Genomic DNA, 71,841 nt, shown 5'->3' on the forward strand with positions numbered 1-71,841 from the left:
ACAGAGACTGTACCTGTGCTCAGAGACCAAACTCTCACCGCCAAAAAGGTCAGGACAAGTGAGGCTTGTGGGTTGGGGACACTTAGAGGGAACTGGGTGGTGAAGGGGGGAGCTGCACCTGCAGATAGAATCAGACATGTTGCCTGTCCATTGAGATCACTAACCCAAGAAGGAAGATGCCCCATGGACTCTGATTTTTTTAAAGCTGAAATATGTGCTTCACCACTAAGACCCAATCGCTAAAGTACGAAAACAGGGCATATTGTAGAATAATTCACTACGCTTGTCTTCCCCATAGATCATTGGAATTATTCAGGGTGACAACAGCATTTTCCATACTATTCCATTTCAAATATTCTAAATGTGGCTTTTGTATGATATGCAGGGAAATTGTTGAGAAAGTGAATCCTGAGAGTCCTCATCACAAACAGATGTTTTTTCTTTTTTTTTCTTTTCTTTTTCTTGTATCTATACAAGAAGATGGCTGATACTGTGGTAATCATCTCACAGTACATGTAAATCAACCCATCACGCTGTGCACCTTAAACTGATACAGTGGTGTTTGTCAATCATTTCTCAATAAAACTAGAAACATAAAAATGATTACATATATAATACGAAGTACAAAAATAATTACATAAATAAAATAATTGCAGAGGTGCTTAAAAATAAATCAAATAAACGTGGCTTTTGGAGTTTGGACTCCAGCTCAACCTACTGTGTGTGAAATAGTGAGTTTGGCCATCTGGTGGGGACAGGGTCCCTGGCCACAGGTGTTACCCATAAAGCTCATTCAGAGTTGACAGCAGTAAGACTGAACTATTGCCACATCATTGAGATGGTTGGGCTCAGAACAGCGAGTGGGATCCTTCTGTTTGCTGTGGCCTGGCAGTGGCGCCTCTCCCCTTTAGATGTTGCTTTTCTATTCACTGTCCCAGGCTGTCATCTCCCTGTCACTGATGGGAATTTCCACAGAACAGCCCATTTAGTAAAAGTGGGTCTGCGTGTGTTTAACATACGGTGTAAGGTTGTTGTACAAACCATCAACTCCCACCTGAATAAGGCAGAAGACCTGAGCCATTTTGAAATTATCAACAACAATAACAAATTTTGAAGAAGAGCTTAAAAAGCCAACTACTCTAGTCACAGGGGTAGCAGTGAACAAACAAGGCCAAGAAAAGGTCTTCCCAGAAACCTAATGGGAAAGCTGGCCTTGTGGGTGAGCTGGCTTTTCAAAGTTTCCTAGACCTTGTGACAAGTCCAGTTCCTCCTGTTTGGCTAACAGAAAGCCTCTTGTTATGGGCCCTGGCCAGGTAGCTCAGCTGGTGAGAGAATCATCCTGATATGCCCATCAGCCCTTCTACTCTTAGCAAAGCTGACTGGGCCAAGGGCACGGAAGCCCAGCTCCCTTGCCCAAGATGCTGTTTTCACTCCAGAACTCCCTCCAGAGTCAGGCAGGGAATGGCCTTGGCCTACAATCGCACTCTTACTTGACTTCCTCCCTCCCCTGACTTGCTTCCCTTACTTTCCTTCCAATTCCTCCAGGAGCACTTCTTTTATTAATTGCACATGAATGTTTGTCTCAACATCTGCTTCTAGAATATCTACTTCTGGAGGAGATTTCAACTCCATAGCTTCCTAACATGAGGTTCTCTCTGGACAGGCCAGAGGCAGGCAGGTCCCCGCCTCAAATGGACAACCTTCATTCTCATGGTTCACCTACCTTCCAGGGTGACATTTATACACCTCCAGGACAGGGATGGTGGGAGCAAACTGAAGGCAAATGACCAAATCCAGCCTGGCCTGTGGAGGACTCTTTAAGCTGGTGTGGATCATAGGAAGCTTTGATGACATTTTAAAAACTGACATACCCTCCCCCCCCACACACCCACCCAATAGTTCTATCTCTAACCCAACCTAAGTAGATCTATTCAAAGGTAAAAATGTATTTTTATTCCCTCTCATCACACTTCAAAGCTTTTCACGTCTCGACTAAAGCCAAAATGAGATTGGACGCGCTACAGCATTTTCTTTTTTGGAAATGGTTCTTGGGAAATGGCTCCCTTGAAAAAGCTAGTTCTTGTCATCTTCTCTGCCCAGTTTTTAGACATCTTTTTAGAACTTTGGGTAAAAATCCAGACTTTGGATGTATGTTCTATTTAAATTGGACACGTGCAAGAACTTTGCTTGCAATTAATTGGGAGGAAAGAAAAAAGGAAGGGAAGAAAGGAAGAAAGAAAGAAAGAAAGAAAGAAAGAAAGAAAGAAAGAAAGAAAGAAAGAGAAGGAAGAAAGGTGATTTACTGAATAGCCATTCATGTTTGTTTTTTATTTTAGGCCACAAGACCAATAACATTGACCATCTTCAGTTACAAAATGATTAACTGTGTTTTTGAAGTAATATTGTATGGTGGATCCCAGACCCTACTTCTTAGAGACTCAGGTTGTGAAGTAAATGAGTTCAAGATTGAGAAACACAATATTTTTTGTTAAGATTATTGTCTTATTTCCCTTATTAGCCCCGAAATTTCCAGAAATACTTAGATCATTCAATTATTAAAACATGTAAAATAAATTCTGTCTTCAGTGACTGAAATCTCATAGATGTGTAGATGCTTATTCTAGAACTTTCCCACTCACCTCTCCACACTTTAATCACACATTTATATGCTTCTCCTTTTGTGAATTCTGTCAGATCGGCAACCTCAATGTCTAATTTTTTAATATCTCCAAATGAAAAAGAATGAAAACAGGCACACATCACCAAACTGAAGAATATTGGCTTAACATTTAAATTATTTCATGGATTCATATTCCTTTGGACTCATTTTCTTCTTTCATCACTTTTAAGACTGTTATGAATGGATGCGAGCTCTACTATGCACGGTCCTGCAAGAAATAAAACTTTCCAGCATATTAGAGCATGATTATAATTCATGTCGTGTATTACTTGATACTCAAAGGAATCTACACATGCATATGTATGCCCGCAATAGACTAATTTGAGAAAAATGTGGCCTAATGAAAAGTGCATGGCCTGCGAGTGAGAAAAGCTGTGTGGAGCCTCCATCCACCTCTTTCCAGCTCTGTAACTTTGAGCAAATCACTTGCCCTCTCTGGTTTTCACTTTCATTCCCTTAAAATGCAGCTAATCATGCCTTTTGGGCCTGAGCATAAAATTAAAAACATTATTGAAAGAGCTTTATAGATGGAGAGAGAGTACTCAAGTGTTAGTTTACTAATTAAAGGAGGGACTGCAAATACGAATTAAAACTAAGAAGATAAGAATGAAGATTCAACCGCAATAACAAATTATACCCTCCATTGATAACCTTTTATCAATCTACTTGACAAGTGTATTTTTGGGGGGACGGTGCGGTGTCAGATGTCCCTCGAGGGTCACAGAGTGAGGTGTGGTGGCACTCTAAAGTGGAACACAGAGTCAAGTCGGCACAATTTAGACAGCGCTAAGCGGCATCCAGAGTAGAAGGGAGTGTTGAGACACAGAGTTGGATTGGGATGATATGAAGGGAGGACCTTAAGAATGATGTCCTGGGGGGGCGGGTACCATTTGGGCTAAGACCTGAGCAGTGATAACGGACCAGGCGGATGAATGAAGACCTGAGGATATTCCAGGCAGAGGGAACAGCCTGCGCAAATCCTCTGAGGTGGGACATGCTCAGAGTTTGAGTTCTGGGTTTTCCCTTTTCATTTTGCGTGGCTTATTCAGTCTCTCCAGCCCTGACATTACTGGTGAGTCACCGTTTTCTCTCCGGCTGAAGAGGAAACCCTTGCTTCATGGGAAAGAGAAGAACCAAAAGGAAGGACACTGGCTCGAGTTCCCACTGGGGAAGCGGGGAAAAGGAATAACCTCGGTCAGGGCTTTGAGTCAAGGGAGAGGGGAGGAGAAATGAGGAGGCCTCACACCTTGCCCCCCAGGCCCCAGAACTCAGGGGAGGCGATCTCTCCTCTAATTCCAATAAAGCATGTCACCCACTGTTCTCTCCAACTTAAAGCAGCCTTGTCCACCTGGCCCAGGTGCCTGTGTAGGGGACATGTGAGCATCCACTCGGAGTTGACCTTGCACCAGGGCAGGAATCCCGTGGCGAAAGCGCCCGGAGGGAAAGTCATCCTCTTTCAGAATCTACCAGGGTCTCCATGTGCTCTGGCCTTGGGAAGTGGTTGCCCACATGGGCCTGGCCTCCCTCCCTCGGCAGGAAGAAGACACATCTGCGTCCAAGGAGGAAGCTCCCTGCCTCCGCTCCCAGAGACGGGGAGACGCCCCCTCAGCCTCCTGCTTGAGGGTGGACTTCTGCCCATTTCTCATGAAAGTGCCAGACTCTGTGCATAGATGCTGGACATGAGATTCCAACCCGGGTGCCCAAACCCAGTTTCTAAGCTCCAGAAGAACCCACCTTGACCCACATCTATCCAACTTCTTGACACTTTCCCATCAAGGAGAACAGCCTATAGGAAAAATCAACATGGCCATGGAGAATTGCGCTAAGAAACACGGAGTTCCCCCTGTGCCATTGTGTAGATTCCTATTTGGTGTGTGTATTATATGCACGGGTTTGTCTGGACTTTTCCTGGGGGCAGGGTTCATTGTCACTCTTCATTTGGAGTGGGGAGAGCAGGAAGGGAGAGAGAACTTGGGGTAAAGGAGAGTTAGTTAGAAAAAATAATCTGCTTATTTACTTATAGTTTATTTAGGCAAAGGGACCTTAAAAAGCCTTTGAGAAGAGTGGCTGAAACTTCTTCAAAGAGTAACTGGCGTTCTTTAAAAGGGCGTAGTGTTTTTACACAGGTGTCTGCAAAGCTGAAGCAGGGTGTCCATTAGCATTCTCTCCTGGTCTGTAGATTTCCTTAAGACACACTGCTGACATCATGGTCTCTCTCTCTCTCTCTCTCTCTCTCTCTCTCTCTCTCTCTCTCTCTCTCCCCCTCACTTTTTTTCCTTCCCTTCCTCCCTCCCTCCTTGGCCCTCCCTCCCTCCGCCCAGTCTCTTCCAATCTCTTTCTTTCTCTCTTCAGCTCCTCCAGGTAAACCCTACTCAAGCTTGTACCAACTTGTTTTTGACTGACAGGGAGCAAGGAGAGCTGTCTTCATTCCGAGGGAACCCGAACACCTATGCTCCCAAGGCGACCTGCCCAGACAGCAGCTCACCTCCCGCCAGGAGGGTGCCTCGCAGCCCTTGCAGGTAAGGGGCAGGCGGGGGTCAGACCCAGAGCCCGCAGCCTGTGGGAGCGAGCTCGGGAACACGGCCCTTCTCAAGGTAATGGAAGAGTGGGATTCTTTTCAAACTCCCTGGAATCATTCAAGACGGCCAAGCTTATCTGCGGGAATTTACAAGTGCTGTTTGCATGTGGAAAACGGGTTCTTACTTAACGATGGGGCAAAAAAAAGTGCTTCATTCTTGCCTGTGAAACAGTATCCAGATGTTGTCTTGTTTTTTTGCGGGTGTAAGTGAGCTAGATGAGGGGGAAGAACTGCTCCGACTTCTCTGTCCGTGCGGGTCTCTCCTGCTGTCTGTCAGGTCAGGTCGAGTGTGTTACTGATTCTCAGAGATTAGAGAGCTCTTGGGGTCGTTCCCCGGCTCTGATTTCTCCTTGGTCGGTAGAGAAATCAGTTGAGGTTGCCGTAAGGCGAAACCTCGCTGGACTAGTTAAAAGTCTGCTACCTATCCTTACGAGAAAGAGTTATGTAAGTTTTCCGTGGTAGGTATAAGGAATGTAAACAGTTCTGACTTTGCAAACTTTCGGAGCCTTGCCCACGACCGACCCCTACATAATGCGCTTTATCGTCTGGGTATGATTTCGAGTGCCTCCCGACCCTGCTCGGCTAATCAGTGTAACACGGGGTGAAATTTCCACATTCCTCCCGAGAAACTAGTTTGTTTTAATCTCCTCCCTGCACTTCCGCGTTTAGCTGCCTGGAGGAAATAAGAGTTTGTTGTTCAATGGATGTTTCTTGACCTCACAATTGCTTCTCAGTCCCAGGTTCAGGCACTTACAACACACGCAGTATTTCACTTGGGAAAATGAAAGACCCAAGTTGGTCCCACTCCATTCAAACACTCAGATTAATTTCTTCTGATCGGAAAATACCTTAACCTTTTTTTTTTCTCTTGACCTAAAGGAAGGACTTTGAAAAAACATTACAAGTGATGCTTAAAGTTCTTTTTTTGAAAACTGAAAATCACGCACACACAGAACCAGCTGCTACCCCAGGTCCTGTCCCAGGCTGTCTACTCTGGTAAATGTTTAAGCAAATATGTAATGATCAACACTAGCCTTGGGTGGAAACCTCTCTCCATTGAAAATTGTCCTAAGAATCCAAAGAAAAGAGTCACATTCAACGACAATGCCTTTGCAATGTCATCCCTTTATGAACACGAGACACCAGGAGACTTCCATGTGAACAACAAAGCACTCACCTCGCCCTCAGCTCCCGGCTGTGCTTCCCTGGGCTTTATTTTAGCAGACTTCCTCCCTCCTGGCTGCGAATATAATAAATTACCCGAGAGAGGCGACCCAGAGGTCATGTGGCCAGTCTTCACAAAAGGTTAGACGGCGGAGGAGTTTCACCAAATTGCCAGTAGCCACATCTCAGACGTGTTCACGGAATAACGGAGCTGACGTTTCTTCTCCGAGTTAAATAAACGCATACACCGTTGGGGATTTTATAGACATAGACCCCGTTGAATTCTGTGATTCTGGTTGCTTAAGGAAAACACATTTTTAAAAAGTCCTCCCACCCTCTTACCACTCCTGCCTCCCTCCAACACTTGTGGTCATCTTAGAGAAAGTGCTATTTCCCCAATTTCCGCCTTTCACACTTCTAACCAGTGTGGACAGCCCTGCTTGAGGGGGGAGGGGAGTGGGGGCGGAGGGCGAGCGAGACCCCAGCCTTCCCACTTCACCGTCCTGGAGAGCCAACAAAAGCAGGTCGCTGGCTGCATTGCATGGGGCTCAGCACACGCCTGTGAGGAGGAGGCTGGAAAGGCTGCACAGTCTCGTCTCGGTGCATGTGTGCATGTGTGCATTTGTGTGCGTGTGTGTGTGTGTGTGTGTGTGTGTGTGTGTGTGTGTGTGTGATTATATACCTAAATGACAACAACATGCTTGGTGCAAGGAAAACCACTGAGGTGTGGCTCTAGGCGCTGCACAGAGGCCAGCGTTTCGGACTTAATCAGTATATGTCAAGCGGTTGACATCTCCTTTCCTGCCCACCCCCTCCCCTCTGTTCGGCCGAGCAGCTGGCTTCCTCTCACACGTGGCTTCAGAAGCCAGGGCTGTGTGTAGACTTGCCCAGTGAACCCATCAGAGTCTCAGGACCCCGCAGAACAAGCCCCGGGCCCCGCACAGCTGTGATGGCCCCTGGGAACCCTGGGTCGAGGCAGTGCAACCTCCCCAATCGCTTCCCTCAACCACTCGTTTAGAAGTAACTCAGCTACTGTCTTTTCTCCACAACTTGAGTACATCCCAGCAGAGTACATCGGTGTCTCCAAATGTGTTGTTTCAATTCTTCTTTGAAGTGGTAATAGCTCTGCTCTGGAGAGAGTCAGGAAGCTCTGGCAGGTTAACATTGCTGCTGTGTGTGTGTGTGCAGAGGGGAGTGTGCTGCTTACGGAGGGAAGTGCAGGATGAGGGTCAGGCTGGGGTTCTTCGCCCCCCTCCCTCCTGCCTGCCTTTCCCCTCCAGGCAGACTGCTACGTTGGGGTGGGGCTTCTGGTGCCCTTGGAGGGTGGGCTGTGTAGCAGGGCTGGGCACCGGGACAACAAAGGAGCACAGGGAGCCAAGGGGGGTTCACTGGGTGTGTGCCCCTCAAGAATGCTGTGCCGTGGAATGACACAGATCTGACCCAGCACCCCGGCTCTCTGCTGCCACTCAGGCCACTTCCTGGAGCAGGTTACCCAGACCTGGAGGGGCTTGTGGCCTGAAGGGCCAGGCCTCCCCCAAGGACAGGAGCACAGGGAAGACTGCCCCCTACTTGGAAAGGGAGAACAGAGGGTGTAGAGGGAGAGAAGACAGCATATCATCTTTTTATAAATATGCTAGAGGCCCAGTGCACGAATTCATGCACAGGAAGGGTTGGCCGACCCACCCTAATAGGGGCCCATCTGGCATGGCTGATGGTGGGGAGGGGCCACAGGCAGTTGGCCGGCCAGCCCTGCCCCCAATCGGGGTCTTGGGGGCCATTCAGGAGCAGGGACAGCTGGGAGGAGGAGCCGAGGCTGGCCGGGGGTGGGGAGCTGATGGGGGCCCTGATCAGGCTGGTTGGCTGCTGCAGTGCACATCATAGCCATGGGTCGTTCCGGTTGTTCCCCCATTCTGGTTGCTGGGCTTTTATATAGAGAGTTGTGGTTTTTTTTTTATTGATTTCAGAGAGGAAAGGAGAGGGAGAGAGAGAGAGAAACATCAATGATGAGAGAGAATCATTGATCGGCTGCCTCCTGCATGCCTCACACTGGGGATCAAGCCTGCAACCCCGGCATGTGCCTTTGGACTGGTATCGAACCTGGGATCCTTCAGTCCATAGGCTGACACTCTATCCACTGAGCCAAACCAGCCAGGGCTAGTATATAATCTTAAAAATCAGGGTCTGGGGTAGTTTTATTTGCTAAGTGTTATTTGGTTGAGTTGACAGAGAAAAAAAAGAGCAGACAGACACCCTGATAAAGACAAGACAAGAAGTAGTTGTGGAGGAGGTGCTGTCTGCTCTGCAAAGCGCGCTTGGGCTCACCCAGATGGCAGCATGGTCCTCTCACTCACTGTGACGCAGCCAGAGTCCACACAGAACCCCTCACCACATCCAGGGCTTTTTAGCCAAAACAGACTCTGCTCATTTCATGAAGAAAGCTCCGTGCTCCGGAGGACTCTGTGCCTCATCGCTTCCCCGAGCATTGTGCCTCCCCTGGGGGGTCGGGAAACCCAAGGTCGCTGCAGTCCCGCGAGCCTCTCGTTTGCATGCAGCCTAGTTCCCGAATGTGGTCTGTGCTTCTAGACCTAGAAGCCTCCAGTACAAAATTCCAGGGATTTTTGTCATGGGGTGAGATGAACCAGGGTTGCCTGCTCATGTTCACTGCACCAGAAGGTGAGCGGGAAGAAGAGCGAGGTGCGTGATTTTTTGGTGCAAAAACATGCGTGGTAGGAAGCAATGAAGAGTGAGTCTGTGCTGCCTCCAGACGGAGGGCCTAGAGGCAACATGGGAATGAATTAGCCACAGAGTAAGTTCTGTTTAGTTCTCCCTGCAGGTCAAATTCAGAGCAATCCACAGGTGCATGGTCCACATTGAGCAGGGCCAGCAGCTCCTCCACAGAGCTGCCCTGGCCCCTCACACCCCCATCCAGGGTCCCGAGTTCAGGGAAATGACATCCTGGAACCGACCATGTCCCTGAGATGACAGATCACATTAGTCCTCAGAGTCAGAAGGGGTCATCGGAGTACAAAGGAGCTGGCTCGGAGGGCACACACCACAGTCAGGATCTGATTCCCAGGGGCTGCTGAGGACCCAGGAGTGGGGTTTGGGTTGCGACCCACATCCTGTTTCAGAAGAAGTTGCCTGGGTTCTGGCTGAAATTCTCGTGTGCTTCTCCAGTGCCAGCGGCACCAGAGGCTGATCAAGGTTTGATGAAGCTTGCCCGGCTGGTTTTGCTCAGTGGTTAGAGCATCAGCCTGTGGTCCAAAGGGTCCTGGGTTCAATTCTGGTCAAGGGCACCTACCTCAGTTGCAGGCTCCTTCCCAGCCCGGGCCCTGGTTGAGGCATGTGCAGGAGGCAACCAATCAATGTGTTTCTCTCACATCGATGTTCCTCTCAGCCTCTCCCTCTCTCTTCCACTCTTCCTAAAAATCAATAAAAAAATTAGCCTTGGGTGAGGTTTAAAAAACCACAACACACATTTGATGGAGCTTGAAGGTTATCCTGTTACAGAAAAACCGGAGAAGAACCAAGCAATGCTTAGAGCAGTGGTTCTCAACCTGTGGGTCGCGACCCCTTTGGTGGTTGAACGACCCTTTCACAGGGGTCGCCTAAGACCATCCTGCATATCAGATATTTACATGACGATTCATCACAGTAGCAACATGACAGTTATGAAGTAGCAACAAAAATAATTTTATGGTTGGGTCACAACATGAGGAAGTGTATTTAAAGGGCCAGAAGGTTGAGAACCACTGGCTTAGAGAGATGGAGTTACATTTATTATTACACACGGGCCCAGAGGAAAATGTCTCTCAAATTCTGGGTGAAATAACACAGGAAGTTTCCCGTATTTATGCCATTCCACCTTCTTTGTCTCCCAAATATGGAGTTTTTCCGGTTCCCTTTGCAAGTTCTTAAAGGGCCTTATGTGCTGGGGCTTTGCGAACTCAACCAAAGACTTGGCCTAACGCCAGCACTGATAACTTCATCTGTAGAAGGTTTAATGGCCTCTCTGAAACGGGAGTAGTCTTATTTTCCTTATTATTTAAGCCAGCAAGCATCTACAGAAGCCAGAAATAGCAGCATTAAAATTTCAAACAGCAGTTTTTATATAAGATGGATGCTTCTATCCAGCTTGGGGTCCCTCTTCAAGAAAAACTGTGACTATGAAATGAGGTACAAAGCTGTGGAGAGGGTGGGAGCAAGTGCAGCATGAGTTTCATCGACCTCATGACAAGCCCACACTGAGTCATACATCGTAAAGGCCCGTACTTGTCTCTTGAAGCGATGGTTGAACTAATGGATATAAATTTTAGCTGCTCACTGCCCTCTGAGTAACTGAGAAATGATCAGCAAAGATACCAAATGATCATGCTGCTACATACCTAGTGACCAGTGAGGCTATGTGGGAAACCGATCTGGGCAACATCTAGAACGTTTCCCGTGTCATTGGCACGTTGCCGCGAGATGTAGATCTTCCTGCACGTGGCTGACCTTTTGGGTCATACCCAGGCCAAGGGTCAGATGCTACAAAAGCTCTGTGTCTCCTGCAGCTGGGGGCGTGGGCTCTAAAACGAATGCCCCACCGTTTCCACGAGAAAAGGCCCTGTTAGAATGCGAAGAACAGCCGGCGAGCCATGAGCCTAGAACTTACAATGTTTCCAATTGCACGAAGCACAGGCTTCTCTTGTCACTGGAGGCGAGCCCCAGTGACATATCTGGTATCTGGCAAGAGACAGCCCCTTCTTCCTCGGCTCCTGCCGCTGCTGTTTCCGGTCCCGATGGCCGCTGAGGGTGTCCTTTCCCGGGAAGAATGTTCGCTAACCTCGTGCCTACCGTGCACATCGTGCTGTCACGCAGCCATGTTTACGTCTTCAAATATTTGCTGACTGATAGCGTGCTCCCTCCACGTCCTGTTTGCCAAAGAGCACAGCCGGCTCCCCCCTCTGGCTTCTCACTTCCCCGGTTGCCCTCTGTGTCTATTCCTGCCCCTTGAGGACACATTTGAAGTTTACCTTCTGCTTAGAAACATCATGGAATTTGGCATCATCCATTGTCTTCCTAACAACCCCATCCCCACGCACCTGCTGGGAGTTCAGGAAATTTCGAGAACACCTTGCTCCTTTGTCTCGAATTCTCTAAATACCAAGGAATGAGGACCCACCCTGACTGCTTCACATTTTTTAAAGTCCAGGAAAGAATTTGTATATAAACAGACACATATTTACAAGTGCGGCATGGGTGGGTCTTCACCATCATGAAACTGACTGTGTGTGTGTAGCGAGAATATCTCAGTGTCAACAATGGCACAACACAATGGTGCTTTATCTGTTTAATACATTTTAAATCTACAGTTTCCACCTAAGATTCCTATTAAAGATTAAGTGTCCTCCAAAATTCTCCTCTAAACAGTGTTTTTTTAAAAAGTTCTGTCACAGTGACATTGATCTTACCATCGCTCTTTAACCAAGGAGCTGGGTGTCAGGTGACATGACTGGGCTCCTGGCAATAGGAACGCTGTGATAATCTGACCGAGACACACTCAGCGTTCCAGTTCCTGGCACCAACCCCTGCACGTCCCTTAGGGGCAGGAGAAAGACTGGCGTCTCCCAGGCAGGTCAAAGCTGCTTGAGGAAGAGGAGGGCAGGGAGGGCTCCAGCCTTCATGACTCAATTTCCTGGGAAAAGTGGGGAGACCCCTTAGATGCTGGGCCTCTGTTTCCTGTCTCAGGGGCTTGGGGGCAGGAGCGGTTCCCCTGGCCGGAAGGCAGGAGGGGAGTTCGGAAACACCATCAGGTTTGACAGTAAGCACCGTCTATTCTGGGAGGTTCTATTGGCAAGCAGAGTCCTGAGGAGCGTGTGGTGCCATTCTTGCTCCACAAGAAAGAAGAAGGTCTGTGCTCAGATGGGTTGGGGGAGCCTGTCTCGTTGTCATACTGGGTAGTTCCCTCTTGGAACTTCACAGCTGTCGTTACCACATTAATGCTGCACCAAAGGCATCCTGAACCTTGCGTTCCCAGGTGTCCAACCCCGTCGGACTACAGGACTGTCTCCGCCGCCACCTACCTCCTTACAACCATCAGTCAGTCACTCCTCTGATTAGCATTTCGTGTAACCCCGTTGGGGGCACTTCTGCAGACTGTGGTTGGTGTGGGGTGCAAAGTGTCATGTGCTCCAAGAAAGAGCAGGTCACAAAGTCCATGCTCCACTGGACCGTGAGATGTACCTTGGGGACCCTAGCTACCCCGCAGGTGACTGGCCAGCCTTTGGGATTGCAACATGGCCATGGGCAGGCAGCTCCCCAGATTGATTTACCTTTAGTTTCTTTAAATCCATCTTATTCCAGAAAGGATGTAGGTGAGTTTACAAAGACACATCCAATACTGTCACTCAAATGTAATGCGAGTTAAAAGAACTACTAGTATGAAAGAGTAAAGAAAGTTAGGGTATGCCTCAAAGAGGTAATTGGATAGGATAATGGATTTACGTGATTTTTATCTATTTTTAAAGGTACCTAGGAATGAAATGCATACAGAGCGCCTCTCATCTGCGACTTCAGAACTGAATGTAGGGTTTAAAGATGCTTCATGTTTGAACCTGGGGATCTTTTAGGCCCTCATTGAATCTAGTTTTACATGCACCATATTTTAGAATTCTTTTGAAAGACTGTGTCTTATTGTTTTCTTTCCATTACTATGTGTATAATGCATTTGTCTATAAGTGAGATTATAAACTTTCTCCTTTGGCTTAGCCTTGTTCTGGGACCACCGCCAGAACAACATCAATGACCTGCCAGGCCTGAGCTAGGAACCTTCTCTAGCCCTCCCTCCAAATCCCGGACACCGCTGGTTCGTCCCACCTGGCCCTCCTTCCTATGGCCTGTCCACTTCTCTCTCTCCCCTATGGGTTGCAAGCTCAGTGGCAATGGAGGTTCTACCTGATTCTTCTTCCGTGTTCCCAGAGCTTGGGCTGAGTTATTCCTCAGACGGTGCTTGTTGAATCTTCATACATCAACATGGAGGCACAATTTTTCTTATAACTCCCTCTCCCGTTGAGTCATGACCTATGTCCATCCCATCCTGCAAACACACAACACAGACCTTTTCAACTGAAGTGTTTTGAAAGTTACTTAGATCTGAAAACTCCTGGCCAGTGCCTTTCCTCTCTTGGTGAACATTACACAGGGATAGATTGGCTGCTGGAATGGCGTACACAGGATGGTTAAGGAGGGAGACGCGTGCTATGAATGACAAGAAACAGGGCACCACATACCTATAATATAGTGCTTGTGTAAAGCCCATGGAGGGAAGATAGGAAACATGCAGAGTACTCCGGAAAGAGGGAAATTGAAATAAAACAGAAGTAAGCGCCGAGCTGGCAGGGTTTGGTGTTGAGCATGCTCTCAACATTGGATCCTGGGGAAGAAAAGAAAGGAGGAATGTGCTGCAGTCCAGGCTGGGAAAGGTGATTTGATCCATGGTGTGGTCCATCCAGGAGACAAGGGAATTCACATGATTTCAGTCTCCCTTGAATGCTATGTTTAAACACCGTCTATGTTAGCATACCTGTGGCAATAAGGGTATTTGGCTCTCAATGTGTTTTAAATTTTAAGTTGAAGAGAATGTTCTAAGATTTGCTCATTTTAAAGATGAAATATTATAGGACTAACACTTACAAGAGCCACTTTTCCGTGATTACAATCACATGCATTTCATCCCGCCTGGGAGCAGCCTGCACCAGTACGTGGGGTCTCAGAGCCGAGGGCTGCGCGAGGCTATGTATACCTAAGCATAAAACTCATAATGATGGATATTAACGTGTCTAGCCCAATATCCTGGGAGTGTTCTCTAAACTGTGCTTTTGTACAGCGCTTTGCTTAGCTTTCAGTATCTGAAAAAGCAGCTTATGACTTACTTGCCCCATAGTTGGTAGAAATGTATATTTAATGAGGTTTTTCATCAACTCCCATCAGGATTTGGGTAGCTGCATTCTAACCCTCAGGAATTTCCAGGAGACACACATGGAGAAGGCCAGTCCTGGATCTCAGGAGCCTCCATCTGCTGCTGGGAGGAGGGGGTGGGAATGGGGCAGGACACACAGTAAAAACTTCCCTAGCACAGGAATGGCTCTGATGCAGAAAAATGCGATGACATTGACACGAGGGCTTCACAAAGGGCTGGGGACTGTCAAGAAGGAAAGCCCAGTCCTGGCCCAGGAGGTTGGAGTGTAATCCCATGAACCAAAAGGTTTTGGGTTCAATTCCCAGTCAGGGCACATACCCAGGTTTTGGGTTTGATCCCTGCTTGGGGCGCATACAGAGACAACTGATCAATGAAGCGGATCAATGTCTCTCTCTCTCTCTCTCTCTCTCTCTCTCTCTCTCTCTCTCTCTCTCTAAAAATCATTAAAAGCATATCCTCAGGCGAGGATTTAAAAAAAAATAAAATTAAAAAGAAGGAAAGACCAGATCCATTCGGGACAGTCGAGAAGGGCATAGGGCATTTGCGAGTGCCTTGAAGAGTGAGCAGGACTGCACAGTCACCCTGGGAGGAGAAGCTGTCAGAGGCCTGGGGAACGCAGGCACAGGGTGCACAGAGGACAAACACAGGGAGGCCCATGTGTGTCGAGGGTTGTCTGCTGCAAGGATGGAGAGGGAGAGAGATGGCAATGATCATGATGGTACCGATGGCCACACTGTTGAGTGCTCACTAAAGGCTGCATCGTTCTAGGTACGCCTTGATCCACACAGTAACCACCCGTCCTGTAGGCACTCCTATTGGCCTTGGCTTAGAGATGAGGGAAGCAGGGAACAGAGGCAAAGTAACTCGCTTGGGTCATGGGCTTCAGGAGGGGTGAAGCTGGACTTTGAAGCAAGGTCATTGGCCACTAAATGCCACACCCTTACGTGTTATGCCTTGGGATGTGGGACTCAAGGGCAGGCTGCCTGGGAAGGACGTTTGGGGTTCATTGAAGGCTGCAGGTGTCCGGGGTTCTGAGGTGCACAGTAGACTATCAGTCTGGCTGTGGTGGCCAAGGGACTGGGGGAAGGACACTCTGAGGGGCTGGGTCAAAGGACTGGAGCCCTGGAGCAGAGCAGAGGCCGGGGGAAGAGAAGGGAGACACCATGCAAGCAGCATGGAGAAGGCAAACCTCGGGGCTGGCACTGGATCAGGCAGGAGAGCAGGGGTCAAAGGTAGGCAGGTGGGACCTGCAGGAGGCCAGCATTTGGAACCAAAACTTCGGAGAAGTGACTGGACTTAGGGAGAACAGTACGAGGCCCGTTTGGACAAGTCACTTCTGGGCAGTTGTCCAGGAGAGGCGTCCCAGGGGGTGTTGGAGTCACAGATTGGAGCTCAGAGCTGGTGCGCCTGGTGAGCTACCATGAAGTGATGGGCTAGGCATGGGCAAGAGGGTCAGGGGGGGTGTAGGATGCTGCGAGAACGTGAAGAGAACTAGGAGGAAGAGTGAAGACTTTGGGGAACATAATTGCGAGGGGCAGGAAGGAGGAAGAGGAAACATCCACCAAGCAGAGAGAAAACGAACCATCAGAGAAGCAGATAGGAGACTGAAGAGTCTTCTGACCCAGTCGCAGCCGAGAGTGGGCATTTTCTGAGTAAAACCTGGTTACCACGAGTACCACCTTGACTCGTGAATCGGAGAAGGGGAGAAGCACGCTTGGGATGTGAAGGAACGCAGCCGTGGAGAGTCTGAAGGTGCCAACAGAGAAGATGGTAGCCCCCTCCCAACTCCCTATCCCGGGGGAAAGTCAGAGGGATTGAGAGATTATTGTTTGGCTGGTAGACCAGAGTCCCCGGATGTCTAGGGGAAGGCTCGTTCTACGCCTGGTAGTGGTGAATGTCTTTTCCTCTATTTCCTGTTCTAAGTGTGGCTAGTACATTCCTTCCCTCCTTGAAGGCAATCAAGTTATTCAATAGATTAACATTTATCATGATTTTGAAAGTGTGTGCTTAGCATGGAGGGACGGTTACATGTGTTCCTGAAGGAAGATTCCAGCAACTTAGAACTGGACAAACACCTGGATTTGACAAATTACGTGCTTGGGTGTTCTGAGTCGCTCTGGATCAACTACAAGCCCATTCTTGAACGTGTTTCCAATAAAAGGGGGAAGATAATGCAGTGTCCAAATTTGCTAATTACTATGATGATTAAAGCAAGACTTTCAAGTGCAGCCTTTCATAAACTTGGAGACCTTTTGAACACAAACAGGATCTGACAAAGGTAGTCATACCGTGGCGCACAAATGAGGGAACAATGCCAGTTCCCTCGGGACAGTGCATGGCTGCTGGCCTTGTCCCCACGGGGGTGGGGGGTGGGGAGTGTGCTGTGCTGAGACCTTCGTCTGGTTTCCCAGTGCCGTCCTGGAACTAAGTTAAACTTCAGCAAAGCCAAAGTGCTATGGTCTAGTCCAGGGGTGGGCAAACTTTTTGATTCGAGGGCCACAATGGGTTCTTAAACTGGACCGGAGGGCCGGAACAAAAGCATGGATGGAGTGTTTGTGTGAACTAATATAAATTCCAAGTAAACATCATTACATAAAAGGTACGGTCTTTTTTTTCAATAGTTTTATTCATTTCAAACGGGCCGGATCAGGCCCGCGGGCCGTAGTTTGCCCACGGCTGGTCTAGTCGTTTGGAAAACCCTGGAGGAGGGTTAAAAGATTTGCAGCCTTAATTCTCTTAGCAAAACGTCAAATAATTAATATTTTGAAAACTTCTGGAGAGGAGAATATAAATACCTGATAAGAGTTCTTGAAGTCCTACAGAAAAAAGAAAAGAAAAGAAAAAGATGCCGGAGCTGGTTTGGCTCAGTGGATAGAGCGTTGGCCTGTGGACTGAAGGGTCCTGGGTTTGATTCCAATCAATGGCACATGCCTGGGTTGTGGGCTCGGTCCCCAGTGTGGGGTGTGCAGAAGGCAGCAGGTCAATGATTCTGATCATTGATATTTCTATCTATCTCTCCCTTCCTCTCTGAAATCAATAGAAATATATTTTTAAATAAAAAGATGAGAAGGCAGTGAGCAAAAGCCCTGACATTCCTGGGGGTGAAGTCCAGGTGTGTGAACTCCTGGCCATAGCACCCTTGGGTGGGGAGCTGAGCCTCAGGGTCGTAGCGCTCTGCAGGGCAGGTGGGGAAAGATCAGCAGAGGTCGGCTCCTTCTTTCCCACCGCAGGCCTCCACCCTCCTGCACCGAGTCCTCACCGTCTCCCCCACCCCAGCTCAACACAGGCTTTCCTCAATGCAGCTGGTGAAAAAATAAAATAGAAAAGCTACACTTAAAAGTGAAAGCCCTGGCTTGTGATACTCCCCCAGGTCACCTAACTTCTCAGTTTCTCTTCTGTAAACTTGGAGCAACTCCACCCCCGGGGACAACAGAGGAGTCAAATGAGATGATTTCAGGGAAAGTGTTGGGAAGCTACTTCTGTCTTCTATGAATCAACAGGCAACAAGAATTCTCAAAATCACCCCAAATGATCCTACTTTCCCTTTTACATTTTCGTGTGTGTGGTTGTGTTTTTGTTGTTTTGTTGTTGTTGTTGTTTTAATTTTACTATAAAGAAACTCAGAATTCAGAATCTAAGTCACCACCCTTACAAAAACCTTAAAGCATTGTTTTAATTCTTTTTAACTTATAAAAGGGATCATGCCCTGATAGCTACTCAAACTTTCATGAACAAAAGTTGAGATTTGGACGAACTCATTCTCTGGCTTTGCCTCTAGGCATGACTGCCGTTCTCCATGAAAACTGAAGCAGAAACCACCCTCGTAATTATCTTTCTGAGGTCCATTCTCTTCTGTTAAAAACCCGTAGCAGCATTACAATAGTAACTTTCTCCTCTGCTTTATAAAGAGAGGAGAGTGACCGAGAGAAAGACTAGGAACTTGGCATCCAATGAACCATGCTCTGGAATTCGGGTGGGTCTAGGAAAAAGTACAGACTCCAGTGGAAAACGTATATGGGTGTGTGAGAAATCCCTGTAAACTAGAAATTGAGTACATACTGCACAGGCTGGTATGGAAAGAAACCACACGCTCTCTGAAATCAGAGAGTAAGTTTGGCAGCAAGAGAGCACCAGGTGTCCTGGGACTTGGGAACGTTTGCAATTAGTAGCAGGCTTCTCTGGGTCTGAGGACCCTCGGTAGCATGTGCATCCACCAGGTCTCCTGGAGCTCTGTGTTAGATCTGCGGACCGCCAAGGTTCTCCATCACTTGACCTCAATTCCCCACCTCCGTCCTCTCTTCCCTATCAGCCCCGCCCAGTCACTTGGTCTGGATTCGTCCCCACCTTGTTGCCTTTGCCTGTGTGGTCTCATTCCTGGAAGCCATCATTTCTTTCCTTTCCCTCTCAAAGTCTCATTCTCCCCTTAAGACCCTTTCAGGCCCATTAAGCTCGGCTTTCCCTTCCCCACGGAGGCAGACCACATCCTCCCTGAATTTCATCTCTCTAGGCTGAACCAAACCCAGCCCGTGTCTGTGCCGTGAAGCATGTATCTATCATGTCCCGATGTGAGCAGTGCAGGCCCCACCTCTTTCCCCAATCAGTTTACAGGGCCCTGGACAGCCGGGGGCACAGGGCACGGGGCTGAGCAAGAACCAGCCACTCCTCGCTGAGTCCTGCCTTGCACCTTGAATTGGGGGCACGGCTCACTATTTGTAACCTCAGTCTAACACCAGGCAAGCTTCATCATCTCCCTTTTCCCAAAGGAGGAAACTGAAAAATCAGGGCGATGATATCACCTGTCCTAAGTCACCGGCCCCGTTCCCTGAATCGGCCCGGACACAGCACTCTGACGTTAAGTACCTTGCCCCACTGTTGCAGCCAGAAGACCAGAGAATTGAACCCAAGTCTGCGTATCTGGCTCCAACCTTTACTTCCACTATATCGCGTTGCTTCCCTATCAACAATATGCTCACGATGAAGTTGAGCATGGGGCAATATTAGATGAATATGCGAAGATTCGTCCCATTTTGTCAGAACCAAGGGAATAGGGTAACAAGCTGCAAATCTGACCAGAGCCGCACACAGTCTTAATATATATAAAAATCCTAGATATGCATATGCATTACTTCTCAGTACTTTATTTTTAGAGCAATTTTGGGTTTACAACTAAATTCATAGGAAGATACAGGGATTTCCATATCCCCCCGCCCCCCACAGGCACTGCCTCCCCCATTATCACCATCACTCACCAGAGTGGTACCTTTCAGACCAAGGGTGAACCTTCATGGACACATTGTCATCACCCAGAGTCCGTGGTTGACAATCGGGATCACTCTTGCTGGTGTACATTCAATGGGTATAATGACACGCATCCACCAATATGGTATCACATAGGGTGGTTTTCCGGCCCTAAAATCTTCTGGGCTTCCCTTACTCATCCCTCCCTCCCTCAATTCCTGGCAACCACTAGTGTTTTCCTATCGCCCCAGTTGTGTCTTTCCCACCGTGTCACATGGCTGGGGTCATGCAGTAGTCCTCTCAGATCGGCTTGTTTTACTTACTGATCGGCATTGATGCTTCCTCCATGTCTTTCCACGCCTGTGGCTCGCTGTCCCTGGGTAGTTATGATGGGACCAAGGCAACACTTGACCTTTCCTCTTCTTTGATTTATAGTAACAGGCTCTAAAGATTTATAAGAACGTTCATGTTATTGTCATCTGGGTCACATATAATTCCATACATGCCACATGCCTCATAAAAATTTTAAATGTAGTAGGTATGTTTACAGCTCCATTTCTCCAATAGTCAAGGACATTTCTGAGGGGCAGCCCTGCTCTCATCCATGGAGCCGCCTCCATATGGGCACCAGAAAACCCTCAAAGCAGTGGGGTCTGAGCTGAATGAGCTCTTACCTTTCCATCTCCTCTGAGTGGCAAAACTAGCCGGGGCAACGCCCAGGAGAGGTGTTTTTATAAAATTTCCCTACTTGCTTCCATGAGCTCAAGTTTGTAGTCTAGTCTCTCTGAGCTTCTACTTGAAATTTTACTTTATAGAAAGTTAAAGCTTAAGGGCTTTCTGAGGACTGCTAACATGTGAGGCTCGACGCCCTCCTTCCCACCAGAGAGAATGGGGGCGGGGGGAGAATTCCTCGTGTCCCCAGGAACGTCTGAAAAGGGATAGAACACTGCTCCCTTCCAGGCCTGGGTGGTGGCTCTGCTAGCAGGTTTGGTTGTCAAATACATTTACAAAAAACTGGAGTGATATCGGATATAAACACCTTTCGATGCAAGGGAGCTGCCTTTCACCCATTAAGACCAAAGGCCTGTGCTGGGAGCCTGGTGCCCAGGACCTCTGCCCTGGAGGTGGGTGAGGCTGCTCACTGCCCGGCTCCCGCCTCCTGGGGTGGAGGGGTGTTCCACCCACTCCCTCAGCTGTCACCTAAGCAGTAGCCCATAGGTCTGGTTTGCACACAGGTCCTCCCAGCTTCCTCCCTAGAGAGCCGGGCCCTTCCTCACTTCCCCAGGTCTCTGGGATCTTCAGTTGAGCTGGACCCCAACACCTGGACTCAAGGTAAGACCCCTTGAGTGGAGTGCTGCCCACTTATCAACTAGGAAAGGGAAAATAAAGCACTCAAACCTCAGAGGACCGGGCTTTCTGGAAGGTTCGACCAAAGCGAGGCATCTTGACCTCAGGCGTAACATTTTTCCTACTCGCCACTCTTTAATTTCGACCAGTGTCTATCTTACAGATTTGAAGCTGCGACTTGTGAAACTGCTAAAAAAAAAAAAAATGATCAAGTAGTACCACAGGAGATTGCCAATATGGCATTAACTGTGTAAGGAAAACAAGTGATTAACACTGTACCATAAACAACGCCTTTGGGTGTGAAGCTAATAATAAAGCCTCAAACACGCTTCTAAAAGTAGCAATTAGCTATTCGTTCAGATTACATTTACAAGTAAGTAGCTGGCAGAGTGAGCGCAGAGCTTTTGGTCTTAAAGACCCGGATTCCCATGAGAAGATGTCTAACGAGTCCAGCTGTCTGAAGAGGCACAGCTACTTAGGCGTATTTCTCTCAAGATTTTGTGCTATTCACGAGTCTCATTGCATGTGAGAAGTGGCACCATTCTTAAACGGTTAAACAATAGCAGCTGGCCAGTCACCTCTACACTCTGTCCAGTCCACCACATTTTACCTTAGGTTTTCAGGATCCACCCAAGGCCTGGTTAGCTCTTATTCACAATTGTTGAGAGTGATGAGAGATTCCACTTATATTACTCTAAATTAATCCCAGCTCTGGGAGGTGAGTCACATTTGTATAACTTTCTTTAATATCCCTAGCTGTGGCCACCCTAATATTTGAAAAGCTCCTTTTCGCCTTCCCTCCTCCTCCTCCTCCTCCTCCTCCTCCTCCTCCTTCTCCTCCTCCTCCTCCTCCTCCTCCTCCTCCTCCTCCTCCTTCTCCTCCTCCTCCTCCTCCTCCTCCTCCTTCTCCTCCTCCTCCTCCTCCTCCTCCTCCTCCTCCTCCTCCTCCTTCAATATCCTTTAACCAATATCTCTCCCTTTTCTCCCAATATTCACAAAGCAATTTCCCCAGCTTGCAAATATAAGAACCTATTCATCTCTAATCACTTTAGCCAATCTGTTTTAATGTTGTATCAACTATCTTATTCAATTACCCATAGCACTTGAGATTTCTGCCACCAAAATTTAGGTTGTGTATTTCCACAGGGCAATTCATTTGAAATCCAGGATGGTTCATAGAACAAAGGGCTTTGTGTGCACTAACCTCACAGAGCAGCAGTAGCTCTGCCGCTGAAGGCTGGACACTGATAGTTAAGCATTCGATGAGAATGTGAAACAAGTAAATTAACTCTCAGACTCTCACGTGCGCTCAAATATTCGCCATGGGCCATCCTGGAAGAGAAATTTGAGGTCATTCTGCCCAAACCTCTCATTTTACAGATGAGGAAAACAGGACTAATGGATACCTAGTGATACTAAATTATAGCTCTTCTAAAACTAGATAGCAGAGCTAGTAGGCTTCTTAATGTGCTCAATCACTATACGGACTCCATGAGCTGATGAGTGTGCTGCGACCTTGAGCGTTTACATTCTGTGGTTTTTCAAATGTTTATGTTTCTAATGTGGTATTTGTAAGCCCCAGTCCCGGTAACCTATTACCACAGAGGCCTTGCCAATCCTCAGCTCTGGGCAGCCCACCTCTTCCATACCCCAGCAGTGTTCCCAGACTGCCCGGCCATGGCAAGGACACCATAGGTGTAACCGAAGATACCAGTTCCTGCCTGGGAGCCGTTAGGGGCCCTTGCAGATGGCTGAATTCCTTTCTTCATCTCTTATTACCATCCCTACATGCTACTCCAGAGCTAACCCACCTTTGTTTCCCACCCTTTAGCCTGTTCCTCTTACACCAAGGACCATCATTCCCTGGACTAAGAGCTCAGTTCCTCCATTTTCATCCTCTCCTGCTCATTTTTTCTGTACCTTTTCTTCTCCTTCTCCACAACTGGAACCTAAGCTGCATGAGAGCAAGAATCTTGATTGTACTGTTGTATCCCCAGTGTCTAGAACAGTCTGTGTTCAATACATACCTGTGCAATGGTGTTCAATATACACATGTGTTCAATACATACCTAAGCAATGGACATATCACTTCTCTTTCCCTCCTGTCTTAGGGAAATAGGTGTCCCTTTCCTTTCTAAGATTTACCCCACCCCCGGAAAACCAGTGCCTCCTTGTCCACTCTCAAATCTTGGACCTCTAGGTCATGTCCCCTTTTTTGAAATTTGGCCTCCCTAGTTGCCCCTCTGAGGAACTGACATAGCTGTTCAGCCACCTGCTGCTCTTTCTCCAGCTCCTTTGCTGAGAAGTCCTCTCTCCTCTTCAATCCAGGCAGTCTCCAAGAATCTGCTCTCAGCTGCCTTCTGCTCTTCATATTTTTCTTTTTTGCAAATCTCATTGACTCTTATTTGGTCAACTTCTACTTCTTGTGCAATGACTCCCAAATCTTCACTACTAGCCCCAGATTGACTTCCCTAGAGACGGGCACCTCAATGCAAGCAAGCTCAGAATCAACGTCCTCATGATGCCTTCAATGCCATCTCCTTATCATTCAAGGTTTCCTCTTCATCCAGGCACCAAACCCCATAGTTCTCCCAGCTCCAGTTCCCTCATCACCACTTCACCTCTCATAGGGGCACGAATTCCTCCTGGTGGTAACCCAAAGCAGTGATGCTCCCGAGTTCATGCATTGTTTGGATGAATGCAGAAGGCTCCCAAGTCATCTCTCTATAGCTACTGTCTCAACCTACCTGGCTAGCTGGACCTGGCTGCTTCTGACCTGTTGGAAGATCAAACTTTTTCGTTTAACCTCCATGGCCTTTTAAAATCTATCGCCAGTCTAGCTTCCAATCTGGCCTCACTTTCTTGAGGTACCACAATGATTTTCAACCATGGATACATATTAGAAAAAATGGGGAGCTTTAAAAAGTAGCAAAACTCAGGCTCCTATTCATATATCCCTCTCCTTTCCCCCACGAGAGACCGGTGCATGAAATTCGTTCACTTGGGGGGGGGGTGTCCCCTAGTCTGGCCTGTGCCCTCTTACAGTGTAGGAGCCCCGGCGATTGATCACCCTAAAGAGGTAGGCCCTTCCCACCCATCCGGGACTCCTCAATGGGTTGCCCCAAAGAGGTAGGCCGGAGCGGGGGGTCCCACCTCTGCACTGTGCGGAGCCTCGGGACCCCCCAGGCTTCACCGCACAGAGCCACAGGACCCACCTCTGAGCCGCACACCTGCACATGCATGCAGCCCCGCCCACCCATGTGCACCCACTGTGCATGCAGCCTCCTGGTAATCGCTCGTTGAGGGCGTCACAGTGTGAGGGCGTCACGACCACATAGGCTTTTATTAGTATAGATGGTTGAGAATCATTGGTGTACTCTATGACTGCATCAAATGAGTACATTACTACCACCCCATACTTCTTTGGGGCCAATTCCCCATGCAAGCAACCCTCCTCCCCCTATTTCTTCTTCCCAACAGAATGCTTGAAAACTTCTGCGATTCTTCCAGTTGGAAAGAATCCACCCTTCTGGAAATCCTTAGTATGTTCTATATATCTCATTCATGCATGTGAGTTGAGAAGACTGTTATATACAGCAATATAGAGTAGAATAAGACAAGGCCCCTGCCTTAGTACTCCGATAGTATTTAGAATGAGAGAAAAACATGAATCAATGAATAACATAAGTTTTATGGTAAAAGTATAGATGCGTTCATGAGACAGGGCTTAGACATGAAGGATTCTATTCTGCTTGGTGTAATAACAATTTATGTATATGTCATCTCTTCTATTGGATGGTATATTTTTGAGGGCCAGAACAATGCATCATTCACTCACCTTTATGTATTTCAAAGACCACATCTTTCATATAATAGTGTTACATGTTTGCTGAATAATTGAGTCAGTGAATGGTATGTTGGAGATTAGTGGTCATTGGAGAAGAGTGGCACCTCCAAGAAAATAGTGCCATAGTTCAGTGCCTGGCCAGGGCAGAGGGGTATCCCACCAAAGTTCCAAGACCCATGTCATCATTTACAGTTCTAAGCTGTGTGTGAGTTTTAAAATTACCCTCTAACATTGTTCCATGTTTTTTAATGGTGATAAGAATAGCATATTAGAAACTAGGTCCACTTTCTCCTGAAGGAGAAGGTGGTACATAAACTTAGCCCCTTTGATTTTAATAAACAAATCCTAGAGATCAATGGGCTGGTTTGCTGTCTAATGGGAAGAACTAGGGGGCTGGGGGGGGATAAGGAGAAACATCTGTACACCCAACAGATCCATGGCTTCCCTCTTTCCCTCATGACTGTGCATGATCTTCAAATTAAGCCCTTGGGCCTCTAAAAGATGTGGCCAAGAAAGCTGCTAAAATGGCACCCAAATGAATGGATATCAACAGGACCAAGGAGCCAGTGTACCTGTGAAAGTATCTGTGCTTCTCCATTGGAAATCTTCAGTCCTCCCTGCAACTCCAGGTCTGATTCATCACCCCATAAGAAATACACTGTCCTCGGTGGGGGAAAGCCAGATCTGGACATGTACTCTGGGCGGACACTTGTGAACCACAGCAGATGTCATTGACTGAGTGACAGGGTTAGTCCAGCTTCTGGGAGTGCCTGCATCAGGACAGATAAAAGAAGTGTTTCTTAGCCCAGGGGATTTCAACACTATGGAAATTCCTTTCCCACAGAGAAAGAACAATGTGTAAATATTATAAATCACTCCAAAGAAGCAATTTAGAAAACTTCACATGTAATGATAAATGTGTTGAAACCACTCACATATTTTAATTTATGGATTGATTATTAGTCCATTTTTTATTATTCTGTTGACTCATTTTAGAGTGATGAGTATGAGTCATTACAACTTTTTTTGAGTACCTATTGAATGCCAGGAACAGTGTTACTGTGGGTACAGAGATGAACATGGCCCCAACCCTGCCCTCAAAGAACTTGCCACGTGGAGGGAAAAGCAGGTACATTGAAAGAAAATCATGATGCTTCTCTAAGTGTGGTGATGCTACATTTTAGTGATAAAGGAGAGTTGGGGGGGGGGCATCTTAAAAGAACCTGCAGTGGGAAGAGATTGCTGTGGGAAGAAACACAGACTTTTGAAAGGTTATATTTGCATTTAGAGATATTGGCTTTAAAAGGAAGTTAGTTGGGAAGGAGGTCAAGAAAAAGCCAGAGATGAGCAGGGTGAAGCTATGAAAGGGCAGGGGAGCAGGGGATGGAAACGAGAACTCTCTAGGTGATATTATTGAAGATATGTGGCCATGGTCAAGGGTTGCAAGCGGTGTGGCACAATGCTGACTCCCTGTCAGGGAACACTGACTTCGCACCTGGGGGAACAGAATCAATGGGTGTGGACAAGACCTTTAAGGAGGAAAGAAACGCCACTTCCTTCCATTTCCTCACTGGCTGTGTGATGACTCTTCAGCCCACAGGAGTATGTCTTCACACATTCCACCAGAATCACTAGCAGCTCAGCCGGTGGGCACATTGTGTTCCTCATCTTATTCAACACTTCATAGTATTTCATACTATTGCTATGGTCTCCTCGTGATGACTTTTCTGGCTCCTTCTCAGCACCAATTCAGACACTTCTTCTTCTTCTTCTCCTCCTCCTCCTCCTCCTCCTCCTCCTCCTCCTCCTCCTTCTCCTTCTCCTCCTCCTCCTCCTCCTCCTCCTCCTCCTCCTCCTCCTCCTCCTCCTCCTCCTCCTCTTCCTCCTCCTTCTTCTTCTTCTTCTCCTGCTTCTTCTTGTCCTTTACATGGCACTTTTCCAAATCCCTATATTCCAAACTATTCTCCTCACTAGACACACTTCTTCCCCACTCCCACAGCTGGAGATGCCACCTTCAGGAAGCCTAGACTCTGGGTCCCCAACCTCTCCATTGTGTGTGTTAAACAGGAATGTGTGGTCTTGCTTGGATGCCAAGTTGGTTAGAGAGCAAGTCCTGCTTGGCTGCATTATGTGTGTGTGGCTGTGGACCTAGACTCAGGGGAAGCATCTTTATAATTCTGTCACAGGTCACTATTCACTGACAACAGTTACACGGCATAGATGATGTAGATATTTGAAAATGCATTTGCAACCACTACTGTATAGCACATACTGGCTCCGAAATTAGGCTGAGGCATATGGTTCCACCTAGACCAAGGTAGTCTTTGGGAAGTTGTACTAGGACACACAAACTTGACTCAGTGGGTAGACTTTGTGAATTAAGAGAATTTTATTTGTCAATAATGAGTGCATGTGTGTATATGTGTGTTCACTGACATTTATTGAGGACTATGTGTATGTGTGTTTCATTTTTCTCCTCTTCTCTGGTCAAAGAGCATTTGAAAACCATTGACTCCCAACCTCAGTGGCCCATCAGGGTGAGAGTGTGTGGAGGTAGCTCTTACTAGTCAGAAACTCCCGATTTAGCCCCCTTTCCCTTAACATTAGCATCACAGGACCTTTGACAATCGGGAGTGGCCAAGACCTTGGTTTCCAGCTATGCTCATAAAGGAACTTTCCAGATAGAAGCCAAACACTGGAAAAGAACTGCTGACTACAGGACTGTTTGTAATACTGTACGGTGATTTATAAACAGTCCTTTAAAAAACATCATAAAGTCCGCTAGTGACCTTGAACTTTCTCCCATAGTTAAAGCCATATGCCCGGCAAGCTTCTGAGAGGCCCCTTCTCGGCCAAGTTCTATGAGAGAAACCAGCCTTCCTGGCTGCCACCTGAATGAGGTGCCTTCTCCCAGCATCTGCAGCGGTGCTTTCCCATGGCCACTGTGGGAGAGCTGAGGACCGTCAAGGACACTGTCTTCTGTCTATAGTTCAGATGAGCAGGCCTGGTTGCAAAAGGCTGATGCCACTCATAGGGCAGCCTCCTCCAGCCTCAGCCTCCCATCACCTGGGAGCCTGTTGGAAGTGACATTCTCAGAACTCAGCCCAGACCCTCTGAATCCGAATTTTCATTCTAATAGGATCCCCATGGAATCGGCACATTAAAGTTTAATAACCACTAGCCTAAAGCAATGGCTTCGAAATTTCACAAACCCCCTACACACACACACACACACACACACACACACACACACACACACACACACACACACACGGAGACATACACGAACAGTACATACATTTTTTGTGCTGTACTAACATAGGATGTACATTTTTAAATATGCACAAAATATAAACATTTCAAAGGATGCAGTAGAGTCTACATTTGAACGATTCTATTGCTATTACCTCCTTGCTGCCCGCTCTTGGATCCCCATGGCTCAACACATCAGAGATGCCTGCTCTAAGGAAGCAGATAGAACCAAGGGGCACCTGAGGCCACGTGGGATAGGAAACACACATGGAGGGTGATGTGTTGGACCAAATGGGATATATGACACCCCAAGTGCTTACCAACTTGGTCAGCTTGAGAAATGTAAAACCCATTTTCTCTTCAAGGCAGAACGTTGAAGGATAGCCTGTATACTCTGAATCCAAATCGAGTCTAAGTCTGTATTTCTAGCTCGGTCATTCAAGTCAGTGACATATATGTGCCCTTCCCCCACCCCCACCCCCAACCCTACTTAGTTTTGAGCTGGTTCCCCTCTGACCCAGAACATCATATCCCATATCTTCATATGAGCCCCGCCAGTTACTAAACCTGGACAGCTCTGAGTTTGCTGGGACGGCCTCTCTGCCCGTACTTCTCCCTCCAACAACAAGTCCCTATCATTCGGCAGGCCTCGCGCTGGCATTAGGGTTGAAAGACAAATGAAATACCCACCAGAGCTTCGCTTAAAGAGAAAGTGAAGTTTCTAAACAGATCATCACATCAACACCTTGAGTTTGGTCGTGAGGTGTGGACAGTTTGCAAAAGGCAGAAGAGAGGAACAAGAGAAACTCTGTCCCTGGACGTTTGAACAGGGCCTTCCGGGGTGGATAGGAGTGTGCCAGGCCCGGGCACAGGGCAGGAATTCAGGGTGCGGGGACCTGTCTGAGCAAAGGCCCTGGGCAGGAAGCTGCTTGGCCAGCGTTCCTCTTCGGTGACGCGCAAACTCTTCTAACCGAGTCAGTGAGAAGGCGCCTGTGTTCACGTGAACAGTCACCCCCTCACTCACTGGACACCGGTCCTTGGATCTGCACAGCCTCAGTGTGTCTGAGAGTCACTTCTTCCTTACGGTTTGGCCACGACAGCGGGTGGGAAGTTTCTCAGGAGGAGCGCAGTCAGTGCTGCCCATTGACTATACGATCCGGGACGTTTGGCGATGGTCGGTGCTGGGGAAATTGACTTTTCAGATTAACTTCATTAAAATGGAAAATCCGATCGAAAAACGTTCCTAATTTTGTTTTCCTTTGAAGAGATAACCACGGTGAACATTTTAGAGGCATCGCGTTTTAATCCCGTCTAGAGAGACCATGAGAGCGATCGCACCGTGCACTCAGCTTTACCTACGCCTCTCTCTAGCTTCACCTGTCCAGCTTTGCCATGATTTTTAAAGACTACCTAATATCTCAGTGTATCAATATTTATAAATGTAAAACCCATCCTATATTATGGGCGACCCAGGTGGGCTTGAATATTTTAATAGTATAACTAATGCAGAGAACATGCTCACGTATAATCCTGACATTTCTTATTCATTCTTAGACATACATTTACTGGGTCAAAGAGTAGAAATCATTGGGAACTTTGAGTAAACCTTGTCAAATCGCCGCCAGAAAAAGCGACGCCAAATCACTCCTTTGGAAGCCATGTACAGAGCCATTCATCTCCATAGGCTTGTCCGTGAGGAATGCTGACATGGTTTTTAAAACCTGTGATCAGTGACTAGCTGTGTTTCTTGGACCCATGGCCTTGCTCTGCCGGCCCTGGAGCTGCCTGCTCAGTGTGGACTGCTTCTCCCACACTCTCTGTCTAGGAGAATTCATCTGCTTACATGTCTCAAACTCCATTTGTAGACTTAGACATGAAAGGCAGTCCTGCTGGCCGGCCCTTCGTTGAACATCAGACACATAGACCCCGGTCTCATCTCTGCTGAGGTGTCCCAGGCAACCCCGTGCACCCCCTCAAACCTCACCCCAGGCTGATCCTCCTGTAGTGACATTAAGTACTGAGTGAGACCCGGCTGGTGTGGCTGAGTGGTTGAGCATTGACCGATGAACCAGGAGGTCACAATTCGATTCCAGTTAGGGCACATGCCTGGGTTGCGGGCTCCATCCCCAGTGTGGGGTGTGCAGGAGGCAGCTGACGATGGTTCTCTCTCATCATGGATGGTTCTATCTCTCTCCCTCTCCCTTCCTCTCTGAAATCAATAAAAATATTTTTTTAAAAAGAAAGTACTGAGTGAGCTCCAATCCCATAGGATAGCAAACCATTGGGACGACCGGCGACCTGATAACATAGGAATGCTTTTTGAATTACAGAGGAAGGTCCAGCGTCACTCCCACCACCCAGTAAACTCCCACCACCCTGGTCACCTCATTTCCAGGCAGGGATGTGAGGACTCAGCTTTGGGACCTCGTCTGCCTGTCCACCCTCACCCCAACCCCCACCTGATAGAGTTGCCCTGTGAGTCCACCTGGAATGGGGTCCTCACTTTTCTCGATCTGCTGGCACCCCCTTGTCCAGGCAGCAGCATTTTAGGCTTGGGTTCCTGAAAGCACCAGTTCACCAGACTCTCAGCATCCAGGCTTGTGTCTTTCCAACCCACTCCCCATGCTGGGTCAAAGTGATGACTTTAAAAACAAGTCTGGCCTGGCCGGTGTGTCTCAGTGGATAGAGCACTGGCCTGTGGACTGATGGGTCCTGGGTTTGATTCCAATCAAGGGCATATACCTTGGTTGTAGGCTCGATCCCTGACCCTGGTTGGGGTGCATGCAGGAGGCTAAATCAATCGATGTGTCTCTTTCACATCAATGTTTCTCTCTGTCTTTCCCTCTCTCTTTCACTCTCTAAAAATCAATGGAAAATACCCTCAGGTGAGAATGAACAAAACAAACAATAAAAGCAAGTCTGAGCCTCTCTCTTCTGTGACTGAAACCCTGAGATGCTTCATTTCCTAGGATCAGTGGTCCTCAGGGAGCCCACTGAGCCCTTCCCAGCATGGCTCTGGCCTAAGCTCCTTTGTACTGTATCTAGAGAGAACCTATGGATGGATTTCAGACAGACAATGCATAATGTTTAATATACGTTTATATCCCATATTGCACAGGGCTTACTGGTACTAAACAATTAGTTGTTGTCCATCTGAAATTTAGTTTTAACTGGACATCTTGTATTTTACCTGATGGCACTAAAAACACCAAAACTGAACCAACAGTACTCAAGCTGATTAACCACGGATGGTTAGAACATGTTTTCTCACACTGTTGACCGATGGGTATTGCTTTACTTAGAGGGCTCAGGCTCTGACGGAATGTGAAGGGAAGTATGTTGACATGTGAAATTTCCTTATTATCACTCACTGCTCACAGCGTCTATGTTTTCAACTTTGGGACAAGCAGATGATTCGGAAATACTGCCAGTTCCTAAAGTAAATGGACTGCAATCCAAGAATGTTGGTGTTAGCTGTGTTCCCGGGAGACTCTGTGCTATCCAGTTTCCATATCAGAGCAATGTGGTCAACAATTAGACTGACAGTGAGTGAATTTCAGAACCTCCAGAACACTCCTCCCTTTGTTAAGTAACTCAGTTCCAAATCAAGCAAAAGTCACACTTGCCTTTTTCCGGGACAAGATTCTAATCACGATAATAATGAGCATAGAAATCACCAAGGAGAAGAATTCCACCCTCGTACGCAGGTGAGTCACACCCACGTCCATTAATCATTCGCCAGAGACCAGCAGTTCCAAAGTCATGTTAAACAGAAGGAAAAGCGATCAGAATGAAGCCAGTAAACCAAGCCAGCCTGAAGTCAGTGTGTGCATTCATAATGTGATTCTCTTTCTATATCTCCATGCCTTCACGTCATGAAAATATAAATGCGAGAGACAGACCTGAGTGGCTAAAGGTGGTGCATTCACTGCCGTAGTGAGTGAGAGGTTCGCTTAGGGGAAAATCACCTTGAGACACTGCAAGTCCTGCAAGGACGCCTCATAAACACTCCGGAATCTGTCCTGAGCCACTTCCCAGGACAACCATGAGGGTGAGAGGAAGCGGCACCTGTGCCTGCTCCCCGCTCTTTTCTCCCTTTTCTCATGCTCCCACTGAGACCAGTTTGAGGTTTCCTGAAGTGGAATACACTGAATGAAATCCTTCTCTACCAGGCCCGGCCGGTGTGACTCAGTGGTTGAGCGTCGACCTATGAACCAGGAGGTCATGGTTCCATACCCAGTTGGGGCACATGTCTGGGTTGTGGGCTCCATCTCCAGTGTGGGGCGTGCAGCAGGCAGCCGATCCATGATTCTCTCTCATCATTGATGTTTCTCTCTTTCCCTCTCCCTTCCTCTCTGATATCAATAAAAATATATTTAAAAAAATCTTTTTCCACCAGTGCTGTCTGCCAAAGCAGATGCCTTCCACTCTCACTTACTTCAGGTCTCACCAGAAGGACTCCAAAGCTCTGCGGAACGCTCAATGTGCTCCTTATGGGAACGGGGCTGTCTTGTCTGTGCTGCCTTTGAACTAATGCGGACAAGATCCCAGGAGCCTCTTCTCTGCTGAGAAGGTGGGGGCAGCGGCTCCGGAAGGCTAACGCCGTCGGTCCGCCTTGGGCTTCCTTCCCCCCCTCAGACGTACGTTTCCCTGTTTCCCCAGTCATCTCACAACAATGCACGTCCGAGCCCTGCTGTGATTACAGGGAGACTGTGCTGATTACCAAGCTCTTCACATGTCAGAGCATGGCGAGGCCAGGGTGGTAGACCAAAGGAAATTTCCATTCTCCCTTCAGCTGCTGCGCAGGCTTGCTCTATATAGGAAAGTTAGCTGCTATTAAGTAATAACGTGCAGCTGAAGTTGGTCACTCGTAACAGCAGACAGATGGATAATGTTTTATTTGGGTTAGCCAGCTCTCTCGCAAATAAAGGGCCTGAAATTAAACTGTCTTTACAAACACATTCGGCAAATGATACCTCTGACTGATTCCGGTGCTCGGATTCTTTGCCATGGAAAATGGAAAATGCGTCTCCCGTTGAACCCAGTATCTGTTGAAACTTGTCTTTGCCGAGTGGAGAAAGGTTGATGTTCTATGGAATGAAAAAAAAAAAAAAACACACACAACTAAAAAAAGACTCTGCATTGAGGAGGAAAGGGTATAACTATGCAAACCGCATTTAGAGATGGAAAGGGACTTTTTAGGACTTATGGAATTCAAAACAATAATAATGGAATGGAAACACAGGGAAAGGGCTAAATATTTGACCACAGAGGCAAATTGGATCATTAGACGCTCCCATGCAATGCAAAATGTGGGGTTTGTTTTGAAAGGCGCACTTGTTGATTTTCCAGTGGATAATAGGACAAAAGAAAGAGCTGGCCAAGTCACAGGCCATCATCACAGGCAAACCAGCCATGGGAGCCTCTGGGGGGGTGTGTTCCTTGTAAGACATGTTCCTGGGCAGCACTGAGAGACTGTGATTCAGAAGGTCAAGTATGGGCCGAGAACTGGCATTTCTAATGAACCCTAAGTGATGCCATGCTGCCCTTGGGAGTCCCCCTACTCTATGCTGACCTACCTTCAGTGTCCAGTGAGATGGACCACTCATCTTAGGCAGTGGTCGGCAAACTCATTAGTCAACAGAGCCAAATATCAACAGCACAACGATTGAAATTTCTTTTGAGAGCCAAATTTTTTAAACTTAAACTATATAGGTAGGTACATTGTTATTAACTTAATTAGGGTACTCCTAAGGCTTAGGAAGAGCCACACTCAAGGGGCCAAAAAGCTGGATGTGGCTCGCGAGCCGCAGTTTGCTGACCACGGATCTTATGATATTTCATGACAACCAAGAGAAGTGTCTGCCTATAGAATGGATTAGCCTTGCCATTGGCTCAGTGACCTGGAACAAATCACTCTCTTTTTTATTCTCTCCCCCTTCCCCCCAGACATAAAGTACAGTTTAGACCAGATTGGAACTCTTCAAAGTCCTGGAAATGTCAGATAAACGCCAGTTAGGCAGGTGTCTTTGCTGCAGGACTTCTCAGAGCCTCTACTGTACAAACACGTGGTATGACTCTCCAATGGGTGCAGACAGTGGGGTGTTTAGAGGTTTGGTAGGTAAAGCTTCCCGGTCATCTGACCACCTCACTTTCTTTGGGAACACCTGTAATCACCACACACAGGAGGAGGCTGAGCAGGAGGCCGGCTAAGGTCCTTCTGGCTACAGCTCTCATGGCCCCAGAATCCAGGCTCCCTCTTCAGGCCTCCCATGTTCTCTGGGATGGTACCCACCATCCTAGAATAAGCCAGTGGGCCTGAACTTCTGTCCCCTGGGGCACTTCTCCTGGCTCCCCCGAGACTCCGCCCAGCAGCTACCATATTTGTTTTTTTCATCCCATGGACTTTCTGTTTCTGCTCCTTTGTTTCAAGGTAGTGAGTCTGAACTTGCAGACAACCCAGTGTATGTGCTTGTGACTTTCCCATGCCGTCTACATAATTCATTGAGCAGCGGAAAGTGTAGCGCCTACTCTCACAGTGCAGTCTCAGAACTGGGGAGCTCCAGGGACTTATTAGAAATGCAGATCTCAGGCCCCTCTCTAGACATGCTGGGTCACAAACTCATGGTGGTGCCCGGCCAAGTGTGGGTCAAGACCTCAAGGTCATCCGAATGCTTCTGAACTTGGAGAACCAGGGGTGCAGAGGTGAGGAGCATGGACTCAGGCCCAGACCCTGTGCTCTACACCGGTTGCCTCACCTGGAATACAGGAATGATCGCAGTCTGTCTTTCAGAAGTGACGTGAGAACTCAATTACTACATGGTGCCTCTGTAAGAACGGGCACAGGATGAGCAACCAATCAATCACAGCTCTTTATCTAGAACAGATACTAACTCAGGATGAGCAGGAACGAAGGTACACTGTGTTGCAGTGCATGTGGGAAGAGGTGCCCTCTGTGAGTGAATCTGAGGACTCTGTGAGTGGGTAGATGGGAGCACAGCTGCGGAGACAGACAGATCTGGTTTGCCAACATGGCCCTCCATGGATTAACTTTATGAACGAGTTCGAATTATTTAATCTAAGCTTAGGGTCCTCATTTAGAACATTGAGAAAATACTTTGTTTCCAGGTAGAGAGGAGGGTTAGCTAGAACACTGCCTGAAGCTGCTTTGAGAAGTGTCTGGTGCCCCCTTCTCAGCAAAATCCAGCAGCGACCTAATGATGATGGCCCCCTCACCGCCCAGTGTGTCTGTCCTCACAGACCGCCAGGCCACCACGTCCCCAACCAAGGGCTTCCTGCTCCACAGAACATTCGAGTCATGGTCTCTAAGGCCCTATTCCTTGCCCTGAAAAGTTGTCTGGTCAAGATACAGATACATTTAAATATTGATTGAGAAGTATTTAATGAGAAAAGGTATTCAACTTTTCATTCCTTTCCTCTGTTCTCCTTCTTCCAGTTGGAATCTTGTTCATTTGGATTTTTTCTATTTCATGTTTTGTCACAGACCGAGATTTAGAGTTTACATTAAGGATAGCCGAAGGCTTTACATGTTTCTTTAAGCACAGCACCTTGTAGGTCAAGCCCATCACCCTACAGCACAAAATCTGTAGAAAGGGTGTCTGTGGTCAGGCATTCACTGGGTTTTGTCTCAATGACAATTCCAAGAATTCAATGGCTCGTGGCAACAGAAGTTTTTCTCACCATCTTATGAGTCAGCTTTGGTTCAGCTATAGCTTGGCTCCACGTGTCCCCTCCTCCTGGTCCCCATAGAAGGTACAGCCCAACCCGAGCCTCATCCAAGACCGTGCTACGCCCCTCTGTCCAGGTGTGGCCCCAGTCACCCCGCCTCACACTCCATTGACCCAAGTGGTCACATTCCCACATGGGACACATGGGTAAAAACACACTCCTCTGCAGGGACAAGGCCAGGGAGGGATTCTGTGGACAAATGCTGGTGGCCAATAACTGGCAGCAACAAACAAAGAGCAATGACAGCAATGACCACAGCTCTGCAGGTTAGATCCCAGTTCATATCTTCAAGACCAAGGTCATTAGGACAGAGGAAATGGGGTCGTGAATGTGCCACAATCTCAGCTAGTTCTTCCCCCAATGGCATTGTGATTCTCTGAGGAACCATGGCCGATTCATTCCCCAGCCTCCCAGGAGCTGCCACCCTCCCGGCCGGCCATCCTCAGTCCTCCGGGCCCCGAGGGAGGGAATGGGGCTCCAGGAGGAAAGAGTCATTTCCCTGCAGACAAGGACCAGGGGCCGCCCTTGGGAATCCACTGAGAGTCAACTTGGGGCCACCTCATCCTTTCTTACTGAGTATGGTCATTTCCAAGGCCACCTGGGCACAGCCATCCGTGTCCTCGGCGGAGATGGGCGGAATCAACAAGTGGACTCAGAACAGTCAGACCAGCCACTGAAGCGTGTCCTGGACGGCGGGGAGGAGCAGGGGGCCACGGCAGGAGGCCAGTGCCAGAGGTCCCGTGTGCCGTGCGGCCACGGTCCCAGGATCCAAAGGGAGGATAGCTAAGCCTCACTGATTTTATTGTCAATTACTTTTAAACCTTCTGAGTCCAGTGAGCCCCCTGTCAAGCATTTCTTTGCCTACTTAATATTTAAACCTGTGTGCCTTTAGAGCGAAATTTAATCCAGGTATTTTGGATTCATAGCAAAAAAAAAAAAGGAAAAAGAAAGAGATCACCAAAAAGTTGTTTTGTCAATAATATTTAATAACATCCAAGAAAGTTTTTTGAGTTTTTGAGCAACTTTTCTTACAAACAGGAAGCTGTTTTGCTAAAGCTTTAAAGTCAAATTCCCATCAAATTTTGCTTGAAGCCAAAGTTACAGTTCGAGCTGTACCCACCACCTCACTGAAGGGATAGAGAAGGACTCCCTGAGGCAGGAGAAAGTCCAGATTTGGGAACCCGCTGCCTCCCCAACTTTCATTTGGTCATGTTTCTGCAGGATCAAAGACCTGGTTGCCCCCCAACCAGAACACAGAAGTTTTCCCAGCACGGGCAAGTGGAAAACTTCCAAACTTGGACTCAACAGGGCTCGAGGTTTTTAGAAGGTCTCAGTGTTGCACTAACTAGGACAAAAAAACACATTAATCCTCTAAAAAGTTAATACCTAGCACTGGTCCACTGAGTAGCTGGCATTCACCTAGAAAGATGGTATAGATTGGACATTCTGGAAACTAATCAACAGGTGCGTGCCTTGCCTGTGTGCGATAGTCTTACCTGAGAATGCCAAGAGGCGGTGGGGGTGGGGGGAGCGGAGGGTAGCACTTAACCTGTATGTCACGGCCTGGAGGTTCTCCGCCTGTGTTCCCGGAGCCATGTGTCAGACATGCAAATTCTTGGGCTCCACCCAGACTTACTGAATCAGAAACTCCAAGCCTTGCAGGCGGTTCTGAGGCCGCTAAGCTTGAGCACCTGCATCAGGTAGTGGCCAGCATGGGTGCAGGTGCCTCCGAGGGGCGCTGCTGTCACCTGACAGCTGCGGAGAATGTGGGTGATTCACTTAGTCTGCTTCTGCCTCCGTTCCCTCCTCCTGAGAAGGAATAAAATACTGTAAATTAAGAGCATATGATGCTCGCTGGCATGGCTCAGTGGTTGAGCGTTGACCTTTGAACCAGGAGGTCAAGGCTTGATTCCCCATCAGAACACATGCCTGGGTTGCAGGCTCGATTCCCAGCAGGGGGCGTGCAGGAGGCAGCCGTTCCTCTCTCTCCCTCTTCCTTCCTCTCTGAAATCAATAAAAATCTATTTTTCTTTTTAAAAACGCATCTGATAAAGTGTAAGTGACAAAGCAGGCATGTGAGTGAGGTTGCTGCTGGATCCCCACAGAGGGATGACGGAGAAAGCGGTCATTTGCCAAACTCACAAACACCCGGGAGAGCTGCAGGTAGAAGAGGCTACACAGGTTGGTAGCTGGGACCTCTTAATGATAAAAGAGCAACTATTGCAATTATTTACAATCATTGGTGGATTAGAAAGGAAGCATGAAGTGTATGTACCTTTCTTTGTGTAAGACAGATAAGAAGTGTGTGCGAGTGTGTGTGTGTGTGTGTGTGTGTGTGGCTCAGGGAGAGGCATTTCAGAAAAGCAGGAGGTAACAGAACCTGTTGAATTGAAACTGATCGCATTCAACGCTGGCAGCTGAGGCTTAAGAACTCTGGCCTCATTCTTCCTGCCGTGAACCGTCTGTGTGAGGAAGGCGGGTGTGTCCCACCTCCCAGGTCTCAGCCGCCTCGCTTGCAAAATGGGTGTCAGATGCCTAGGTTTTGACAGTCCTTTCAACTCTGATGGCCTGTGACTCAACAATAAGAATGCGTTTCCACAGGCGGTAAAAATATTCTAGACTCTTCCCTTCAGTCCGCAGTGTTTACTTCCTCCGCACTTCCCCTTCCTGCCTCCTGCCCGCGGGCCAGTGGACAGTGGGCCTCAATGGGGGCCAGTTCACCCTCTTTCCAGGGGGCTTTACGGTGGAACTCCCTCCGGAGGGTGAGAATTCCCTCCTGAGGGCTGGGCTTGGGGCTGCACTTTAATCCTTAAACACTCCTGAGCCTGTGCCCTGGCACCATGCCAGACGGCCAGGGGTTGGAGATGAATCCTAGGCCCCAGCCCTTGGGGAGGGAGGAGGGGGGAGGGGGGTTGTTAAGGGTCAGTTTCTTTGTAAACACCTGTGAACCCCATGTGTGCCTCTCTCTTCCAGGCAGGAGCAGCACCCCATGGTAGCCAGGTGGGCGAAGGGGAGCCAGGACGGTGCGCCCGCCTTGAAGAAGACGGCTTCTGACCTGCTGAGTAAGTGACCAGGCAGCAAGCAGCGCTGGGGGCACGGGGTGCAGCGAGGGAGGCAGAAGGCGCCTCCCTTTGAGTGCTGTCCACCAGCTGCTCTTTTCCACGGAGAGGTGATAAAGCCAAGACCCAGAGGCTCCAGGTCTTCCTCCCCAGGCCATGCTCCCCGGCTCTGCTAGGAGGCGCTGCTGGGGTCATGAGCGCGGCCCCAGGCCTGCAGGAACAGGGCAGAGGAAGCGGATGCAGCTCTTCCCAGGCTGGCCCGCTGCCCCTGTGGGAGCGGTTAAGGCAGGAGTTTCGTGGCACAGCCTTCACACACCCAGCCAACTTTTCCAGGAGCTGCTTGTGCCCGCAGGACCCTGTGTATCCCTCACGCTCCAAAACTGCAGCCTCCGTTTTGATTGCAGTGCTGGGATGGCATGCACTTTCCCGGGCAGGTTTTTTTTTTTTGTTTTTTTTTTTTTTTTTTTTTTTTTTAAGTGCATGCAGTTACTTGTCTCTGCGAAGCGGGAGTTCTGAGCTTGACTGTGCACTTGGGCACCCAGCACGGCCTCACTTCCAAATGTTCCCCCTGGTCCCGTTCCCGGTGGCCACGGAGACGTGTGGCTGGCGGGCCCCCTAGACCCAGGCTCATCCATTAGACCTTGTGCGTTTCTTTTCAATGGATCCCCAATAAGTAGAATAGGCTTCGGTGGGTAAAATAACTTCTGAGTAGCTCATGGCCCTTCTTTGCAATGGAAAAAAGAGAAAATGACTTTCCTTTCCAAGAAAAAAGAAAGATCATTCCAGGGGACATTCAGTAAATGACACCCTCTTGCTAAAGGAACAGGAACATTAGGAGCCCACAGTCCCCTGCATCCCCACGTGTCCGCCTGGGATGGATACAGTTTCACTTTCCTTGGAGGGATTTGCGGAGGATTATTTTCAAATCCCCTATTGAGGTCCTGCTGCTCTAAAGCAAGATTATTGCATGAATCACAGACCACTGCATACCAGTTCCTTTTTATCACGGGGATTTTTAGAATTTTTTTAAAAAATGCCATTTGGGGTGGGAAAAATAAACATGCCGACCAGGTAGAGTTCCCCCTAATCACTCCCATTATCTTTTCAAGGAATGTAGGGGTGACTCATCTCAGTCACCAGGCAGGTACTATAAGATGCTGGGTGGCCTCACACCCAGCGTGTCCCTGTCTGTGAACCAGCAAGCAGCGTGGGAGCCCAGCTTTCTTCCTGGTAGGTCTGCGGGCCCCACTGTTCCATCCTGCGCGTGTTTACTTGTTCTTTAACTCTTTAAAGTGCATGCCTGCGCTGGTTCTGCTTAGTTCTAAAGAAGTAAGGCAGAATGTGCGTGCCACCCCGGAATGCCATACCTGATATGGGATATTGATAGCACTGCTAAGATTAACCAGCATATCGATTTAGCTGTTCGTCAAGCTTAATTATTCACTACGTGTTTGTTTGGGGTTGGTGATAACTTAGTCTTTTCTGAAGTAATCAAGACTAGGGAAGGTCATGGATTCTAAAGTATTCATTAGATTGCGGCGGGGGGAAATAAATGGCTATTATAGGGAATATCATGCAAAAGGGTAAGTTTTAAATATATTTATTACAAGTTTTAAAAATGTGTATTCGTATTCTCCATCGCTTATCAAGAACTATCTGTGGATGGTAAATTTTAGTTATATCTATACTGACCCTATGCTTAGTCAACTTATTTTTAAATTCTCTACAATTGGATATTATGGTAGCTGGATATACATAAGCATTCCTAACACTCTGTGGGGTAGATGCATGCACGTATGGTATTGCAAAGGGACGATTAGCATCGTATTTTAAACGGCGGGGGGGGGGGGGGCTTGGAGAGGGGCTCGGTTTGGGTTCTTTATAGCACTATCTCATTTAACCATCACAAAACCCTAAAGACTAGGCTTTATTCTCATTTTACAGATCAGAGAGCTGAGGTCCAGAGAGGTTAGTAGCTTATCCCGGCTCACACAGCGGATAACTGGGAGAGTCCGCATTTAACCCAGGTTTGCTTGTCTCCAGGGCTCCTCACCTCACCCCACTGCCTTCCTCAAGTCCAAGTGTGTTAGTCTTGCCTGCAGAAGTCTCCTTCCTTCTGCCCATCCACATGCTTTCATACTCATGTCACATGTTTACCCTGGTTCCATCTTCTGGGCAGTCTGCCACTGTGACAGTGATAAAGTGTCTCTTTGTCGCTTCCTCAGGTGGTCCCAAGAGGCTGAGCATGGACCCAGTGCACCTCAGCATGTCCAGTGCGCCCCTGGTGAGGCACTCAGACAGGCCCCGCGTCATGTCCAAGAGCGGGCACAGCAACGTGAGAATCGACAAGGTAGATGGCATATACTTACTCTACCTTCAAGACCTGTGGACGACCGTGATCGACATGAAGTGGAGATACAAACTCACCCTGTTCGCGGCCACATTCGTCATGACCTGGTTCCTTTTCGGGGTGATCTACTACGCCATCGCGTTCATTCACGGGGACCTAGAACCCGGCGAGCCCATTTCTAACCACACCCCCTGCATCATGAAGGTGGACTCCCTCACAGGGGCGTTTCTCTTCTCCCTGGAGTCCCAGACCACCATCGGCTATGGCGTCCGCTCCATCACGGAGGAGTGCCCTCACGCCATCTTCCTGCTGGTCGCTCAGCTGGTCATCACCACCTTGATTGAGATCTTCATCACGGGCACCTTCCTGGCCAAAATCGCCAGACCCAAGAAGCGGGCGGAGACCATCAAGTTCAGCCACTGTGCGGTCATCACCAAGCAGAAGGGGAAGCTGTGCCTGGTGATCCAGGTGGCCAACATGCGCAAGAGTCTCCTGATCCAGTGCCAGCTCTCCGGCAAGCTCCTGCAGACCCACGTCACCAAGGAGGGCGAGCGGATCCTCCTCAACCAGGCCTCCGTCAAATTCCACGTGGACTCCTCTTCCGAGAGCCCCTTCCTCATTTTGCCCTTGACCTTCTACCACGTGCTGGATGAGACCAGCCCCCTGAGAGATCTCACCCCCCAGAACCTGAAGGAGAAGGACTTTGAGCTCGTGGTGCTCCTCAATGCCACCGTGGAGTCCACCAGCGCCGTCTGCCAGAGCCGCACGTCTTACATCCCAGAGGAGATCTACTGGGGCTTTGAGTTCGTGCCCGTGGTTTCTCTCTCCAAGAACGGCAAGTACGTGGCTGACTTCAGTCAGTTCGAGCAGATCCGGAAGAGCTCCGACTGCACGTTTTACTGCGCGGATTCCGAGAAGCAGAAGCTGGAGGAGAAGTACAGGCAGGAGGACCAGCGGGAGAGAGAACTGCGGACTCTCCTGTTACAACAGAGCAATGTCTGATGGCGGTGCCCTGGCCTCAGTTGACTCTGCGGCCATTTCCACATCCAAGTTCCTTCGAACAAAAACGTGTGGATGCATTTCTAAAAACACTTCACAGATGTGAGAAATCCATCTTCTCCTTTGATCTGGTGGCTCAACAAGAATCTCCACCTTCGAGAGGGTTCCTTGTTTAAATGCTTCGTCTGAAGCAAACTCCCAAAGTTCAGATTTTCTAAGATGGGGCTACATTTGGCGGGACTTGGTAGGGCAATTGCAAACATGTCCTGCAGGATGGACAGACAGTCAGCATGCTGAGAGTGAAGGGAAGGCATTTCTCTATAAGGCTATCAGCTGTAATATAAGGTATTTATGCAATCCAATATCAAAGGCATTGTGGCCTTGAAATGTGGTTCAGTGTTCACTCACACCATGGTTTAAACTCTTTTCGAGCAGAGAAAATGGTATATGTTCTGGAGGCTATCTGTTAATACAACAAATGGAGCAGGGGGAGTCTGTACTCACAAAATATAATAATTCCATTTCTGCCTTTTCCCAGTGGATTTAATTGTGCAGCGTGAAATTGGTCCATCAGGAATTAACAGTTGTGAAAACATGTATGGATGGAACTGAGGTTGTTGTCAACACTAATTTTTGCTGGAATGTACTAGCCCCTTCCTTTCCTATTCAACATGTGGTTCCCAGGCCGGCAGCATCAGCCCCTTGAGAACTTATTAGCCACATAGAAGCCCAGGCCCTGCCCCACTTAGAGAACCAGAGTCTGTATGTCACCGCACCCCCATGGGACTCACGCACACTTGAGTTTGAAAAGCTCCTCTCTGGGCAGTGCATTCAGAGTAACCTCGGAAGCTGCGGGACAGTGAGGGTCCCCTGTCCACGTGGCCTCCAGATCTGTCTTTCCTTAGGTTCTTCACTGTGCACCAAGCTTCCTTTCGGCCACTTCTTTCCTGACCTAGTGAAACCCCTTGTCCACAGGGGAAGGGTCACTGAGAGTCCAAGAGCAAAATCAAACTCTTGCAAGTAATGGTCGCCTCATTCACACTAAGTGCACACACACACACGATACGCCACACACGTGCGCACGTGTACGCACACGCAAGCGCACACACACACACACACACAGGGACGCACACCCTAGCTCTTGAAGCATGATGGTGGAAATTATCAATGAAAGACATTTTCAGTTAAAATTTTGTTCTCTAAGATGGGGAGCACTGGGACTTGGAGGAAATGGGGAAAGTGGTGGGATTCAGATTGTCGGTGAAATGGTGATGTGGACGTCACCAATGGCAAGTGTGGTCGTCTCTTGATGTTACCAGATTTCAAATGTCCTTTAACAGAAAATGTGGCTGACGCCACTGACCTGGAGCAGCCCATCGAACGCAGGGCCAGAATAATGGGGCTAAAGTCGTAAAGGTTCAAAGAACAATCTCAATGCACAAGAGCTTTTGTCTTATTATTCAGGAAGTTTTCTTCTGTTTCTGTTATAATTTTATGGCAGATTGTCTTCGATCTTAAAAACATTACATGTAGTTAGATATGACCCCTTTTAGTTGTGATGTGTGATTTTTTTTATTGTATATTGTGGTCTAATTGGCAGAAGAATAATCCCAGGGGCATGTTTACAGATTTTCCGTTGCACAAGTAAATTCTTCTCACAGTATTGCCATCAATGTCACTTGGAATGTGATCAAGGTTAGGAATCTTACCTGCTTATATTGTATATGGTACAATGATGTAGCACAAGATTGAAAAATCTCTTTTATGTTCACTTAGCAATCTACTTCAGCCAAATGTGAAAGACTTGATCATGTGATCTTTCGCACTATATGCAAAATAAATATGCAGTGTCTTAAAAGCCAATACTCGTGGAAGTCAATAAGTGATATTACAGTGTAGTTTTTCATATGTAGGTCTAAAGTCGTGGCTGGTTTGAAACTTAGCATTTTCCAGTAATATTTATTATTACTTTCTACAAAACACTCTAATGTTGACATGCTAACAAAAAAGGATTCGGATGGCCAACTGATTCTATGTGAACAGTCTTCTGACTGAAAGAGATGCATACTTGACCCTCCAACTAAGAAGAAGTCAAACTAATGGAGTGTTTTTGACCCAAAAACCTTTTGCATTTTGAAGGATTTCCAATGCACCAGGCCTTCTCAATGAGACCATTCAAAAATGCCGTGTTCAATCAGAGAAACCACAAATCCATGTCTTATTTCAGAAATAAGATGTGTTATACTTACATGGTACCCCAGCAGCCAGTGGTCCCAGAAGCATAGCTAAGTTTCATTCATTGGCACTCACAGTGGGCCGCCGTTGGGATGGGGGTGGAGGCATCCAGGGGTGCCCTACCCCATTCATGGGGATGTTACCGCTCAGAGAGGAGACCAGAAATTGAAATAGCTGGTTCAAAGTGGGGAGATGCCATCAGTGTGTGGACCAGATGTTTAGATGCATTTACACAACCCACTGAGTTAAGTTTTCAATTTTTAATTGACTGTGATTTCGCTATCCCTGAAATGTAAAGTAAGGTGTAGAGACATGTGACGCTTCTATTACAAGATGATCCTTTCTCCCTTGCTTAGATCCTCAGTCCTCTTAAATCACCTGGAGGTAGGAGGAAATAGAAAAGCAAGGCAAAGAAGGCGCAGGGCCTTTGCACTGGTAGCTCAGTAAAGATCATCTCATCCTCGGCCTTCATTCACTACCTTGTCACCATGGTCTAAGACATTTGATCACGTGACATAAGGGAGACTTCCAGTCTCTCAATCTCCGCTCTTCTTTGAAACAACTAGTTTTGAATCCAAGTGATCTCATCATAGCTCCGTGGGACGGGACTCTTTAGTGAGAGGCATCAACATTTGCAGTCTTGGTTTCCAAGCTCTGAGTGAGCACCCAACTTCCCGCACTTGACCCTGGGTAGGTCCTAGGCACAATTGATGTTCTTCCCCTGGGAAGATGGACACTTGAAGGTCCAAAGCTTAACATTTCACTTCTAATGGATTAACTGCGCACATGTTGCCCCTTGTGAGTTTCAGTTTATCTTTAATCAGAATGACCTGCCAATCAACCAAACCTCTGGCCTGGGGCCGCAGTGAGTGGTGGGTGTTGGTTCTCAGCCTGAAGGGTCTAGGAGCAGAGCCGAGAGTCTGCACAGTTAGAATGTGCAATGAAATGACATGTGAGAACCTAATTGAGATTTTAAAGAACAAAAGAGTTAACTTCTTGAGGCATTGGTATTTATCAGTAAACTGTTTTCTTGTTGTTATGTTGTTCTGATTTTTTTAAAGAATCTAAAATAAAATCTTCGCTTTTCCAGCAAGGAAGGCACGGAGAACAGTATAAAAATTGAAAGCTAGGGGTTGACTGAGCACCTCTCACATAAGCCCTTCTCCCAGCGGACAAGAACTTCTTGGCAGGCAAAGCTAGGCCACTCATCTTACATTACAACTGACTGTCATTATATCCTCTGGCTTCCCAGGAGGACCAGTTTTCCCAGTCTTTCAGAAACACTGACGGATTAAGTCCAATTTCCCCCCCAAAGTTTTTCCACTAAATGCTGACTGGCACGAGGCAGAAATAAAGCTTCAGCCCTTTCCCTTTGTTCTCATCCTCTGTCCGTCTCCTGGGGGACTTGGTGTCCCCTCAGCTTCATCTGTGGGGGTTGGCTGTTCCATCCTGGCTGTCCATTCCATCAAGTCAGATAATCCTGTGGGTTCAAAATAATCAATCCAAAATCATAATCCTTGGACGTTTACGGTAGATGCCCAAAAATTGGGGACAGGAATTTTTCTTTTCCAATTGCTATGTTGCTGGTGTATAAACATGGAAGACCAAGAAAATGCTCTTGATTAGAAGTGATGGGTAATTCCTAATAAAATTACAAGAATTGATTGTGTAAGATGAGGACGTCATTTTTTAAAATATATTTTTATTGATTTCAGAGAGGAAGTGGGAGGGACGGAGAGGTAGAAACATCAATGATAAGAGAGAATCATTGATCAGTTGCCTCCTGCATGCCCCACACTAGGGATTGAGCCCATAACCTGGGCCTGTGCCCTGACTGGGAATCGAACTGTGATCTTCTGGTTCATAGGTCGACGTTCAACCACTGAGCCACACTAACCGGGCAGGACATCATTTTTGATACATGCTTATAGAAGCCAAAGATGTCATATATGTTGTAAATGCCATATAACTCTGACTGTAATCCCAGAATTAGGAATTCCAGGCTTGCTGTGTATGCAGGGCACGTCCTGTACTACATTCTGATGGACTTTATTGAGATGTTCTAAATGTCCTATCTTCATTTTTATCAATAAATTACAAAATTGCATAGGCAGTTAGAAAATAAACCTTCACATGTAACTGGATGTCTTGTATACTTATTTGCTAATGCTGCCAACCTTACAGAAAGTATTCACAGAATCCCAAACTATGTCCTTCTCTAGAAGAGCAAAGAAGAAATGCCCCTTCCTTTAGAAGCTACAGTTTTCATACAGCTATTCCTAAAGAAAATTTTCTTGGCTTGCTCAATCCTATCTAATAAAAGAGAAAAATGGTAATTGGCGTACGACGATACCCTTTTCATTGGCTAATCAGGGCTATATGCAAATTAACTGCCAACTATGATTGGCAGTTAACTGCCAACTAAGATTGGCAGTTAACTGCCAATAAGATGGCGGTTAATTTGCATATGTAGGCACAATGCAGGGAGGTGAAAGGGAAAGCAGGAAGAAGCCCCCTGCCACTGACAGTGATCGGAAACCCAGGGGGGAGCTAAGAGTTGGGGGGCAGGGCAAAGGCGGCCCTGGGGCCGCCTTTGCCCTGCCCCCCAGCCATGATTGGAGAATCAGGCGCCTTTGCCGCCCTGGCCAGTGATAGCAGGAAGTAGGGGTGGAGCCAGCGATGGGAGCTGGGCACGGTCGAAGCTGGCAGTCCCGGGAGCTAGGGGTCCCTTGCCTGGGCCTAAAGCGAAGCCCACGATCGCGGGGCCGCTGCAGCTGCGGGTCCCCGATGCCCGAGCCAGACGCCTAGGCCAGAGGTGTTAGGCCTGGGCAGGGGCGGAGCCTGCAACCACGGGGAGCTGGGGGTCCCCTGCCCAGGCCTGACACCTCTGCCAGAGGCCTCAGGCCTGGTCAAGGGGCCGATCCGGTGATTGGTGATCGGAGGGTGATGAGGGTCAACTCCTCTGGCCGAGGCATCAGGCCTGGGCTGGGGCCTGAGCCGGGGATTAGGGGGATATGATGGTCCCCTTGCCCAGGCCTGAAGCCTGGGTCAGAGGCGTCAGGCTTGGGCGGAGGGTGGAGCAAGCGATCAGAGGGAGATAGGGGTCCCCTGCCCAGGCATGATTCCTGGGCCAGAGGCCTCAGGCCTGGGCGGGGGCCAGAGCCAGTGATCAGGGGGAGATGGGGGTCTCCTGTCCAAGTCTGACACTTCTGGCGGAGGCGTCAGGCCTGGGCAAGGGGCCGATCAGGCGATCGGAGGGTGATGCGGGTCAACGCCTGAGGGCTCCCAGTATGTGAGAGGGGGCAGGCTGGGCTGAGGGACACTCCCCTCCCCACACACACCCAGTGCACGAATTTCGTGCACCGGGCCCCTAGTTAGTAAAATAAGTGTCAACAAATCACTGGGGGCCTTTGATACAGTCTGTACAGCATAGAGCAGGCCGCTATTTGAGCCCGTCCATCAAGGAGAAGCCTCTAGTGTTGGGCTCAGAGCTCTCCTCCACGTGGTGTGCCGGAGCCCTCATTCCCAACCCCCTGTTGGAGAATCAGGCCAAGCCAAGGGTTTTGTGGTCCTGACCAGCAGTGGATGGGCAAAGCCAAAGATGAAGGAATCACCCTGAAAGTCCATCACCAAGGTTGTTGCTTAGCAACTCTCATTTCATGATGTAGTGCTTCACTGTGATCTTTATCTGAGGTCAAATCTTATCTAGTATCAAGCCTTCCCACTCCCTTCAGATATCCAAAAATACTCAAGTTAAGGGTAGAAGCCCCTCAAAATTAGACTCCAATGGAGCTATGACAATTGATTATAGAGTACCTATTTCCTAAAAAAAGTCAGAAGTTGTTGACTCTGAGCTAAGAAATGTGATCTCTTTGGCTTATTGTAACTACTATTGCCACTATTGCAAATGTCCTTCATATTGTTTACAAAGTAAAGAGCTTCCAAGAAGGTGTTTGGAGAGGAGTTCAAAGAAATGCTTTTGTTTTTCATTCACTGTAATTTAACTATATTTTTCATCTGCAATCAAATCTTAAGAGTAAGGATGTTGTATTAAAACAAATCACTGCAGGAAGTATGACTGTACCAGGGACTTTTTACAAAAACAAACTTCCAGATCACAAGAGGAAGCTGTGTTTGTGCGCCGCCAGAGTGTAAAATAGCAGCCAGGAGAGGAAGGCAGGGTAACGGCCAACTTGGATCTATTTTTGAAGAATTATTTCTGTAGGGTGTCATGGAATTGTAAGTTACAAAAAAGAACGTTTTGGTAAACAGACTGCTGGATTCCAAAAGGACCCACTCCAAAATACCACTTAATGGAATTCAAGGGACTGTTATGAAGATTAAAATCCCAAGTCACACGCGGATTTTGCAAGCAAACAGTCCCACACCTGGCAAAGTCTGGTGGTGTGCTCTAACCAGAGTCTGGATCCTGCCTCGGTCTCCTGCCATATATCGCTCTATGTCTGATCGCTATACCGTGACACGCAAGTGTCCTTGCTTTCCTCTGATTTTAACATGGTCTTAAACTTGGATTTGCCTTTAGCAGAACAGTGACTCATGTTCCTCACGGTTGAGCTGCTATGGGGTGCGAGTTGGAAATCTCACACTAGCCGATACGTACACCCTGTCACCACTGAGCCGAAGCATCCCGTATCAGCTTTAATGATGTGCTCTCGTGGTCTACAAATCCATACCTCTATTTGTCAAACCATTTCTTGTTTGTATACGATCTCCATCACCTTTCTTTGTTAATATGTGGAATCACTCTAATCTGTGAAACAATAGGAAATACAAATGTAGTAAAGCCAATTCCATAGTCTCGAGTCTGTTTATTTCATCCGGGTGGTGACGGTGCTGTTGTGGTGCCCTGCGGAGACGAAGCTAATATTTCCTGAGAGGGCTCAGAGGTAAACTCACTCAAAATAGCTGTTTCCAATGGTTGCAATGACAGTCATTTGGGGATGGCTCCCTCCTAAGAACTTACAACGTTAGTTTCCATCAGTGCCTAAAGGACTGCATTTTGCTTCCTTTCTCATCAAAGAAAACAACTGAAATCCTTGCCTCACCTCTCTTTTTTTAAAAAAATTTTGGCCTTGACACTCTATTGATCATTTCATTCTAGCAAACGATTAAAGATCAAGTCATTATTTCACAGCAACCTTTCAGCACCTTACTGCCTACCAAAGTCCCTTACATCCCATAGCTCGTTTACTTTGATGGATTAAAAGAAAGAAAACATAATTATATAAGCCTTAAAGACACCAGTGTGGGTGACATTGTAAAGCAACACAGCAATTCAACATCCACATGGCAGAGATAGGCACCCAGGGACAGCTGTCATCCTGGAAGCACTTGCCTGGGGAAGCACACACAGGCACGTGGCTGCCACAGGAGAACAGACAGGCACGTGGCTTCCACAGAAGTACACACAGACACGTGGCTGCCACAGGAGCACACGCAGACATGTGGCTGCCACAGGAGCACACGCAGACACGTGGCTGCCACAGGAGCACAGACAGGCACGTGGCTTCCACAGAAGCACACAGACACATGGCTGCCACAGGAGCACACGCAGACATGTGGCTGCCACAGGAGCACACGCAGGCACATGGCTGCCACAGGAGCACACGCAGGCACGTGGCTGCCACAGGAGCACAGACGGGCATGTGGCTGCCACAGCTCCAACCTTCTAGTGTCTCTTTGGGAGCCTGCTCTTTGAACGTTGGCTCATTGGCTGCACCATTCTCAGTGGTGGCAAGACTGTTTTTTGAGTAAGAATGTGACAGCTGGAAATAAGAAAGGCTGGTCATAGAGCAGGAAGTCAACTTTGTAGATGCTGTTTGGGGGAAAAAATTACTAAAACGCTTTCCAGAAAGTGTGTAGTAACCTGGAATACAGCGACGAAGCGCGTCTGCAGGACACGCTTTATTCATTTTAATCTGCATGGAATTTCCCAGACACGTGCTATTTTCTACTCTTGCCTCAAGCATCTGCTTGCCTTATGGGGTGACTTTGGCTGAGAACTGACCCTCCATGTCCAAGACATAAGACAGCTTTGCCGTCACCACACCACGGCGATGGGGCCGTGACTATGGGAATTGTCGCAGCAGCATTGGGTTCTGGGCTGGGAACATGGCATCCTGGCAGCCATGGCCCTCCTCTCAGAAGTCCTTGACTTTGTTCGCCTGTCATAAAAAACGTCAAACAAACAAGCTTAATGGTTAAATTTTCATGCAGAAGTCCCTCTTCTTCCCCAAAACTGAATATATTTTTCAAGTTTTCTACCCCTTTATTTGAATGTAACACGTCCATGATACTGCTCAGCACGTGGGATAGTTGAATGTCCCAAATGTGTTTTCCAGCCCCAAGGACCGCCCTTTCTGTCATTCTTGGTCTGTCTCTGTTGAGTTTGTGAGATACCCCTGCTCTCAACAGTCCACCCCCCTGTGCACTGTGTACATGTGTGTAAAGATCTGCCACATCTGCTAAAACAAGACTCACTGCCTCACATCCACACAGAACATTATGTGCTTTCCCTTGCCCCGCCCCCATCATGAACCTGCTACCTATGAAGTGTGTTGCCTCTTCTGCTCAAACAGGACACACACACACACACACACACACACACACACACACACACACACACATCTCATGACTTCTGGTCACTCCTTGGATTTGCAGAGAGCAAACAATACTCATTCTGAATGCCTCACACAACTTCTAATATTTAATAGTCCATTTTAGACCCGATGAAGGAGGTAGGACATGTCCAGCTACTGCACTTTACAGGAGACCCGAACGCTCACCGAGGTTCAATGCTTCCCCCAGTGTGACCCGGCGAGCCAGTGCAGGGAGCTAGGTCTTTCCCTTCCGGCCACATGTTCTATCCCCGGAACTTACAACATGGGACTCCCATTGTACAGCTGAATCTGGTGTGAGACGGGTCAAGACCAGGGCCACAGAGAAGCAGAATGAGCTGCCCAGGGAGCATGAGCTGGGGATGGAAGGATTACTAGTATATGAAGGCCTAGCGAGCCCAGGACTCTGTTATTCAGGAGCTGAACCCATGGAATATGAAGCTGAGTGCTTCATATCATGTCTACCTTCTGAAATCAATAAAAATATATATTTTTAAAAAGAGCCACAGGCCTGCTGTAGGCTTGTAAGGTCAAACAGTTGGCCAAAGAATAGACATGGTGTGGACAGGATTAAGAAATCTCAGAAAAAGGTCGTGATGACCAAGTAAATATACTTAGTTTGGTTCAAGTTTCCTTACACTCATTATGACTGTGTCAATGTAAGAAACATCCAAACCTGAGGAGAATTTTTACAAGAGTTTATTTGAGCCAAACTGACAACATTTGCTGAGGAGCAAGATCTCAAATGCTCCATAAAGTCAGTTTTCAGCTGCTTTTATGCATTTGAAATGAAGGAGGGGATGTAAGAAAGATTACAGGAGGGTGGGAAAGCAAGGTGGGAAGGAGATTACAGGATAGCTAACAGGATTATGTGCTCTCTTGAGGGTGGTTATGCTTATTTCAAATGTGTGTTAACTTAGATGCACAGAAACAATGGACAGGGCTTGCTTAAGGCAAAGATAAGCCTTTTACTACAAAGTTCCATGATTGGTGTGTGACTTTTCTCCATGACCTGCTCAGTTAGGAATTTAGGATCAGGTGGCTCTGTGAGGCTACTTTCCATAGAACCATGCCGGGAGCCGGTCCATCCTTGCTGTTTCAAGGGACCTGGCATATATGGCATACGGTTCTTAATATGTTTGCTCACCTTCTTGGCGCTGTGTTTTAACCAAGGTCACCTCTCCGAGAAAGGTTGAATCCCCAAGTAGGGATTTTCCCCTGAAGTTAGGGAGGGAATAAAACCCCTCAACTAAGTGCCAGGCGGGTAATTAATCAATTTAACTACAAACAATCATGCTTAAGCTACATAATCTTTACTCCCTGGAATGGAGATAAGAAACGCCCTAACCTTTGTAATAGAGATTGACAGGATTAAAATGAACTGGTATAAATACAGATGTAACAAGACAGCAAGACACAGAACTCAGAACACAGAATCAGACAGAGAGACAGAACTTCAGACACAGAACTTAGGACACAGGGCTTGGAAGACAGGACCAAGAGAGACAGAGCCTAGGCACAGAACCTACACAGAACGTTCTCTAGGGACAGAAGAACTTCGCTGGCGAGAGCATGCCGGAGGATCCTGGACAGGGACTGGCCTCGGAGCCTGGAGGTGGAGCCTGGCGAGAGAGCATGGCAGGGGATCCTGGACTGAACCTGACTGCGGAGATTGGCAGGAGAGCCTGACTAGAACCTGGTGACTGGACCTGCCTGGAGAACCTAGCGAGGGAACATGGCCACAGAACCTGGCTGGAGATCCGTAGCAGAACCTCTCTGGAGATCCAGACCAGAACTTGGCTGGAGATCCGGGCTAGAGATCCTGGCTAGGCTGCTGATCAACTGAACGCTGTCTCCGTGTCATTCCTTCTTCGCCGACTCCGTCTATGCCTTTGGGAACCCCTGGACCTGCTGGGGTTGGACCCCGGCAGAATCATTTTTTGTCCACAATTGCATCATATCTCCTTAAAACAGGTGGGCATTGTTAGGATTCCCATTTTATACATGATAAAACTGAGGCTCCGAGAAGTTAAGCAATTTGTCCAAAGTGATAAAGCTAGCAAGGGACAGAGCCAGGCGTAGAACCCAGGGCTGACCAGAGTGACAGCCTTTCTTCTTCCCCGAGCTCTCGTCTGCCTCCCGGTGGGCCATCACATAGGGCACCCAAAGGAGCTGGGAGACCGTTGGTACTTGATGTTCTTGGAGCAAATAAGCCTTTGTATGGCCCTCAAGTGTTTTTATCAAGAGAAGTTGAAACTGCAGTTGAGTAGCTGTGTGGCCACCCACCTGACTCACGGAAGCTGAATTGAGGCTAAAGCGCAGCAGTGAAAGTTGTGGGGATTTTGCTGGAGTGGATGGAGTGGGGAGTTGCCAACTAGATGTTTGGCCGAGCTCGGGAACCTGATTTGCAAGGACTTATACTGAGCTCTGCAGTGGACTCTAAGACAGGTCTCATTTTAAGGTCTTGGCCGATCGAGTTGAGAGACAGAGAGAGCTTTGTAGAGATGAGCAAACACTACGGATCAGCAGAGCTCACTGGAATCCTATACTGAGTGTCAGGGGCCTGCTGGGCCTGGGATTGGGCCCCGCACACTCAGTAGTGCTGTGACAATGACCAGGGCTAGAGCAGGAATGGTCAGGACCCAGACACCAAGCAAAGCTCCAAGCACAGGGCAAGGGCACAAGGGAGCCTTGGGAGCTGACTGTGGCAGGAGCTTCTGAGGATGGGTCTGAGGCTCGGAAAGACTTCTCAGCAAACCTGTCCATTTCAGGGGCAGATGGGCAAAGGGAGGGCCTGTGGGCAGAAGTGTATCAGAAAGCACAGCAAAGGGTGAGGCCGAGGGAGTACAGTTCAGAAGCTGGACCCAGACCCATCAGAGGCAGGGCCTGCTCCTTGGAGGGGTCAGCAAAGAGGAGAAGCCAGACAAAACCTAAGGCTGGACCCCGGAGCACAAGGACGCTGGCCAAGACGGGAATGGAACTGGGTAAAACACTAGGGCTTCCTCACTGGAAAGTGGGGTTCCAGGAGAGCAGGACCAGGACAAGGCAGACTCAGTGAGGATCCAGTGTCTTCACTTCCCCTGAGTGGGAAGCCACAGTTTGGGCACCTGTCAGTGCTCCCCAAGGCCAAGGGTGGAGGCCAGGAGGCATATACACCCCCACAGCCATAGGTGTGCATTTCACTGTCGGATAGAGTGGTTCCTTGTTCATTTAATATCTACTCAATCAAACTAGGCTCTTTAACAATGACCTGATCACCAAGCCAGCCCCTTAGAGCGTGTGGTCTCCACATTAATATTGATTTGGCAACATTCATTGTGCTAAGAAGATAAAAGCAGAGTCCTGAAGGAGTCACATGATTTGTATCTTTTCCTAGCACTGCCATGACAAACGACCACACACTGGGTGGTTAGAAGAAAAGACATTCGTTATCTCACAGTTCTGCAGGTGTGAAGTCTGAAACCAGGTGTTGACAGGGCCACAGTCCTTCTGAAACCTGTAGGGGAGGACTCTTCCAGTTTCTTCCAGATTCTGGTGGCCCAGACATTCCTTGACTTGGCAGCATAATTCTACTCTCTGCCTCCGTCTTCCCATGGCTTCTCTCTGCCTCTTCCCATCATCTTCCTCAATGTCTGGTCCATGTCCAAATCCCCCCTTTATATAAGGACACCAGTCATATTGATTAATTTGATTACCTTTGCGGTTTTTTTTGTTTTGTTTATTTTTAATATATTTCTATTGATTTCAGAGAGGAAAGGAGAGGGAGAAACATCAATGATGAGAGGGAATCATTGATAGGTTGCCTCCTGCATGCCCCCTACTGGGGATCGAGCCTTGACCGGAATCAAACCATGCCTCCTGGTTGGTAGGTCGACGCTCAACTACTGAGCCATGCCAGCCGGGCTTGATTACCTTTGTAAATCCTTATTTTCCAATAAGGTCACATCCTAAACTGCTGGGAGTTAGAAATTCCACATATCTTCTTGAGGGGACACAATAGCTGATAACACTGTGCTTCCCTATCCATGTCATCACAGATTGTCTACACTCAATCCTCCTCCTGTTCTTCCCCTTGGAAGAGATAAGGACTCCCCCTCAGTCATGGTCATTGCCATGGACTTCCCAGTCCTGCAGAAGGGCACGCAAAGCTAGCCTCCAGCAGATGCCCTTCCTGGTTTGGTCATAGCTGCTCAGAAGCTGGGACATGCTTAGGCACTCCTGAGAGGGTTCCTGGTTCTCAGGGCAGAGAGCAAGAGTTTGCTCCCTTGGAAATGGTCTCCACTGGTTTGTACACAGGAAGACGTTGTAACTCTGATTTCTAAATGGTCAGAGGCTAGCGGTAACCTCACAAGTTAATCATGTACTGGCTTCACCTTCCAAACACTGAAGAGCTTGCTGATTTCCCAACACTTGAAAGTACTTGACTGTTAGATGCATTTCATAATTCTGTGTCTGTCATTTTTTGGCACTTGTTTCTCCTACTATAAAGGTTGGGAGGAACCCTCCCTTCAACGAAGGCAGGCTTCTTCAAGGTGTCTCTGCAGCCATCACCTGTCCACAAGCTGATGTATGCCTGTTGGGTCCTCTCACTTACACCATTTTTTTGCATCAGGTAGTCCCATGTTGTTCCAGGAACAATGCTCTTATACACTGTCTTCCTCCCCAGACCATCTTCACCTCTAACACTGGGAACCAGAGACCCACCTGGTCATCCTCCACTTCCTCACTACCAGTGTCAACCCATCACTCTGTCCACATCACCCCTTGAATGGCTCTCAAGCCCATTTCTTCTCTTCCATTCGAACTGCTGCTCCCATCATCAACCATCATCATCTCTCATTGGTTTTTGTTGTTGTTGTGTTTTGACCAGGGCTAGCGCAGGAATGCTGGGAGCTGGCTGTGGAGGATGACTGCACTCCCTGCATCATCATCTCTCATCGTTTGTTGTTGTTGTGTTGTGTGGTGGGGTGTTTTTTTTTAGAAGTTTTAAAGTGGCTACACTACCTCTAACCTTTCTCCCTTCCAACCCATCCACCCTACTGTACACAGAGTGGTCATCCTGAAATGGGTCATACTAAAATCTAATCATTCTACTCCCTTATTCCAAAGCTTATTCTTCATACACATGTCCTAACATGGAGTAAATGGCTCCTCTCAACCTGGCTCCTGAATACCTTCTCCTGTGTCATCCCTTGCCTTCATGTTCTATCTTCAAACAGCGTGAACTATTAGCAATTCCCTGAATGCTGCATCCTTTCCAGCCTCGGGCCTTTGTTATGCTTCTCCCTCTGTCTGAGAAGTCCCTGGCCAACTCCCGCTGGCTCTGCTGGCTACCTTGTATGATGGGCTTTCTTGACCATGCCTATGGGTCCCTGATAAACTCCTGGGCACTTTATGGACTCCCTGTGATGCATAGCACCTACCTCTCAGAAGGCTTTCCTGAGAGTGTGACTGAGCTTACCAAGTCTCTGGATAACATCCCACAATGGATCAGCTGTATCTCTAGAGCCAGGCCTTGCCACGGGCTGTTCCCAGGCCCTCGCTCACTCAGGTCAGTGGCTGACCACTGGTTCTTGCGATAAGACTAGAATAAAGTGAGGTGAGATAATGAGACATTTGCCTCAAGTGCAAAATGTAAGGGGTGCTAACAAACTCAGTAGTAAAGACAATATTTTGAAGCAATTTTTTTAATCAAAATTAATGCCAAAAATTCATGGCAGACAAAATTCATTATCAACATTTTAAATAAAGATAGGATCAGTGAGAGTAATCAAAGGAAAAGTTATGGTTTCAGATGTTTATTTTAGAGAAAAAGAAAGGTCTAAAATTAGTGATTTAAGCTCCAGCCTCAAAAAGTTAGAAAAATAAAAGCAAATTGAAACCAAAATAAATGGAAGGAAGGAAATACTAAAACAAGACAGAAATCAATGGAATCAAAACTACACAAACAATAATTCTGCTTGTGGTAACAAACTTACCCTGCCTCAGAGAACAGGTATCTATACGGGAAAAAATACATAAAATCAACTACCCAATGACTCCATAGAGTGAAGGGAAGCAAGTAGCCTTCTGAGGTGAGCTGAAACTCACAGGAAGCCACAGGCATGGGGGCAGTTCCCATCTTTCAGCCTTGCCTTCAGGACAATTGCAGCTGTGGTGTGTCAAATGTTAACTAAAACCCAATGATCCTTACATAAGTTGTTGATTTTTTCATCCATCCAGTTTATGAACTATATGACCCTTATTCTGAATTCTTTTTCTGACATATTGCATGCCTCTGTTTCATGTCCCTGCTTGGGGGAGAGGGCAATGGGAGGATAAGGACACATATGTAATACCATAATCAATAAAGAAATTAAATAAAAAAATAAAATAAAACCCAATGAAAGGCCACCATTTTTCTGGTTTAGAAAAAAAGGGAAGGTGCACAGGGCAATCAGAGCTACTGTAGGGTGGGTTAGATTCAAGAAAGGAGAGAGCATGGGATGGAAAGCCCTAATTCTATGCATACATAAACTCTAGAAAAGTATGTGGGTGACCACTGACCGAGACACACACAGGGTTGACTGCAAAGTCCAACTTAGTCAGTCATCACCAACCACAGATCAAGTCTGAAGTTTAATCTGACCATGTTGATTGCTACTAAAAGAAAAACATCAGCCACTTCATTAATAGAACTCAGAGTCTCTATAACATGGCTCTAACAATGTTCAGGATTCAAGTCAAAATCAAACGGCATATGAAGAACCAGGAATAAGGGATCTATTCTCAAGGGAAAAGACAGTTAACAGAGGTCAGCCCTGAGGTGACAATTGTTAAAACTATGCTCAATAAGGTAGAGAAAATATAATGAAAATGAATGAAAAACAATTTTAAACCACAACAGAGATATCCTATCTAATAATAGACAAACATGGTAATTAACCATACCTCTGACACGTTTCCCATTTGCTAATCAGGGCAATATGCATATCAACTGCTAACCAAGATGGCAGCCGGCAGCCAGGCAGCTGAAGCGAACAGGAGGCTTGCTTGCTCCAGTGAAGGAGGAAGCCAAGGTTCCCCGGCTGCTGCTGCTGGGCTCTGAGCTTGCACTCTAAGAAACAATGTTGCAATTATAGAAGCTAAATAATCCCCATGCTTTCAGCCAGGCGGCCGAGCTGGAGTTGCAACAGTGTTATAATTATAGAACCCAAACAAACCAGATACCTGCTTTCAGCAGCCGAGGATACCTGCTTCCAGCAGCTGAGGTCTCAGAGCTGGAGCCGAGCCTCAGAGCTAAAGCTGGCTCTCAGTTCCAGTGACAGCCATAGAAGGTAAATAAATCCCAGAATTAAAAAAAAGAAGAAAAAAATGAGAGGTTGGGAGCTTCAGTCACCCACCAGCCTGAAAACGGCCCTCAGCCCCTCACCCAGACTGGCCAGGCACCCCAGTGGGGACCCCCACCCTGATGGGGGTGTGACCAGCTGCAAACAGCCATTATCCCCTCATCCAGGCTGGCCAGGTACCCAAGAGGGACCCCCACCCTGATCCAGGACACCCTTCAGGGCAAACCAGCTGGCCCCCACCTATGCACCAGGCCTCTATCCTATATAGTAAAAGGGTAATATGCCTCCCAGCACCAGGATCAGCGGAGCCGCAAGGCCTCATGTCCCGGCATCAGCAGAGCCGCGAGGCCTCCTGGCACCAGGATCAGCGGAGCTGCGAGGCTTCCTGGCACCGGGATCAGTGGAGCAGCGAGGCCTCACTGCCCTGGTGTCAAGCAGAGCCATGAGGCCTCCCAGCACTGGGATCAGCGGAGCCGTGAGGCCTCCTGGCCCCTGGAGCAGCATGACAGGGGGCAGCACCCAAACCCCCTGATCGCCCTGCGGCTCTGTTCATGACAGGGGGAGGCGCCCCAACCCCCTGATCGTCCCTGCTCTGTGCCTGATGGGGGGAGCTCCCCAACCCCCCCCATGGGCCCCGCTCTGTGTGTGACGGGGTGGAGCCGCAACCTCCCCATTGGCCTTGCCCTGAGTGTGACGGGGGCAGCGCCCCAACCCCCTGATTGGCCCTGTTCTGTGCGTGACAGGGGTTGGCGCCACAACCTCCCCATCAACCCTGCCTTGAGTGTGACAGGGGGCAGCACCCCAACCCCCCAATCATCCCTACCCTGAGCGTGACTGGGGGTGGCATCGCAACCTCCCAATCTGCCCTGCTTTGTGCATGACAGGGGGCGGCACCCCAACTCCCAAATCAGCCCTGCTCTGAGCCCAACCAGGGGCTGCACCTAGGGATTGGGCCTGCCCTCTGCCACCCAGGAGCGGGCCTAAGTCAACAGGTCGTTATCTCCTGAGAGGTCCCAGACTGTGAGCGGGCACAAGTGGGGCTGAGGGACACCCCCCCTCATGCCAGTGCACAAATTTTTGTGCACCAGGCCTCTAGTAGAATATATAAATAAGAACAAAGTTGAAATGTTGGAACTGAAAAGAAATATATCTGGAATAAAAAATTTACCAGATGGGTTGAATAGCAGAATAGACGTGAAAGAAGAAAGCATAGTTAAACTTGAATATAAGTCAGTAGAATTATCTAAATTAAAGAAGAGGGAGAAAAAGAAAAAAAATTAACAAACCATAGGGGCCAAGGGGATAATGCCAAATGTCTAATCCAGAGAAAAAGGTTTATTATGGTTCATTACCCCCAGTTTTAATCTGTAGGCTGGTGTACAAAGAGCAAGCAGATTGCATATATCTTTAAGACCATATTGATTCTGGATTTAAAATGAGAAGACACCAGTAAGGTCACCTGGCAGTGACAATGGCAGTTGTCAATATTACTTGGACGCTCCCTCCCTTCCCCCCACATGTCCCAGTCTCATTTGCAGCTAGGTTGGGAACATGTGATTAGTTCTGGCCAACAAAGTGTGAGCATAAATAATGTGTGTCCTGGCTGAGGAATGAACATTCCAGAAACATTCCCTAGAAGAGCCTAGACTAATGCTATGAGCTAAACACACTGACCAAACTCACTGAAGAATGACACTGTCATCTTCCTCCAAACTAGTCATTACAACAGCAAGAGCTCACACTGGTGTCTTGGTGTCTCAGGATGCCACACATGGTCCTGACGGCCTCTTATTCACCCAGATGGCGAGGGAGGGATGCCTGCCCTAGGTTCTGACCAAACACATGCATCCGACTCTGGACAGATGAAAGCAAGCTGGGACCACCAGGGCAGGCTTCATATGAACCAACGGGCAGTGTGAGCCTGGGTCTGTGGGCACCAGAATGAACTTGGCTCGCCTGAGTAACTCTGGCTGGGAAATGATGCCCAGCTCTCAGGGATAAGTGAGCTCGGCACTTGGTCCTTTTCAGAAGGAGCAGAATGGGGAGAGGATCTATGTTAGGTGCTTGAACACACGTCAGGGACACATAATACTGAAGCGTAATTTTAGGCTTCACATCATACACATAGCAAGGTACCTCATCCTCAGAAACTCCTTGGAAATGTCACTGCACCAGTTTAAGACCATTGGCAGTGGTGGGAGAGGTCATTCTAAAAGTGCTTCTCATATAACTGCCCAGGAAACAACCAGGGTCTTAGAGAGGCTCTTTCCATAAGGACACACTTATCCTAAGAAGCAAGTAGATCTGAGCCATGCACGAAGCAGTGACTGTAATGACACTTTCTTCGTCTGCTTGGGCAGCTATAACAGGATGCCCCAGATTGGGTAGTGTATGAACGACAGAGATTAATGTCTCAGAGATCTGGAGACTGGAAGTCCAAGATCAGAGTGCCAGCAAGTCAGGTTCAGGCAACAATCTTCTTCCGGGTTACAGACTGCTACCGACTCTTCATTGTATAGTCACGTGGTAGAAAGCGGGCCCCAGCGCTCTCTGGGGTGCCTTTTATGAGGGTACCAATCCCTTTCACAAAAGCTTCACCCTCATGACCTCCCAAAGGCCCTTCCTCATAATACGTAGGTTTAGATTTCAATGCAGGGATTTCAGCAGGACACAAGCATTCCTTGCATAGCAGATGCTCTCGTCTCCACCCAGATGCTTCTCATTTCAGAGGATGGGAGCAGTGACTGCTTATGGCTCTCAGCTGCACCCCTCAATGAGAAGTGGCATCAGCCACAGCGACCTGCCCTGCCCAATCTTAGACCTCCTCCCAGGGGATGACTGTCACCAATGACTGGCTTCTGCAGGGACACATACACTTATCTTCTTTCCCCCATTTGAGACAACTCTGAAGGATCACTCTGGCTGTGGAGCTCCCATAGATACACTGAGGCACCAATTATAGCTGCATTTTGAGTCAGTTTCTCCCTCTGCTCAGTTCTACCATCCTCCCTCCCATAGATGGATATCTCCCAAGGACACTCCCCAGTAAACTTCCCCAGCCTGCTCTCTGAGTCTGTCTCAAAGGGCCTATACAAAGACAGCACCCTTTCCTGAAATTGACCTGTCTGAGAGTGAGCCTGCTTTCAGGATAGTCCCTTACCCACCTCAACCATCACTGTGTCTCACTGTTCTTGGCTGAAACACATCGATGGCCCAAAGATACTATTTCTCTGACTCAACAAGGCCCAGGATCCACAGGACTTCCTGGCCTCCCCATCAGATAGACGTTTCTGTTCGTGGTGAAGCTTGGTATTGGAAGCAGTGCGGCGGGTGTGTAGTGGGATATTCTGAATACAGAATAGCCAGGGCAGTTTAGGTCACTATTCTTGTCAATGCAAACAAAATGCTTTGCAGGACTATCGGAGTCTTCAAGATGCATTGCATGAAGTCTGGAGATGAAAATTTTATGAGATTCCTTTCAGAGCTGGTGTGTTCCAGTCAATAAAATACTTAACACCTATTTTACAGAGTCATATAACATTCATGCTGTCATAAATCATCATCTTATATCATCTTATACAATAATATATTTTGTCTTATTTACTACCAAGGAATAGACTTTTTCAATCTTATGATGAAAATATTTAGATGTTAACTTACAAATATCCGCAGGGGTAGATAGATTTTTCATCATTCTTTAAGGTGTATATGAACCATATGGCGTATAAATATCAATGGAAAAAATACCACTCATACCTGCCCATGTTTTCAAGAAATTAGTAAATAAGAAAAATGAGTAAGGCAGATAGAAGACTGAAGCATGTACTATCCCTCCACGGGGGGGATGAGGAAGAAGTGGCACCTCCTACAACATGACAGCCACACATTCTGGATTTTCTGAATCCAGACTCTAACCTCCAATATGTTGATCTGTTATCCTCAGAATGGCATGTACAGCTGTCAGATAACTTGTCCTCTTTGGGGGTGGGGGAGGGACATGGAGCACAGAGCCCCCATAACTATGCACGCACCTTCCTGCCCAGACTACAGAGGTTCCCTGAAGCCCAGGGGTGAAGTGTCCCTGGCTTCCTGACCAGGTGCCCTGGCTGGCCCTTCCCCTGCACTTCCCAGCAGACCTGGTTCCTGGCAGCTATGACGCCGTTGCTTTCCTTCCAGGTCTATTTTTACCCCAAGATGCAGATTCCCCACCACAGGTCCCTGTTCTTTCTCCTCAAGGACCCTTCTCTGTTTTCATAAAGGAGGGTTTCCCTTACCCACTCCTGGTGACCCTGAATCACAGCCAGCTTCCTAGCTGTGGGCCAGCAACCCCCTCTGCTAGCTAATCGAACAACCTTGGGTTTGCCTTTGAGGAAAAGAGCCTCATGTGATCATCAGAACTTCAGCCAGAGGACACACGTGGGTAGAGTCTCCAAGTGCCATAGGCAACAAGCCCCATGTAAGTCATTGCTGCTCCAAACACCCGTGGTAGAGCCCAAGGTGCCCCTGGAGTGATGGAGGTTCCTATCCCCTTGTAGCAAAGTTAAGAGTCTCAGCCGTGGAGAGGGCAGGAGGCTTAAATGGACATTTCCAGGGTGGTCTTCACCCTGAGATCTTGACCCTTGAGGTTACACAGGTAATTAAGCTTGCAGAGTCTCATACTCAGATCTCACACGTTTTCCACCAAAAGGTTTGATGCCTGATAGGGTTCCAGAAAAATGCATACAGTTGTCTGTGGTAGCCATGTCTGTAGCCAGCTAGTCACACAGCAACGCTTTAGCTGTGAGGTTATTTCATCCATAATGCCTAGGTCTGACACCTAATAAGTACTAAACAAGTGCTGATAGAATGAATAATCACTCTGATTTGAAAGGATGTTTACTGAGCTCTTTACTCCCACAAACACAGGAAACCACTGTTTATTAGCCCTTTCACTCTAATTTTTCAGAGTTTGCAGAGGTTTCTTTGCAGGGCTTCATCACCATGCCAACCAGATATAAAGATCGCCCTCATAAATTCACTTGTACTACCTTTGATCCCATGCACCCCTGTTCTCCAATGTTTCTAATAGAAGATACACTTCTAATCATAGTCAGGTAGACCAGAAGGAGTGGAAAATTCCACCTCTGCTAGAACCTGTGTCTACTAGGATCATGAAAGGATAGAGTCGTGTCCATCCTAAGTTTCCCTCCCTTCCTGATAGGCCACCCTCAGAAGGTCTCCAGGAGCAGCTGTGGGCCCTTTGCCTTGGAGAAAACCTCAGCGCCTTATTACAAAGATGTTACTTACTGATGGCCCCACTCTCTCTTCCCTGCTTCTATGACAGGGGTTGGACCTCTTCTATCATCTTACTTCACTAGTGGATCTCCAAGTGGGACCAGGAATACATGGAGAGGTCCAGCCAGGAGGAAATATCCCCTCCACAACCATATTCTCAAACTCCGTTCACTTTCCCCACCTCAAACACCTCACTTTCCCCAAACAATCATAAAATAGAAGCACGAATCAGGACATAAAGGTCTCTGTGAAGTACGCAGGCTGTCTACCACAATCATAACCATCACACATTCATAACCATGTTTATTATAACTACAGGTTCTGGCCTTGCTTTTGCTTGAGAGACACGGACTTCATAAATGCCCCCAAGGCAATACAGGCTAGAGGTAGGTCTTCAGAGCATGGAAGGGATTGAGTGAAGATGAAAGATCAGCCCCGTTCACCGGGAAGTCTCACTGACGTGGACTGTGAAGCAATCCTGGTCAGTCTTCCCCAGCTCAGAATAATCAATAAGCCCGTCCTCACTCTCAGTGAAGTCAAATGCAACAGCTTCACACAGTGAAAAAGGCCACAGTTGACTTGGGTGTGAAATAGCCTTTCCCGTCCATGACCATGGCCCAGCAGGGAGGGTAAACTCTGGTGAGCATCTGGTTGACCACCACTGAGGCTGGAACAGTCATTTCTGCTGACACTACCACCTCCCTCTCTCCCCAGAACACTTCCTCTGTTATCTCACAGAGCGAAGCCAGGAAAAAGCCTGGGAGTCGAGTGTTTACTTGGCAGTTGAGTGTTGATAAAATGTTGGCCTTGGTGTGGCTGTGGGCCGGGCGACAGAGAGAATCGAGGAGCAGGTGATAGCGCTTAAACAATACCCGGTTCGAGGTGTTCCGCCCAGCGTCTGATCACTTACCCCCATGCTTGGCTCAGGAGGGCCATGTTTATGCGGAGTCCGGCTCAGGGTCACTTGGTTGAGTGACATCCACTGATGCGGGTCCCACAGTGAGAGTCCCGATGCCAAGAGAGATTAGGAGCTCGCCGACAGGAAAGGAAGGAGCAAAAAGAGCCGCCCAAGTCACAGCCGTTGCCAGGTTGCTGGGCTGATAGGAGCTTGTGTCTACTTGCGGAAAATTAAGAGCAATCTCTTGTCCAGTCAAAATAATCTTCAGACTGTCTGCAAAACAGAGATGGTAGCATGGATTTATAGGCCTGTTTTCATATTGCGAGTGCAGAGAGCAGAGAGTGAGTGGCGTAGCAAAGAGCCAGCTTAAGGCTTCACTCTATTGAGACCAGAGCCCATCTTTGCAGAGGCCAAACAATAAGAAGAATGACAGTAACTATTATCACAGTTACTGCCATCATAATAACAGTGCATTCAATAAGTCTCCGCTGAGCTGTTTGCTTCCTTCTGCTGGTGGTTACACTTTCTGGCTCCCTTGGGGTTTGCCGGAACAATGTGGCCAATACTAGATTCATGTCCCTCTGACACCAAAAAGAAAGCAAATGATCTCAAGTTTTACAGCCTGAATAATCTCCTCAGACAATAAAAGGACTAAAGCTGTTTGCACAAAAGTTAAACCATCACACAAAAGGATACTCCTCTTTGACCGACCTTCTCCCTGAAACCTAAAAGAATGAAAAGATCTGAGTGTTGAGAAACCCATGTTTTCCTTTTAGCTGTGCCAGGAGTTGGCACCGTGAATTGGCACCATGTCCTCTTGGGTCCAGGAAGGGCTGTGCTTGCTGTGCCCACCTGGGCAGGAGAGGTGGAGCCCTCCGAGGTCCACCTGCCCCACAGAAGCAAGGCCCGTGAGTGCTGCTACTGTGTCTTTTGCAAGGATACGCATTACGTAATCAACCAGTTTGTAGGAATTATCCTTAGAGGAATAGGAACTGTGGGGTGGGGGAAAAAACACAAGTGGAAAAAAACAGAAACGTCCCTTTTCTTTTATTCTTCGTCTTTAATGACCAAGGACGCACAATTGCTCTAGTGTCTGGCATCACAGATTGAGCATCCCACGCGCTGGGACACAGCCACCCCTGATCGTCAGGACACGTAGCACTAGAGACGTATTCAGGGAGTTCTTTCCAGACTGACCAGGGATTAAATCAGCAGGGCAGGAGTAAGAGAGAGGGTGGAACCATATTTGAGGCAGAGAGGGCAGGAAACTGGGACTGGCATAATAGACACCGTGATGCCTGGCCCCAACACCCCCTCACACACTCCCAGCTGCAGGCAGAGCCATCAGCCCCTTCTCAGGTGGCCTTCGTGGCAGAGGATGCCTGACCAGGTGGCTCACAGGCAATGACAGATCAGCATAGTGATAAAGCCCAGCACAGTGTCAGCTGAGGCTGCCACCCCCACATCACACTGAGCTTCTCCCTCGTCCCACGCACGCTCTCCTTGTCCTCCTTCCACTGGTTTCTGCCTCTTAATAAGCATTCTATGCTCTAGACTCCGTCTCAGGGTCTGCTCCCAACTTGTGACAAGTAGGAAATAGGGCAGATGGGATCATCCGAGATGAGGAGAGTGAGAAGGGCAGGGGACAGACCTGCCTTCTTTTGAACTGTCATCACCTTTCCTTGTCTGACTGCGGGCAGACTCTGAAGCACAGTGGAAAGCATATAGAAGTGAGGTCCCCGCACCTGGTGTCCATCCCAGCTGTCGCTCACTACTGAATGGTCTTGGACTAACAACCTTTCAGCGCCTCTGCTTACCCATTGGCAAATGGGGAGACCAATGGTCTTATCTGAGAGCTGAGTCCTTGAGAGGGTCTATTAAGATAATGGATGTGGATGTGCACGGGGAACCATAAACTCCATCAGCTAGTGACCATTTCTCTCCCCTCCAACCACAGCTGGGAAAGCCAGGAGGGGCTTGACACCCATAGCCTGAAAGGAAGAGTTTCCACCCTGCCTTTCCATTCCCAGGATGGTAGGTGATTGCAGGGGACCTGAGGGGCCAGAATCGATGGGAGCGGGTAGCATGTTGGCTCATTAAACTCATGCAATAGGTAATACTGAGTACCTGCTACCTGCCAGGAAGCATGCCAGTCCTTCGTGGTGCTCACATGGGGGCATGGACATGAACTAAACAACCCCACAAATAAAAACCTCCCACAGGGAAATGAACCGTGTAAGAGGAGTCACAGAGGGCCTCCCTGAGGAAGTGACTCTTGAACTGGGAGACAAATGATGCGTTGGAGTTACATTGAGAAAGAAGGGAGGAAGGTGATCCCTAAATCTGATAAAATGCAAGTGCAGAAGAATTCCAGCCCCCATGTGGAGAGCAGAAGGCACATGACCTGGAAGAGGGCTGGTGAAGCCTGCAGAAGCTGGGAGTTAGTTGTGGGACAAGTCTGTAGAGATGGGTGAGGACCACATGGGGCAATTACTGGCAGGTGAGCTAAAGACTGTTATTTTTATCCTAAGTGCAATGGGGAGCCATAGATGGTTTCACATAGAGCATTCAGATGATTATCCTGGCTTCACAGAAAAGTACAGGTGGGAGGGAGGTCAGAGTGGTTAATATTAATGACAGGTATCATTGATTAGTTTAGTAATTACTGGTACACTTACCAGTAATTAAATGAAGTAGGCATCTAATGAAACAGGTACCATTAGGATCCCGATTTTAACCATGAAGAAATAAAAACACAGAGAGACTTAGTAAGGATTCCAAGCAGGTTATCTGGTTGCAAAGCTCCACATTTAACTACACAAAACTAGATAATGGGTAGACCAGATGGATGGCTATTTCAGGTCTCTAAGTTCGATGGTAGCAGTGGAACTGAGGCACGAATGTATTTTGAAGAGATGTAGGAAATTAAAAGACAAGACAGAATTCAGTTGTAGGTTGGTTGTAGGAACATGGGGAGCTGGACTCAGGGACAGTGCTGGAGTGGAAGTTGGGGTGCTACTCACAGAGATGCAGGGCATGAAAAGCAAGCCAGGTTTGCGGTGTGTGGGGGCTGGGACAGGTGGCAGGGGACAGCATGAGTCCACTTGGACCTGCTGAGCACTGAGGTACTTAGGTGACATATTTGGTAGTACTGAATTATTATAAAGAGACATGGTTCTAACCTCCCAGAAGATTGCAGCTCTCACTGCTTGGTTCTGACCCATCTGTCATATTCATGCATTTTACATAAGTTCGCAAGTGTGCACACAGGGGAAGGGCCCGACCTCCCTTAAAGTCCCTTTATGAGGAGTCCCCAATCCTCCTCAGCTGGATATCAGCACCAAATCATCCCATCAAAGATGAAAGTATCTTCTATGCAATGAGAGGGCAGGAGAGTACAATGTGTGGTTAAGAGCATAGATTTTGAGTCAGGTTCTGTATTTGTTTGCTGTTATAACAAAAATAGCAATGATTGAGTGACTTAAACAACAAACACTTGTTACACTAGAGGCCTGATGCATGAAATTCGTGCAAGGGTCTTGGCACTCGCAGCCCTGGCTACATCCAGAAGGATGTTCGGAAGGTCGTTCAGCTGTTCAGTCTAATTAGCATATTAGCTCTTTATTATATAGGATGGTCTGGAGGCTGCATGCACAAATCAAGATGCATTATGGTTGCTTTCTGGTAAGGACTGTCATTCGGGCTTGTAGATAGCTGCCTTCTGAAAGTGTCCTCACCTGGACTCTTTTCTGTGGGCCATGGAGAGAGAAAGATTTCTGGGGTCTCTTCCTCTTCCTATAAGGACACCAGACGTATCAGAATTGAATCTCATTTAACCTTGATTACCTCTGTTATGCCCAGATTTCAGGATCCCCAAGAGACCACACCAGGGAGCCAGCCAAGTCCGATGCAAAAGCAGAGAGTCTTTTATTCAAACCCGGGTTTGGCTCCCCTACTCTCCTTACCAACACAGCGGCAAGTGGCCAAAAGAGGACTAGCCCAATGGGAAAAGGAGTTTTATAGGGGGGTGGGGTAAGGGGAGGAGAGGGGACTGTGGGCCCTGCCGATTGGCCAGGCGCAAGTCGGTGTCTCGCTACACAGGATGTGGTCATATCTATGGCATGCACTTCCCTTGATTGTCATTGGTTAGTTTAGAAAAATCCTGGGTGTGGCTAGCAGAGGCTTGGGCTTCCGGAAAGAAGCCTTGCCGAGCACATGGCTCTGCCCAAAAATGGAGGATTCAGGGCAAGATGGAGGGAGTAGTCCTCGCCCTTTCACCTCCTTATAGGCTGTATCTCCACACTGGGGGTTAGGACCCCAGCATATGAATTTGGGAGGGGTGACACATTTCAGTGCATAACAGATTCCAAGCCCTATCTTTTACATCCTTGTATAATTCATTCATCTTTCCAAATGTCAGTCTTTCTATCTGTAAAGTATGGTCACTGAGAGAATACAATGAGATGATATACATGAGATACAGATAAGCTCAGAGCCTGACATGCAGTAGACGAGCAGTGGTCGAAATTATTACATCTAGTGGCCACCATAGTCACTGATCTCTCTTGGATTATTGTGGATTTCAGCCCTAGGATCCCAAGACCATCAGAATCGCCGCCCATTACCTCCTGTCCTCACTCTGTGAATCCTGTGGCCTTTCTTGCAAGCAGAGCGGCCCAGTGCCCCAAGGACTTCTCTGAGGACCTTCCCGGAGAGGAATGCTCCTGAATCGCAGATGTTTGTCCCTGTTCTGCCACAACAATGTGTGCCTTCACTTCCTTTAAGGAAGCCCCACCTCGGAAATTGCTGGTGGGAGGAGGAAGTCAGGCAGAGGAAAGGAGTTTATGTGAAGAGAGTCCCAGACACTGGACAGTCATTTTTCCACATGAATAATGAGTGAAGCCATCCCCTCTACGGTGAATCCTTCTCCTTCCTCACCGCTGGCTCCCGGGAGAGGTCAGCACCTCCTATGACCCCTGAAGAGTTTCCCTTGAGAAGGAGCAGCTGTGGTGTTTAGCCTCCATTGAGAGGTTTTCTTTGCTGAGGCCTCCAGTCCCAGAGGCTCTGGACTGCATGTGCGTGGCCCCATCTGGAGTGCTAGGCCAGGTGGCGGAGTCACACTTTCCTGCTGCCCAGGACACTAGAGACTTCTGACCTTGAGAGTCGGACAGGAGATGGGGCAGCCAAGATCCTGATGGCTGGAAGGGAAGAGGGAGGCTCCAAACCCTGGGAGGGAACCATCTCTGCTTGTGACACCTTGGGGAGCACAATGGTGCCTGACTTAGGGACAGGAGTTCATGGGGGAGGGAGAGTTCTACAGATAGGTCTCCCCCTTCCTTGCAGCCCAGGGCACCAGCCACCCTCAAGGAAGAGCACAGGGCCTTTGCTGAGATGCCTCGAGATGCTGTCACTGTTGGCATTCGGAACAAGGAGCTGTAACTGTGTGCATATCCATGGAAGACGCGTGCGTGAAGAATGCGATGTTGTGTGAGCTAGTTTGGCCCAAGCTTCACCGTCCTGCTGGGGACTGCCCCAGGAAAAAGCCCAGCGGTTCTAGCAGCAACATGCTACCCCTGTCCTTGAACTTTTCCCTTCACATCGCCCTTCCCATGAGCCTCCAACCAGGGGTCCTCAAACTACGGCCCGCGGGCCACATGCGGCCTGCCGAAAACATTTATCCGGCCCGCCGGGTGTTTTTGCCACCGCTGTGTGCATAGGAATTTGTTCATAGTTTTTTTTTTAAACTATAGTCTGGCCCTCCAACAGTCTGAGGGACAGTGAACTGGCCCTCTGTTTAAAAAGTTTGAGGACCCCTGCTCCAAGCTGATTTTTGTAAAATGTAGTCAATGACTGACAGTCAGTAAACCTGGTCTAGACCTTGCAGGAGTCGCCTACCTGAACCTCTTCCTCTCTGCCTGTAGTATTCATAGCGATGCAGATGTGGGAGCTCTTTTTGTTTCTCAAATACGCTCCCTTTGGGATTGAAATGTTGGTGTTGAATAGCGGGTCTAACAAGGGTAACACTATGAAAGGCACATTAACGTTCAGCATTCATTCTCTAAAAAATAAACAATAAGCCCCACCAGTGTGGCTCAGGGGTTGAGCGCTGACCCATGAACCAGGAGGTCATGGCTCAGTTCCTGGTCAGGGCACATGCCTGGGTTGCAGGCTCGATCCCCAGTAGGGAGTGGGCAGGAAGCAACCAATCAATGACTCTCTCTCATCTTTGATGTTTCTATCTCTCTCCCCCTCTCCCTTCCTCTCTCTGAAATCAATAAAAATATATTTTAATAAATAAATAAATAAATAAATAAATAAATAAATAAACAAACAATTAAAAACTGGACTCAAATTGAGAGAGAGAGAGAGAGAGAGAGAGAGAGAGAGAGAGAAACAAGTAGCTAAATTTCCCAAGATTGCCACTCTCTGCACCTAAGTGGGAGGAAAGAAATTCATGAGCACAGTTTTAAAAAAATTAATCATTGTTTAAAAAGAAAAGAAAAAAGCTGAGCTTATACTTTTTGTGTGGCCGGGAGAGAGAGGAGAGGGAAAAGGCCCATGCACCTGACCCCTCGCTACCCTTTCACCCGACGGGAGGAGCTCACGTGTCTGGAACTCGCGGGCTGGGCTCCATCAGCCACCCCGACGGCCCTGTTTCCTGGAATCTGCTAAGAGAAATGGCCGGCCAGCCAAGATATTTGACTGAGGTTTGTTAAGAAAACATAGTCTCCGTTTGGGTTGTTTTCTGAGAGGAGGGTCAGAGAGATGTGGTTTAAGTGAGAAAATTGCTCGTGGACAGTTATGGAAACAATGACTCTTTGCGCTGTCCCGCAGGCCCTGGCTGGAGCTGCCGGGAGCAGAGTGGAGCAGTGTTTGCAAATTACCTGGGGACCGCTGGCAGGGTGGACAGCCCGTCCAGGAGGCTGCAGCCAAGAAAACATCATTCCGCGTCAGCGATCAGGGTAATTCCAGAGCCGGAGCATGCACTGAGGTCCTGAAGTGGAAGGTGGGAAGGTTGTGCTCTCTGGAGCCTGGCTAGACTTCAAAATGAAACAGGAGAATCCACTTTATCTGATTTGTCGCCCACACTCCCCAAAGAAGAACGTAGTTGCCATCTCTGACGTCTGCCCAGAGCGAACCTCAAAGGGCTTTGTTTGCATGATCTTTTTTAAGGTCATGTCAACCAAAGTCTACACTGTTCAACTTGACCTTGAAGATGGCTTTAGGCAGTTCAAGTCCATGGCA

At 48.0% G+C, this 71,841-nt stretch overlaps 1 protein-coding gene across 4 annotated transcripts; it reads left to right on the top strand.

The window, feature by feature from the left end:
• Positions 1-5,015: 5,015 nt before the first annotated feature.
• On the top strand, positions 5,016-45,798 carry KCNJ15 (potassium inwardly rectifying channel subfamily J member 15). 4 transcript variants are annotated; one of them, XM_059686452.1, is made up of 3 exons: positions 5,016-5,199; positions 38,789-38,877; positions 41,100-45,798. In XM_059686452.1, the coding sequence occupies exons 2-3, from the start codon at positions 38,805-38,807 to the stop codon at positions 42,224-42,226; spliced, it is 1,200 nt and encodes a 399-aa protein (XP_059542435.1). In that variant the 5' UTR covers positions 5,016-5,199; positions 38,789-38,804; the 3' UTR covers positions 42,227-45,798. The 4 variants fall into 4 exon arrangements, with proteins under 4 accessions (XP_059542435.1, XP_059542437.1, XP_059542436.1 ...); XM_059686454.1 differs by lacking the exon at positions 5,016-5,199 and adding an exon at positions 37,978-37,996; XM_059686453.1 differs by lacking the exon at positions 5,016-5,199 and adding an exon at positions 38,462-38,577.
• Positions 45,799-71,841: the final 26,043 nt, after the last annotated feature.

The sequence above is a fragment of the Myotis daubentonii genome, chromosome 3, assembly GCF_963259705.1.
Source record: "Myotis daubentonii chromosome 3, mMyoDau2.1, whole genome shotgun sequence".
NCBI classification, from domain to species: domain Eukaryota; kingdom Metazoa; phylum Chordata; class Mammalia; order Chiroptera; family Vespertilionidae; genus Myotis; species Myotis daubentonii.

Bases quoted from the DNA above. Each gene is read 5' to 3' on its own strand.
- KCNJ15 (XM_059686451.1), top strand. From the start codon at position 40,029: ATGCTGGGTGGCCTCACACCCAGCGTGTCCCTGTCTGTGAACCAGCAA. The intron at 40,105-41,099 runs GTAGGTCTGCGG...TCGCTTCCTCAG, and splicing joins GGAGCCCAGCTTTCTTCCTG to GTGGTCCCAAGAGGCTGAGC.